Source organism: Microtus oregoni, unplaced genomic scaffold (assembly GCF_018167655.1).
Source record: "Microtus oregoni isolate MIOR12 unplaced genomic scaffold, Mior012 000003F_ref0000135, whole genome shotgun sequence".
Classification (NCBI taxonomy): domain Eukaryota; kingdom Metazoa; phylum Chordata; class Mammalia; order Rodentia; family Cricetidae; genus Microtus; species Microtus oregoni.
Genome location: NW_024543062.1, coordinates 5,048,599 through 5,112,379, shown reverse-complemented (window position 1 = coordinate 5,112,379; position 63,781 = coordinate 5,048,599). Strand labels below are relative to the sequence as shown.

General features: G+C 44.8%; 2 protein-coding genes and 1 long non-coding RNA gene across 10 annotated transcripts; all 3 read left to right on the top strand.

The window, feature by feature from the left end:
- The first annotated feature begins 11,401 nt into the window (after window positions 1-11,401).
- On the top strand, window positions 11,402-15,338 carry LOC121446335. Its single transcript, XR_005974050.1, has 4 exons — window positions 11,402-11,599; window positions 12,920-13,059; window positions 13,527-13,624; window positions 14,102-15,338. It is a non-coding gene; the product is annotated as an uncharacterized LOC121446335 (long non-coding RNA).
- Window positions 15,339-17,422: 2,084 nt separating this feature from the next.
- On the top strand, window positions 17,423-38,991 carry Zkscan1 (zinc finger with KRAB and SCAN domains 1). 2 transcript variants are annotated; one of them, XM_041648519.1, is made up of 6 exons: window positions 17,423-17,546; window positions 25,076-25,587; window positions 25,982-26,132; window positions 28,873-28,964; window positions 29,219-29,345; window positions 32,239-38,991. In XM_041648519.1, exons 2-6 carry the CDS (start codon window positions 25,162-25,164, stop codon window positions 33,129-33,131), a joined length of 1,689 nt encoding a protein of 562 aa, XP_041504453.1. In that variant the 5' UTR covers window positions 17,423-17,546; window positions 25,076-25,161; the 3' UTR covers window positions 33,132-38,991. The 2 variants fall into 2 exon arrangements, with proteins under 2 accessions (XP_041504453.1, XP_041504455.1); XM_041648521.1 differs by lacking the exons at window positions 28,873-28,964; window positions 29,219-29,345.
- Window positions 38,992-47,604: 8,613 nt separating this feature from the next.
- Window positions 47,605-59,269, top strand: Zscan21 (zinc finger and SCAN domain containing 21). Of its 7 annotated transcripts, XM_041648523.1 has the most exons (6): window positions 47,743-47,796; window positions 49,363-49,402; window positions 51,828-51,870; window positions 52,242-52,721; window positions 53,466-53,658; window positions 58,043-59,269. In XM_041648523.1, exons 4-6 carry the CDS (start codon window positions 52,326-52,328, stop codon window positions 58,885-58,887), a joined length of 1,434 nt encoding a protein of 477 aa, XP_041504457.1. In that variant the 5' UTR covers window positions 47,743-47,796; window positions 49,363-49,402; window positions 51,828-51,870; window positions 52,242-52,325; the 3' UTR covers window positions 58,888-59,269. The 7 variants fall into 7 exon arrangements, with proteins under 7 accessions (XP_041504462.1, XP_041504459.1, XP_041504458.1 ...); XM_041648525.1 differs by lacking the exon at window positions 49,363-49,402 and having other exon boundaries at window positions 47,722-47,777; XM_041648522.1 differs by lacking the exon at window positions 49,363-49,402 and having other exon boundaries at window positions 47,732-47,796.
- The last annotated feature ends 4,512 nt before the right edge of the window (window positions 59,270-63,781 follow it).

Genomic DNA, 63,781 nt, shown 5'->3' with positions numbered 1-63,781 from the left:
TTCAAAGCAACATGTGGCTATAAAGATCGGTAACAACTGTTTGTAGTTTCAGTGCTCCTCTGAGCCAGCTGGGGTAACTTCTTACCTCATAAAACTTCATTCCTATCCAATCCCTGGCCCTTTGTTAGGGAGGAAAACTTCAGACACACACAACAGACAGACCACAGACAGACAGAGACAAAAGTGGAGAGTTCAAATTTGCTCTTGCTCTTAGTCTACATGATTCAAAGAGGAAGTTTCTCTATTCTCAAGGCAATGCTGATGCAGATGTACACATCTGTAACCCCAGCCCTAAGAGGCTGATGGAGGAAGACCAACTTAGGCTACACACTGAAATCCAGGCTACCCTGGCCTACATAGTGAGAATTTATTTTGTTTTTAAAAAAAATCAAATCTTTCAGACAGATTTCTGTGCATTCATTCAAGGCCAACCTGGTCTCCAGAGTGAGCTCCAGGAAAGCCACGGCTATACAATGAAACTCTGTCTTGAACGTTCCTCCAGGAAGGAAGGAAGGAAGGAAGGAAGGAAAGAAAGAAGATCAATCCTGTGTAACACTGGTGCGGTTGTTGTTGCTGTTCTCAGGAGCTCTTCATTCGTTCTTCCCTGTTAATGAACAGTGTGTGGCTACAGCCAGACAATGATCTGTGTCTACTTGCCAAAATATTAAGATTCTCAAAGCTCCTTTAATATCCTTTAAAGGAATCAGTTCTGGGACTGAGGATGTGACTCAGTGATAGAGCACCTGCCTAGCATGTGTGAGGGCCCAGGTCCCGGGTTCCATCCCCAATACCCCAAACATACACATACACACACATAAGCACATGCCTCGGTTCGGACTGCACGTTTCCAGCGCTCTGCACATGTGACTATTGGAAAGAGCAAGATTGGAATCTTCACGGAGAATCTCCCAGCAAAGCTTCCTTGTGTCCAACTCCTGATCTCTAGAGTGAGTTCTGCATGTCATAACCACGGATGATGAGCACGCTGTCTTCAGTCACTGTTGTTATTGCTTTAAAATGATCGAGACTGAGTGTGCCAGGTCGGAAGTCACATCTGAGTCTTTACTTAGCATGAACTGTGACCCCCCTCCTGACTACCAGCTCTTCACACTACCTTTTCCTTTTAAAATCCTTGTGTAATGATGTATTTGTATGAGAACAGTTTTTATTCCCCCAAAAAATGTTTAAAGGTTAACACCATATTGCTTTCCATGGGGTCTTCACCAGCAAGACACAAAAATTCCAATTTCTCCGCATCATTGTCTACACCTTTATTTGAGGTGGGGGTAGTTTAAATAGTAGCTACTGAAGGGGAAAAGTATCACCTCAGGACCCCAAGACCAAGCTCTCAGCACAAAGGAGATTTATGTGCCCCAAAGACAGGAGTCAGAGTGAAAGACCCTACAGACGCCCCCTCAGAACCCGCAGCTAGCATGCTCCCGTGAGAATGTCCTGCTTGTTTGAAAGATTTTCAGGACCTGCAGCTAGCCGGCTCTCATGAGAACATCCTGTTTGTTTAGGGAAACAGGATGCCTATAGTCAGCACATGTGCCAAACTTAGAATATCAGCAGTTTACAAAAGAAACAATTCCCCCTATGAAAGACCCCAGCTTAGCTGCTGTAACATCATTTCACAAGGCTTTGACAAACAGATGTAAGTGCAGAGTGAGGTCAGGGCCCCTGGCTGCAAAGCAGGATATCTGTGAGATAGGACATCTATACAACAGGATATCTGTAAAAAGGAACAGGATGTCTGTGACCATACATCTGTGCTGGGAAAGGAAAAACCACTTATGCCCCTTGCCTCATTCCAACTGACCAATAACCACACATCTGCTTCTGTAATCTGTTTTTGCCGCCCTCTTTCCTATAAAAACACCTCCTCCCAGTCTGCAGGCGCACAAGTACTCTGAAAGACTTTGCCGCCTGCAGGTACCTGTGTTTACCTAATAAACCTCTTGCTAATTGCATCCTGTGGTCTCAGAGTGTCCTGAGTCCTGGGGTCTTCACCAGAAGGAAGGTCCTCTCCAAGGGTCTTTCAAGAGGACACGGGAGAAGGGAAAGGGGACAAGGAAAGGGAGGCAGGGGTGTTGTCCCAGAGGACAGAGGACTGCCTCTGGATAGAGGGGACAGATGTGCCACACAGGCAAATGGCAGTTTATAAAGGTCAAGGTGGAAACCCCATGTTAGGATGAGGTATTTAATTTTCAATGGGCATGTTAATTAAGGGAGCCAAAGGGGACTTTTGATGGCTGGGCTTCAGTACTTCCACAGGTGGACCTTAGAAGTCAGTCTGGGGTAGGGGGAGGAAGTGGCCAAATAAGGGAATAGACCTTGGGGGCTAGCCTTAGGAATGTAATCTAACAGTTTTTTAACAAGGCAGAGGGAAAGGAGAAAAGAGCAAGACCTGCCAGAGCCATATTTGCCAAGCCCAAGCTGACTAAGTCCCTTCGGCCACCATAACAGGTGTCTCTGAATTCTAGCATGAACTTCCACCTCCTTCTCCTTCTCCTCCCCCTCCTCTCTCCTCTTCCTCCTCCCCTCATTCTTCTCTTTCCTCTTTCTCCTCCCCCTTCCTCTTCTCCTTTCCCCTCCCCTTATTCTTCTCTTTCCTCTTTCTCCTCTCCCTCCTTCTCCTCCCCTCCTTCTTCCCCTCCTTCTCCTCCCCCTCTTCCTCCTCTCCTTCTCTTTCTCCCCCTCCTTCCTTTTTCCCTCCTCCTCCCTGCCTTCCTTCTCTTCTTCCTCCTGCTCCTCCCCAGCCCCAGCATGGTTCTGCAAGTATGCCTGTGTCACTGAAACTAGCTTTTCCTTTCTTTTCTGTCCACACCCCATCCCATCCCCCTTTTTAAAACACAGCATTTCTGCCTGGCGGTCTGGGAGGCAGAGGCAGGTGGATCTCTGTGAGTTTGAGGCCAGCCTAGTCTACAGGAGCTAGTTCCAGGACTGGCTCCAAAGCAACACAGAGAAACCTTGTCACAAAAAAACAAAAAACACAGCATTGCATTTAGCCCAAACTGGTCTCAGACTTGTTAAGTGTCAGGGGATGACCTTGAATTACTGATCCTCCCACTTCCTCCTTCCAAATTCTGGGATCACAGCCAGGCAGTGCCACACCTGGTTTCTGTGGTTCTGTGGGTTGGAAGGCAGGATTTCATACATGCTACAAATGCATTCTAACATATTACTAAGTTATGGTCCCAGCTCACGAAGTTACTTTTAATGACCTTTCTATGTGATTTTTGAACTTAAATATATCCACACTCAAGACTCATGTGAGCTAAAAGTCTACCTCCAGAAAATACAATCACTGAAACCATCAGAGTTGTCTCCATTTACAGAATCTTTGCTTTGGGCTGGGGAGATGGCTCAAGCGGCAAAGTGCTTCCTGTACACGCAAGAGGACCCGAGTTCAGTTCCCAGCTCCAAACAGTTCTGTAACCACGGTACCAAACAACGGAGGAGCGTATTGTGAGTTTAAGGACAGTGATGCCTCATGCAAAGAGATTCTTCTCAAATCTCAGTGGTTTTTTTCTTCCAGCCACACCTCCTAGCGCTGCCTCTTCTCTATAAATGGCAGACTGGACTGGCTCTTCCTCCCTCACGTAGCCTCCACAGTGTGCCATGGAAATTTAGACTCTTATGAATTGCCTTGCATGGAAAAGGCAGTCACAGCAATTCCACGAGTCCCTGCCAAGTTCCACCCAGAGTAGAAAATGTTGACTGTCTTTTTATTCTCCAGAAATCTTCACCAAGGTGACAGTGGGAGGAGATTATTCTGGAAAAGTGGAGAGTCTGAAACAGACCCTTGACTCACGGCCTTCAGAGGGGTCCTTACCAAAAAAAAAAAAAGGCAAATAAGGCAGACTCTGTAGTGAGGTTTATAATTCCTGCTCCTCAGGAGGTAACGCTGAAGAATCACAAGTTAAAGTCTAGCCTGGGCTACAGAGTGAGTTCAGTGCTAGCCTGAGCAAATTAATGAGGCCCTTTTATCAAAAAAAATTAAAGTAAAATAAAGTAGAAATAGAGCTGAGGATGTCGCTCAATGGTAGAGTGTTTACTAAGTGTGTGTAAAGCTCTAGGTTCAACCCTAATACTGAAACAGAGAGGGGATTGAGAAATAGGCAGTAGATAGGAACCAGATGTGAGTGGTAGGTGGAAGGAAGGAAGAAGAAAGGATAGACAGATACCAAACTACTTTCTATCTATCCATAGATAGAAAGATAATAATTGAGAGATATGTAGATAAATAGATGATAGATTTAGATTTTAAACTGATAGATGATGATAGATAGGTAATGATGATGATGATGATGATGATAGACAGACAGACAGATAGATAGACGATAGATAAATACTTGATAATAGAAAGACAGAAGATGGAAAGTTAGTTAATAGATAATGGAGAGAGAGAGAGAGAGAGAGAGAGAGAGAGAGAGAGAGATGATAGACAGATGATTGATAGGTAAGTAGATGACAGATGGATGGATAGATAGATATACAGACAGATGATTGATAGGTAAATAGATGATAGATAGATAGATAGATAGATAGATAGATAGATAGATAGATAGATAGATGACAGACACTGTTTTCAGTGGACTAGTGGACTAGTCCCTGGCTAGTCTCAGCTTTCAGTGGTCCAAGAAAGAAACATTTCTTTCTCAGTCACGGGTTTGAAACAAAAAAACCATTTGCTTATGCCATTTGCATTTGAGAACAAGTCAGTCTCCTGCATAAGCTTCAATATCTTTGCTACAAAACGACTGACAATGGTCTCTACTAAACTGGGCAAATGTCAGAGGCAGAGTTAAGAGCTGGAGAGATGGCTCAGTGATTAATAGCACTGTCTGCTCTTCCAAAGGACCCAGGTTCATATTTCCAGCACCCACATGGTAGCTCACAACTGTCTATAATTTCAGTTCCAGAGGACCTGACACCTATGGCAAAACATCAATGCACATAAAATAAAAGTAAATAGATTTTTTTTAAAAAAGAGAGCCCTTGCAGAGGACCCAAGTTCAGTTTCCAGCACTTACAGTGTGACTCACAAGTACCTATAACTCCAGCTTCATGAAATATGATTCCTGCTTTTGGATTCCACAGGCATACACACACAGAGAGAGACAGAGAGAATAAATCCTGTTTTTAATTAAACAACTAAGTGAATTAATAATATAACACACAAAATCCATAATGGACTGGTGCAATAACTCAGCTATTAAATGTTTGCCTTGTAAGCAAGAGTTCAATCCAAACCCCACATTAAGAAAACAAAAATGAAAATGAACAATGAGGGCTGATGAGACACCAAGGACAATGGCAGGGGGTTTTGATCCTACTTAATGTGCTGGCTTTGTGGGAGCCTAGCCAGTTTGGATGTTCACCTTCCTAGATATGGACGGAGGGGGGAGGACCTAGGACTTAACACAGGGCAGGGAACCCGGACTGCTCTGTGGACTGGAGAGGGAGGGGGAGAGGAGTGGGGGGAGGGGGAGAAGGGTGGGAGGAGGGGGAGAAGGATGGGAGGAGGGGAAGGGAAATGGGAGGCTGGGAGGAGGTGGAAACTTGTTTTTTGTTTATGTTTTTTTTTCTTCTTTTCGCAATAAAAAAAAAGAAAACAGTAACATTAAAAAAAAAGAAAAAGAAAACAAAAATGAGGGGGCTGGAGAGATGGTTCAGTGGCTGCTCTGCCAGAGGTCCTGAGTTCAATTCCCAGCAACCACATGGTGGCTCACAACCATCCGTAATGAGATCTGGTGCCCTCTTGCGGTCTGGCCTGCAGACAGAACACTGTGTACATAATAAATAAATCTAAAAAAGAAAAAAAAAAGAAAAAGGAACAAGGTGGCGCAGGCCTTTAATCCCAGCATTCTAGAGGCAGAAGCAGGATCTCTTGAGTTTGAGGCCAGCCTGATCTACACAGAGTGTTCCAGGATAGCCAGGGCTATACAGAGAAACTCTGCCTCAAAAAACAAAAACAAAAGAAAGAAGGAAGGGAGGAATGGAGAGAGGGAGGGAGAGAGGGAGGGAGATAAAAAGGAAGGAAGGAAGGAAGGAAGGAAGGAAGGAAAAAGAAAAAGCTAGGCATGGTGGTGTATACCTGTAATCTCAATGCTGAGAAGAAGAGGCAGGAAGGACTTGACTGGGTGGTCAACCTAGCCTACCTGTAATTTCTAGACCAATGATAGACTCTATTTCTAAACAAAATTTAAAAAAAAAAAAGATAGACAACATCTGAGGAATGACACCAGGACCTGTGTCCTGGCCTCCACACATGTGCAGAGGTACCTGTACACACATGAACTTACACACACACACACGAAACCAGGCCTGGGGAATGCACACCTCTAATCCCAGCACTGGACTCCAAGGCAGGAGAAGTGTGAGTTCAAGGTCAGTCTGGGCTAGAGAGGGGGAGGGAAGAAGGGAGGGAGGGAGGGAGGGAGGGAAAGATTAATATGTGCATGATTGGGTATGCACATATTAGGTGAGAGCTGTGGATGATTAGAGCACAAAAGTCCCCACTCTCTAACACACACACACACACACACACACACTCCCACAGGACACAAGACTCTGCTCTTAACTCACACCCTAGGCACAACTGACTTTCCCGAAGCTGAAGAACCTGAAGGGACTGGCCGACCCCACCCCTCATACCCCTTCTCCTCTCCCATCAACCATGAGTCCCCACCTTGCCACCTCCGCCCAGTCAAAGAGCTTCTTTGTAATCAGTTTGGAAAAGGAAGAGCCTGGGTCTGCCTGGCTGTTACTGACCTTGTGGGCCCTGCAGCTCTGTTGACACAGGAGAAAGAGAGCCAAGACAGAGGACCTGGTTGCCAGGGCCCAAGATTAAACAAGTCACCAGAGCCAAGGTCGCTGTGCCTCACCCACCCTCCTTGTTTGCAGGCTACACCACACAGAAGTGGGGCAGAGGAGCCTCTGGATCTGGGGAGGCCTGTTTACTCTGCAGGGTGAAGGATGTTTGCACAGGGAGGGAGCTCTCAGCGGCCACCTGGCTATGAGAACACAAAGCATTTGCAGGCCTGGCACTGTCTGATCTCCTAAGGCTTTGGAGAGGCAACGCACCCCCATTCCCACCCCTCAAATGTTCCTCTCTTCCTTGGCAACTTTTAAGAAAATGTTATAACGTATCTGCTGCTAAAATTCCTCCCCTGGGTGGGGATGGGAACAACGTCTACCCTTCCTCCAGGGTTCTAACAACAAACTGAAGTGCCATTCACCCCACGGTCAACTTTGAGTTTATTTGACTTATAGACCGTGGGTGAGGGTTTACTGTCAAGGGCATGGGTGACCCCAAAACAGCCAGAGTCTTTACCTTGCATGAATGACTTCTCCTTCGTAGCATAAATGGAGCCTCTCTCCTCTAGACTACCCCAGCCTATACTCTAGCCCTTCCCAGAGACATCGCCTGCTGCCCACAGTCCAGTCCATGTACTAGTAGGGCAAATTTCTATTAAAAAAAAAATGACCTGGGAGCTGGAGAGATGGCTCAGCAGTTAAGAGCATTGCCTGCTCTTCCAAAGGTCCTGAGTTCAATTCCCGGCAACCACATGGTGGCTCACAACCATCTGTAATGAGGTTGCAGGCATACATGCAGAAAGAATATTGTATACATAATAAATAAATAAAAATTTAAAAAATAATAAATGACTTGGAGGAATAGCTGGACAATCAAATGAAGGTTCAGTGTCTCTCTCTCTCTCTTTCTCTCTCTCCTTGGGGGAACATCAACAATGGTCAGCAAGCCCACTGTGATAATCACGTACAAGCACAGGTGGTCTTAGGGAAAGCCAGTTGCTTGGCTCCAAGGACAGTGCTATACAACATGTCTGCTTTTGTGGTTTTCCTCTCTAATTCATACCAAGAGGCATGGAGATTTAAGATGTATAGATGTCTCACTCATGCTTTGGGGCTTACAGAATGGGGACTACGAAGATGGTTCTGTAAGCCAAGCACTTGCCTTGCAAATGCGAGGACCTGAATTGGGATCCCCAGAACCTGCATAAGATGCCTAGAACCCCCAGAAATCCAAAGGTCATATGGCCCCATATATACAGCAGCAATGAGATCTTATCTCAAACAAGGGTGGAAGGGAGGATTGACACCCAAGCTTGTTCTCTGACCTTAACACACGTACCCACTCTTACACAATACAATGGTGGTGTGATACCATACCAGGACAGGGTAGTACATGCCTATAATCCTAGCACTTGGGAGGTGGAGACAAGTGGATAGGAAGTTCAAAGGCATCCTTGATGCTAGTCTGGGCTTCTTGAGACCCTTTCTCATAAAAAAAGAACAGGAGGTAAAGGAGGAGGAAGATGGATCTTGACTGTGTATGATAACATATACATGTAATCCTAGCCCTTGCAAAAATGGTAGAAGAAAGATCAGAGAAGTTCAAGGGCATCCTTGGTGGCATAAAGAATTCAGGATGAGCCTGAGCTACAGGAGACCCTGTCACTAAAAAAGAAAGAATGAATTCAGGATGACCCGGAGCTACATGAGACCCTGTCACAAAAAGAGAAAGAATGGTGATATAGGCTGAGCACAGTGACACGTGCCTGTGATGCCGGAACCCTGGAAATGAAGGCAAGAGGCTCATGCTTGGCCTACAGAGTGAGTCCAAGGCAAGGCTGAGCTACACAACTAGAGCCTGTCTCCAGGATACAAATAAAACACAACATAAGAGCAATAGGTAATGTCGACTGGACAGGCCAGGAGATGACTCCACATATTACGTTCTTTCCACCCTGTCCCCCTTCCTCTCCATTAGGTGACAAAGCAAGGCAGAGAGCCCATTCTACTACATAACCAGGGGACAGCCCTATATTTCAGAGACATAGTGAAAGCCAAGGTGTTGGTCCATGTAGGGAGTGCATACCATCCAAGATACCAAAATGGAGCATTCTCGAAGGCGGGATGAGTCCTGAGACCCAACCACCAAATAGAACTTAACACAGGGAGCGTCCATCACCAGCCAGAATCACAGAAATAAGAACCTGCAGCTGGTTGCAGAATCACAGTGTGACAGAAACCATTGCAATGCTGTGACAAAATGCAGACAGAACAACTCAAGGGGTGCAGGATTTACTTGGGTTCCTGGTTTCAGAGGAGGAGAGGTTGTAATGGGACAAATCTGTAACATGGCCAAGTGCTTCCCGGAACATCTCAGGTTTATTACCAGCTTGACTTTGAATTCGTCTTTGGTCACTGCACAATCAGGAAACCTTTAATACTGCTTTCAAATTTCTGGGACCCTCACATTCAGTTATTCAACTCGACAATGGAGTCATGACCCCCAGTTTAATAAATTTTGTCACAAGCTACTCCAGTGCTTAGAAATGTCCCAGCTGCCCTCCAGACTCTAGCCGGGGGGTCCCTGTGCCATGGGGTCCCTCTCCTCAGACATTGAGTGTGCACCACCAGCAAACCTGAGGAGGCGCTGCTGTATACGGTTAGCCTGTGACTGAAGTATCAAAGGGCAGAGGAGACAGAATAGTCACAGTCAGAAGTAGTGTTCCAGTTCCTGAATGACGAACAGTAGGACCATGCCAACCTTAAATTCCTGACTGAGGATATTAGAATTCTATGGGAACTCTGTGAAGAGAGGTATGGTCTTCCTTTTATATTTTTTGTTGTGTTTATGTGTGCTTGCACATATATCTGGGGACAAGTGTTTGCTGGTGTGTGTGTGTGTAGACCAAACTGGAATATCATAGTGAATTTGAAACCACCTTGAACAACATGAGATCCTGCATTAAAAAAAAAAAAAAAGGTAAAAGACAACAACAGTTCATGTGTCTATGGTCATGGTAGAATTAAACAGATTTTTTTTCTGCATAACATCATAAATCCAAAAGTCAACTAGCCCTATGGAGAGACTCCCAAGGAACTCACGAAGGAAAAGTAACTGGATACCTGGGGAAACATAACCCAGAAGCCTCTAGTATGCAATGTTGGCCACACAAGCCAGGAACACTTCCCTTTGGCATTGCCTCCACCAGCTTTCGTTACATGGGTGGAAGTTGGAGACGCACTTTGCCAAGGGGCCTTTAGGAACTCGGGTTTGTTTGGTCACTAGCCAAACTTCCATCATTATCACTGGGTAATTGTAACCCATTATGTTTCGTGAATCTACACTTTCACCTTGAGTCCTTTCAAAATTCTTGGGTTGAAGTCTCATGATGTCACCAGATGAGCCCTTCGCCAACAGCCCTGGAACCCCGGGGCTACAAACACTATTTCCTGTGGGACCATGAGTAATGTCTTCTCTTAGAATCTATCCTGAGAATACAGATTTGCCATCAAGAATCATGTACCAACATATCCTTACATGCTTTTCTCAAACCTCGGTGTGAAACTATCTCACTTGGTTTTATATATAAGATCGTTGTCTCTTTTTAAAACTTTGTTTATATTAACTTATTTTGTGGAGGGCTGTAGGCACATCATAGCTTGAGTGTGGAAGTCGGAAGATAGCTTGAAAGAGTTGGTTCTTTCTTTCCTGGATGGGTTCCTGACATCCAACTCGGGTCATCAGATTTAGCACCAAGTGCCCTTACTGATGGAGACATCTTCCTGGCCTGAGACCATTGTCTTTTTTTTCTCCTGTATGGATATAAGCTCCCACTGTTTTCTTGAGCAACTAAAATGAGTAGGTGGAAAAAAATTATTATGATAAAGAATAAATATTGTTATAATACTAATAAATTGACATGGTTAATTAACAATAAAACAAAAACATATCAACAAGCAATTGTTGGCTGATAATTATCTCTCAGTGGATAACCCATTAGTTAAGTCAGAGCCCTCTTGGTCTAACGGTCTCTGGAAATGTCCTCACAGACACCCAGAAATGGACTGGTGGTGGTGGTTGTATTTGTGACTGAGGATTAAACCTTGGTGTTTGTCTTAGTTATGGTTTATATTGCTGTGAAGAGGGACACCACGACCTTGCAGCAACTCTTACTAAGGAAAACATTTAATTGGGTGGCTCACAGTCTCAGAGGTTTACTCCATTATCATCATGGCAGGAAATATGGTAGCGTGCAAGCAGCTATGGTGCTAGTGATGGAGCTGAGAGATCTACATCTTAACTTGCAGGCAACGGTAGTCTGAGACACTGGGTGTGGCTTGAGTATATGTGTGTGTGTGTGTGTGTGTGTGTGTGTGTATACATATACATGTGTGTGTGTATACACATGAGAACTTAGACTGTGCCTCCACAGTGACACTTTCCTCCAACAAGGCCATGCCTCCTCCAACAAAGTCACACCTCTTAATCACACCACTCCCTATGAGATTATGCAGGCCAATTACATTCCTTCCAACTACTACTGTGCTCACCTACTGAACTAGAGCTCCAGCCGTCCTAATGAACTTCTTCTTGTTGTGATAACACAGTGACCAAAAGCAACTAGAGGAAGAACGGGCTTATTTTAGCTTCTCTCCATAAGGGACTAGAAAGGCCCTCTGGCAGTGTGAGTGAGGCGGAACTCAGGCAGGAACTTGAAGCAGAAACAAATAGAAGAACGCTGCTTACTGGCTTGCTCAGCCACCTATCTTTTTAACTGTGAGTATCACCTTTGAGCCATCTTTCCAGTTCTCAGTTACCTTTCTTTCACAGCCCAGGCCCACCTGCCCAGAGACCACACCACCCACAGTGGGCTGGGCCCTCCTGTATCAATAAAAATGATCTTCCACAGACATCACCGCAGGCCAATGTGATGGAGTCAGTTCCTCAAGTGAGACCACCTCTTCCCAGGTGACTCAAGGTTGTGCCAAGTTGACTGCTGATGCCCTGATGCCAGCTCTCTCCTTAGTTTTTTTTTTCTCCTAAGATTTATTTGTAGTTATATGTATACATGTATGTCTGTGTGTGGTATATGCACATGAGAACTGTGCCCAAATAATCCAGAAGAGTGCATTGGATCCCCTGAACCCAGTGATACAGGTGGCTCTGAGCTACCCAGTATAGATGTTTAGAATTGAACTCCAGTCCTCTGCAAGAGCAGTGTATGCTCTTAACTGCTGAGCCATCTCATCAGCCCCACCCTCTTTTTTAGCTTTATGTTTTGAGATAGGGTCTCCCTAAGTTGCCCAAGATGTCCTTGAACTCGCTTGTTGGCAAAGGCATACTTTGAACTTAACAATCCTCCTGCCTCGGCATTTTGAGACCAGCCCCACCAGGTATACTTTACTAATCTTCCTGACCATCTATTAAGACAAATTAAACTTCAGAGAGAGAGAGAGAGAGAGAGAGAGAGAGAGAGAGAGAGAGAGAGAGAGAGAGGACTCATTAACTCATATAACCAGAAAGGGCAATGGCGTTCTGTCACCTAAGAGAAAGGAGCAATTAAATGGCACCAGCCCTCCCCCCTTCCTCTCTCAGTTAGCTTTATTTTCTCACTACGGCTACATCTGCCTCCAAAGGCAGGGAAGGGACACTTCTTCATTTCATGAACGAATAACCATTAAACAAATCTCACGGTGACTCAGATTAGTGGTTAGAAGGTTCAGTTGTCAGTGTGAATGAGAAATTTGCCTCGAGACCAGCTCCTATGGCCAGCAGGGTAGAGATAAGAAGAAATAACACCTCCTCTTCAAACCATATATCCACGATACAGGTGGAGGGACTCTCCTCGGTAGAAAGGGATTTGAATTTTAAGATCCACTTGCCTAGGGCCAGAAATACGGCTCAGCAGATGAAAGTGTTTGCTACACCAGCCTGACAGTGACCTGAGTTCAATCCTGGAACTCACAGTAGAAGGAGTGTCTTCTGTCAGCCACACACATGCATCTGTATGCACACACACACACACACACACACACACATCACCACCACCACAACCACCATCAACAATAATAAATATTTTTTTAATCCACCTGCCAGATGCTGGAGCAACACTCAGCAGTTCAGAGCACATCCTGCTGTTGTAGAAGACCAGCATCCAGTTCCAAGCACCCACCTCAGGCAACTGCAGCCACCTGTAACTCCAGTTCTAAGGGAGCTGATACCCTGCTTTGGCCTCAGTGAGTACCTGCACTCACATGCACAAACCCACACACACACAACAGTCAACAAAAGTTTCCAATGAGCCAGGAGGTGGTGGCGCACGCCTTTAATCCCAGCACTCGGGAGGCAGAGGCAGGCGGATCTCTGTGAGTTCGAGACCAGCCTGGTCTACAAGAGCTAGTTCCAGGACAGGCTCCAAAACCACAGAGAAACCCTGTCTCGAAAAACAAAAAAAAAAAACAAACAAACAAACAAAAAAAAAGACAACAAAGTAAAAAGCGGATTATTTAAAAAAAAAAACGTTTCCAATGAGAGTTCTTGGGTGTCATGCTTAAAAATTATCCACACTCTCCAATGTATATAACACCATGACTTTTCTCTCATATTACCTATACGTTTTTGTGTAGACAGATAAGGTTTTAAACTGTTTGGGGGTTTATTTTCATGTAAATATAAAGTGTTACTTAATTATTGTATCTTTCAGACAGAGTGCCAATCTTAGGATAAATGATGGAAATAAGAGCTGTGTCAATAGGGGATCACAGCATCCCACACTTTAATCCCAGCTCTTAGGAGGCAGAGGTAAGCTGATCTTATGAGGCTAGCCAGGGTTACGTACTGAGACTCTGTCTAAAAACAAACAAACAAACAAAAACTGCAACAACTATTTATATTTTGTCCCTGTTTGTCCTGTATTTTATATTTAGGCATTTCTGTGTATTCAGTAATAACTGTTCCTTGTTCCCTTTTCTGTATCTCCTATTATTTTGTAGCAGAAACGTGGCTAATTTCTATAGGCTATTTTCAATTGTTTTTTGTTTGGTTTGATGAGGTTTGGTCTTTTGAGACAAGCTTTCATTGTGTAGTCTGAAATTCTCAGTGTGTCACATAGTCTATGCAAATATTCTACTGAACCACAGTCTCAGACCTATAATTCAGATTTTAAGTTATAAATTATAACTCTAGTGAGGTTGGAACTGGGCTATAAGAGATGTCAACAAATCTCAGTGATCCTTAAGCTTCTGGATTCCACTACTAAGTTATCGACATCTCTTACAGCTGTCTCCATCACGTTGCCCAGGAAGTGGAGAGAAGAAACTTAGGAATTCAACTGTCTTCCCTGGATCCCCCTTTTTATTGCATCTAGGCCCCCCAGACCACGGGTGGTGTCATCCATATTCAAGATGAGTCTTCCTGCTTCAGTTAATCTTCGTGGGGACTGTTCTCAGAGATACACCATTGTGTATTGGTGCGCCTCGCCAATCTCCTGCATGACCCTAAATCCTGTGGAGCTGGCAATGAAGACCAACCACTGGCACACTCAGGGAAGCACAGTAGCTTGCTAGAGCTGCCAATAGTTCCTTGGGCTCCAGAGGCCGACTTTTGTCAGTTCATTGTTAAGGAAGCTGAAAGTCCAAACAGTGTTTCACACTCCCCTGGGCTTGCAGATGCCCATCTTCTTCTGCTTGTCTTCCCACGGCCTTCCCCATGCGCTTGAAGAGATTCACAGTTCCTCTTCTGTTTGGACATCAAGTTGTACTGGATTAGAGACCGCCCTCATCACCTCATTACAACCTAATCACCTCCCCTATCTGAAACTGCCTGTGGGAACACACTCCTATAATGGAAGGCACTTCAAAAGTTGAAGCAAAATGATGATGAATTGCAGGCCAGTCAGGGCTGCATTATTGGGGGGTGGGCTTAAGGGAGGGCAACAGCGGCAGCAACAAAGACAGACACAGAAGACTGGAGAGATAACACTTAAGGGCCATGGTTATTAGTGCAAAGTACTAAAGTTTGGATCCCAACACACATGTTAAGGCTCACAACTGCTCCAGCTCCAAGGGATCCACAGCCCTCTTCTAGCCTCTATGTACCGACACTTGCACCCATATGTATATACATGTGAGGCCTGTAATGCGTGTTAACACACACACACATATGTACACACACACACACCTGCTAGGTTCTCTATCAACCAATATTTAGTAGCACTTAGAAGTGCTGGCTTTCACAGGTGTTCGCTCACACCCAGGTCTTATGTCAACTTGGCACACAAACTAGTGTTACATGAAAGGAGGGAACAGCAACTGAGAAAATGCCTCCACAAGATCCAGTTGTAAGACATTTTCGTAATTAGTGATTGGTGGGGGAGGACTCAACCCATTATGAGTTGGTGGTCCTGGGCTGGTGGTCCTGGGTTCTGTAAGGAAGCAGGCTGAGCAAGCCAAGGGATGCAAGTCAATAATCAGCACTCCTCCATGGCTTCTGCATCAGGTCCTGCATCCAGGATCCTGCCCTGTTTGAGTTCCTGTCCTGACTTCCTTCAGTGATAAACAGTACTGTAGAAATGTAAGCTAAATAAACCCTTTTCTCCCCAACTTGCTTTTTGGTCATGGTGTTTTGTCACAGCAACAGAAACCCTAAAAAGATAATACCGTAGAGAAAAGGAGACTGCAATGTTCATTTCCTAACGGCTGTGACTGAGAGAGATGAGAACTGATTTAAGGTTAGATGGTCAGGTAGCATCAGTAGGGCAAGGAGTTTTCTTAAGTTACTGGGGTAAAGCCCTTGGTTTCTCCTTGGTTTATGAAAAAATGTGAAAGATTATAACAGAATTGGGACAACATCAAGGTGAAACTGAGTTTCAGGCCAGCTTGGGTTACCTAGCAAAACCTCCAGGAAATTTCCATCTACTAGGATGGAGAGATGGTTCCACAGTTAAGAGCACTGGTCACACTGGTCACTCCTGCAGAGGAGCTTGGTTTGGTTCCCAGCACCCATATGAAGGCTTACGACCACTTTTAACTCCGGTTCCAGGAGATCCAGATGCTTTCTTCTGATCTCCATGGGTACCAGGGATACAAATGATACACATGCATATTTGCATATGGGCAAAACATCATACACATAAAATAAAGTCAGTCTAAAATGGTTTGTCGGTTCGCTGCAGTTGTATTAAGCTGGAGGGATTGTGGGTTGTTATTTTTCTCCGTCTCGCTGCTTCCTCTCATGGCACTGATAGGAAGCGATATGAATATGCTTTGAGAGAATAATAATAAAAGCCTTAGCCTAAAAGCTGTAAGTGAGCTCAAGTTTTACTTAGAAATCCTGTTTGCTTGTGAAAACCCCCATTTCTTATCTGGGCAAAACAAACACTTGCCAGAAACTGCCTGAAAGGGAGTTTGTCCCAACAGACAAAGGTCATGCTGCAGATAACATTTCTGTTTGCTAAGGGAAAAATACTTTTACCAGCCCAAAGGTGCTGTTATTTATAAATGCCTATATATATTATTGCAACCTGCCAAGTATTTGTATGTTATAATCTACCTACGTAACTATCTGTCCCTGTAAGCACACCTAATTAAATTCCCTTTAATGATTAAGTGACTCAGAGGCCACTCTCAAATTGTTCATGAAGACAGGGATGACAAGCTTGCTACCTAACCTGTAAAAGGCTGTAAGACAATGTAGAAGGGGGCTGGACCCGTCAAAGCACAAGTCTGGTTCCCAGTCCATGCATGAACAAAGGTTTCTCCTAATTCTCTGAGGGAATGGCTGACTTCTTGTTCTGTGAAATCTTCCCTTAACAATACTGCAATTGCTTTTTAGTTTTGGAGTATGCTTTTTGTGAAATGATCTCCCCCAAGCACTAGCATTCAAGCTCCTGGGTATGGTCTCTCTCTTGTGCCTTGTCTTGGAATGTAGTCTTACATAAAGTGGAGCCTTATTTCCACGTTGATCACAAGGCAAAGAGGTGAAGGCGGTAATTGTTGTAGGTTAGGAAAACTCTGAAAAATCCTTGTAAACTGTTAGAACAGCATACTCTACATGAGCAAAGTTCGGAACCCTTGTAAGTAGCTTGTTTACCGGAAAGATAGCCTTTTGTCCACGGGCCAAATATTTGAAAACACCAGGCACTCAATTGGCACACCTCACAAGGGCTGATTTGTGAAACCAGCCACTCCTGGCTTCACTTTGATCTTCCTCTGTATACACCCTTCCTTCAGCTCCTCTGCCGCAGACATACAATTACTATTATTATTGCTTGGTAATAACTGTAATTTACTTCCTAAGATGGAAAAGACGGGGAGAAAGTAACAAATATAGAGCTGAAGACAAGCAACAGAAAAACAAAAACAAAACCTGAACAGGTCACTCCATCATCTCCATCTGTCCCCTCCAGAATTAAAGACAATCAGGGCCTGGGGGTGGGGTGGGGGTGAGGAGGGGGGGTGGGAATATGGGGGTGGGGGGAACCCCAGGGCAAGAGATTCGAAAACCGAGATGCAGAGTCCTCCCGCGTTCCTAGAGAAGACCGGGAAGCGCGATGGGGTCCCGGAAGATGAGGCGCTGACCTACTTCCGGTCTTTGTGACTCATTGTGTCTGTGGCGAGGCGTTGGGAGGGCCTAGGTTGGTGTGCTGTGCCCTTCGACCGGGTTGAGCCCGGGAGTCAGCCGTGCTTGGTTGCTCGGTGTCCCCAGGCCACTCCGGAGACTCACGGTGAGTCTCATGGCGGACTCTCGCGAGGACGGGCGGGCCGCGAGGGTGGGCCGTGTGACCACCCGGGGGGCTTGGAAAGGAGCCCTGCCGGATTCCGGGGTGCTGGAATCCCTGGGGTCAGTGGGGAACCCTTTCGTGTCATCATCTTCGTATGACGTTTCTGAGGACGAGATCACGAGTGGACGTGATCCCTGTGTCTGGATTCTTTTCCCACTCCCTCCGTCGCCATTTGCTGTGATTGCAGGGAAAAAGTGTTTGTGTGATTTTCGTTTTATTGCTGTCCTTCACTCCCCGGTCCCGGGCCCTTGAGAATACTGAGGTAGATGAACGCTGCGGAAGACCTTGAGCTCTGCACGCGTTTTGAGGTTCCGCCGATGTTTCCAGATCACCTGCTTTTCTGTCTCTCCACCTCCCAGCACTGAGCGAAAGCGCTAGAAGCTTGACAGTGGTTAAAGACCTAATAGAGATTAACAACCGGCTCTCGATTTTAGGGAATGCTTCAAAAGCCCTTGCTGGTTTAAGCTTTTTAAATGTGCTGTCTAGAAAATAGTTTTTAGTTCACCTTGCCTGATTGGAGTGGGTGAGGTGTGAAGGGTATCTGGGAATCACGCTGGGGGAGTAGGAGATTGATTAGCTTAATGACCTTGAATGAGACAAGACCTTTGCCAACTGTCAGTTTTATCTTTGAAATTAGCTACCTCTACTCTAAAAACCTCTTCCAAATTTGAAATGAGTGAAGTTGGTCAAATGTAACTGAAAAATAAAGATCAAACCGTTTAACCTGACACTCCCCTTCCTTCCCCTCCCTTCCTTGCGCGCGCGCACGCGCGCACACACACACACACACACACACACACACACACACACACACACTTTGATTAAAGAGAGTGTCTGTTCCATGGCCCAGGACCAAAGAAAGCATTTATTGTACAGGGCAGTGCTAGGCGGATTGAAGGCAGTCAATAAATACTTGTTGAATTGTGAAGAATTCATTGTAACCACAATTTACCCAAGTGAAGTTACTAGAAAAGCCAGCCAAATGTGGGAAAAGAGCTTTATTACAAGGGCCCTATGGTGAAGATTGGCCCAGATGGCTTCTTCAGGTGTGTGTTCTCGGATTACTGCACATACACAGATCCTTATTATTCAGTTTGGCCTTCCTTGAATCACAGAGACGTCTACCACTAAAAATGTTATCTTTTGTTAATTCTCTACTTGATCTCTCCATTTGAAAATTTTTCAAATTGTTTATGCTGTATTTAAATACAACCAGAACAGTGTACTAAATCTTAAATCTTAGCTTTTCTTTAGGCAGTGGTATCAATATTCTAAGTATCCTTTAAAAAAAAATAGGGTCTCTCTACTCCTGGCTGACCTTGGAATTCCAGCCACTGCCTCCAGCACTTATCACCACACCAGGCTACCAGCTATCTTTTAAGAACAGCTTTTTCATATTAAAAACTAGAAGATCATTTATTTAAACTCTCAAGACTATGTCATAGAAGAAATACTGGGCTTTAAGAACACAACCATTGAAATAAATTGAACTTGGAGCTACGAGTTTTTTCTCATTAGAAAGTCATTTATTTTTTTTCCTTTGGTGACGTCTGGTTGCTGGGCTGTGATCTTTTCTGAAGGAGTTGATAATGTCAGAATATGTTTCTCAGAGGAACCCCAAAGGTAGTTTTCTGCTTCTCCCCTCTGTCCCTGCCCTCATTGCTGATAAGAATACTGGAAACCAGAGAGGTTAGTCACTCACTTAATGGGTGTGTGATATCTTATTTGCAGGGGATATAATTCATTTGTTCCAGCCCACACTCCCTTCACTGTTAGGGTATTTCTTCCACTGCTAATCTTTTAGGCAGACTGAAAATTACAATGTATGATTAAATCTCTTGGATTTGCTTTTTTAATATTTTTGTTTTCTGACCAGTTCTCAAGTAGCCCTGTCTAGCCTCAGATTCACTCTGTAGGCAAGGCTGGCCCTGCACTCTAGATTGCCCTGCCTCCTCCTCTGAAGTGCTGGGAATACAGACATGCTCCGCTACACCTGCTTGTCGCTCTACTGAGGTTGAACCTAGGGCCTTATGTACGCTAGGCAAGCGCACTGCCATGGAGCTACATCACCCAGCCCTTAAGATCACTTTTAAAAAGTAAACCTGCCCCAGTGCCTGCTAAATGCCGGAAACTTTTCTCAGTTTCATAAGTTAATTTGTTTAATTTGAAGAAACATGGAGTGAAAAGTGAACACAAAAAAAGTAATAACATGGTAAATTCAATCAGGTATTGTTTGACTCAGCTCAGGGCCTTAGGCTTCATGTGCTATGCCACTACACCCTTTTTTTTTTTTTGTATTTGTTTTGGTGCTGTTTTGTGGTTTGTATATATTTTTTTTTTTTTTTTTTTTTTTTGCTTTTAAGATATCTCGTGTAGCCCGGGATGTCATTGAGCTCCTCATCTTCCTGCTTCTGTTTCCCCAAGTATTGTGGATACACCTGCTCGTATCTTCATTTGAGACAGGGGCTCACTAAATTGTCCAGGCTGGCCTCAAACTCACTTTGTAATCCAAGCAGATCTTGAACTTTTGATCCTCCTGTCATGCATGTATCTTAAAAGAGTGTCTGGGCAGGGGTTTTAGCACTTGCTTAGCCCGCACCCGGCCTGCCTTTGTTCCTCAGCACCACAGCTCTAATAGTGATATTGATACGTGGGGCTGGGGAGACAGCTCTGTTGGTGAAGTGCTTGCTGCACAAGCATGAGGATCTGAGCTTGCATCCCCAGCACCCATGTCAAACGCCAGGGGAAGGGTATGCACCTATAACCCCCACCTTGAGAAAGTGGAGACAGGATCGCCAAACCAAGCTGGCCAGTTAAGCCTAGCTGAATCGGCCAGCTCTGGTTTCAGGTAAGAGCCCTTGCCTCAGTAAAGTGAACAGAAACTGAGGACGACATCCACTGTCAACCCTGGCCTCCACACACAGGAATACCATACTCGTGCTGGAAAAAGAAAAACATAAATTAGAAAAAGAACTTGTCCGGAGATGTGACAGGTTTAGCTTCAGGTCCTGGTCTAGAATTTACTTGCTCTGAGAGCTTAGGTAAGTAATTTACTGTCAGTAAGCTGCAGTTTTCACATTACAGAGAAGATGATAATATAGCTACCTCTTAAAACTGTTGGTATGTGGTCCAGCAAAGTGCTCGGTGTATTATTTGGCACCTGCCAATGTTGGCTGTTACTCGCACTCTTTTTATAATGTGCTTGAGCATCAATGACGGACAAGTGGCACTTTAGCCTAAGTTTGCAAGATAAGTGGGATTCGAAAAGGTAGAGAGCTGGGCAGAAGCATGACTGAGGTGCTGGTTTTAGAGTCATTCTGCTGAGTGGGGAAGGGTTTGTGGGCTGGGAAGATTGATGGGAGGAGAAATGGAAACAAAGTGGTACCCACTGACTGGGACTGTAAAGTTTTAGGAAAAATAAAGTAACAGGTAAATTACTGGGGCGGGACAGAAAATAGAAGTGAAGAACCAAAGAAGCCAGACTTGAGCTGGCATTAAATAGTAAATATGAACCAGGAGTTACGTTGCTCAGGGTGTTGTGGATGTAGCGGTATGTAGAGTGCTTGCCTAGCTGTCATGGAGCCCTGGGTTCCATCCCCAGCTCTGCATAAAACAGGTATGATGGCTCATACCTGTAATCCCAGCACTCAGGAAGTAGAGGCAAAAGGATCAGAAGTTAAAGGTCATCCTCAGCTACATAGTGAATTGGAAACCTGCCAGTACTGCATACTATAATCCTGTCTCTAAAAATAATTCACTCAGCTGGACAGTGTTGGCGCACGCTTTTAATCCCAGCCCTTGCGATATAGAGGCAGGGTTATCTGTGAGTTTGAAGCCAGCCTGGTTTACAGAGTGAGTTCCAGGACAGACAGACAGACAGACAGAACTGTTACACAGAGAAACCCTGTCTCAAAAGATGAAAATAACAACAATTCATTCTGGTTCTGGAAGAGTCAGTACATTGGAGGAGGGAGGAGTCAAAGAAGGTAAGGTGTTAATTTAAGACTCTGCAGGTGAGATACTAGTGGAATATCTCCCAGGTCTACTCACTGGGTCAAGAAGAGGGTGGAAGGGGAACTGAAATATCAGGGAGGGTTCTCCCCATGTCTGCAGCTCAAGTCCCCATCTCCTTGTTTAAGGTAGACTAATCAGAAGGCAGTGCCATCTTGGGTGGTGAGTAAAACATTGGCTGACAGTTAATAAATAGAGTGGGCGTTGTTCACAGCCAGAGTGAAGATGTTGCTATGGCCTGTGCCTGGATCCATATAACTAGAAATAAGGGGGCACACAAAGAGTGCAGTAGTGCTGGAATAGAGGGGTGGAGTGTGTTCTCAGGGTGGAGACCCTCGAAAGCTAAATGCTATGTGTCAGAGGTTCAGAGACAGTAATTGGGGGAAGCAGAAGAGTTCTGAACATACTACCTGCTGACCTTTGTGTGTTGTGTGTACTGGGATGGACAGAAATTGTCACTGAACTGAAACACCTGAAAACAGCATGCAAAGGAGATGGTAAACACAACCACCGAGAGCGGGTGTGAAGGCTCAGCAAGTAAAGGTGCTTGACACCTGGCCTGGTGGACCTGAGTTCAGTCCTCCAGACCCACGTGGTGGAAGGAGGCTTGCAAGTTGCTCTCTGACCTCCTATAGCTCACTGAGGTATGTGCTTATTTGAGTTAAAATAAGACTCTTTAAGACCAGTTACCTACAAAAAAAATTACATGCCTGGTCTGTTCTTGATGTTTTGTATGTTATATTACTACTGAAAAAAATTTACGTTAGTACATGTTCATGATGAAGAGGAGCTGGTCAGTCGTCCTCATCTACTTAGACTGTGAAACCCAATATGAACAAGTCCAACAGAACTGCCATAATTGCTGGGGCATAACTTTCAATAATTCATGTGTACACAGTCCCATTTTATCAAATCTAATCATAGTATTTTTTAAGTGAGGGCCATATAATTATAAATGCTTTCCTAGTTTAAAAGTGCTGACTTGAGCTGGGAACATAATAGAACACTTTCCTAGCATGTATAAGGACCTGGGCTTGGTCCCCAGCCTTGCATAACATGAAAGTTAATTTAACTTTAAAAGCTCTTAGTTTTAACTTGTTGTGAAACAGTTGGGTGGTCTGGTTCTAAAACGTTAATTTGATTGATTGTTTTTGCTTCATTGGGTTTTCTTAACACTCCTCTCCCCAGACAGGGTTTCTCTGTATATCCCTGGCTGTTCTAGAACTCATTCTGTAGAGCAGGCTGACCTCGAACTCAAGTGATCCATCTGCCTCTGCCTCCCGAGTGCTGGGATTAAAGATGTGTGCCACCACCACCTGCTCTTATTTTTTTGATTACGTTTATCTATATGAGTGCAGGCAAGTCAGTCTGGGCAGTAGAGATCAGACAACAGCTTTCAGGAATCTGTTCTGTCCACCATGTGAGTCCTGGGGGTCTACTCAGGTCATTAGGAGTAATGGCAGCTGCCTTTACCTACTGGGCCATCTTGCTGGCCCCAAGATGCTCTGGTTTTGATGGGCATGGAAGTGAAAGCAGTACTTCCAGAGACCAGTGGATTCAGATGGGAGAATTGCGGTCGGCGTGCTCAGCAAGTCTATTTTCATTTTCCACGATTTTCTTAAATTAATTCAGCTAGTATTTATTGACTATTTCTGATAGTGTTACAACAAACGTGGTAGAGATTGCAACTCACATAATCGTCCCTACTTGCAATCCTTTTTTTTTGCATTTATTGTGTGTGTGGGTGGGTGTTTGTGGTATGTGCTTGTGGAGGTCAGAAAACAGCTCACAGGAATTGTTCTTCTTCCATTGTATGGCTACCAGGGAAGAAACTTGTGTCCTCAGGCTTGGCATTAGAACTTGAACCATAGATCCGTTTCCCCAGCCCCTCCGGTGGAAGATTTAAAATGTCATGGAGCACTTGAGGTTTCCAAAAAAACATTTTTCTAGTTCATTATTTTTTTAAAGCTGAACAAGTAAGTTGAGAGGAGAGTTTCTTCCCTTGGGATGTAAGGTACCTAGTGTGACATGTGACAGCTCACCATTTAGACCAAGTGACTTCTTTGTAGATTGAAATATGACTTAATTTATCTCCTTTTTTTTTTTTTTTTTTTTTTTGGTTTTCTGAGACAGGGTTTCTCTGTATAAACCAGACTGACCATGAACTCAGAGATCCACCTGCCTTGGCCTCCTGAGTGCTGGAATTAAAGGTGTGGGCCACCCTGCCCAGCGTTTGGTTTTTGTTTTAAGATATTTGCCTACGGCCCAGGTTTATCTGGAACTGTTCTAAGGTTGAATTCCTGATTCTCTTGCCTCTGCCTCTCAAATTCTTAGATTATGGGCTTCTACACCTGCCTATTCCTACAAACCCCATCTCCCTCTCCCCTTCTCTCTCTCTTTCCTTCCTCCCTCCTCCTCTATCCCTTTCTCAAAGAGGTCTCAGGTATCCCACACTAGCTCTGAAGGTACCACATAGCTGAGAATGACTTTGAACTCCTATGGTCCTAGACGCTAAGATTACAAGTGTGTGCTGTATAATGTGTGTATGCAATGTAACACACTGTTATAATGCAGATGCTGTGATCCTGTTTTCTGTGTTGTATGTGGAAACTGCAGCCTTAGGCCCACCACAGAACTCATAAAGTAATAAAGGTAGCTAAGTGGTACATTCGCAAGTCCCCTGTCTTCAGTGTTAGGCCCGCCTCTGCTGCTGAGAATATTAAGTGTTCTGAACCTCAGTTACATCATCTGCATACAGATACTAATATTTTTTTGTCTGCTAGGCTTGAGCAGTGGTAGGGTAAGTGGGATGTACGTACATGTGCTATGCTTAGCCTGGCCCTTGGCACTCGCTGGACTAAGGACATTGCTTTGACAGTTGGCAAACACCCTGAGGTAGAGACCACCCGTTAAAGGCTTCTGTTTGCAAACCTTGATATTAGAAGTGACACCAAGACCAATGTGGCTCTGTGGTGGTTTTCTCCTTTATGTTTGGAAGACATCTCCTTGATGTGTAGCCTTGTATGAAGGGTTAGTAACACGGGTCACTTTGTAAGCATTCTCGTGACGGGGGGGGGGGGGGGGGGGGGGCACATATGGGGATCAGAGGACGACCACAGGTAGTGTTCCTCCGTGCCATCTGCCTCAGTTTCTTCCTTCCTTCCTTCCTTTCTTTCTTTCTTTTTTTTTTTAAAAAAACCAGGTTTCTTTGTGTAATCTTGGCTATCCTAGAACTAGCTCTGTAGACCAGGCTGGCCTCAAACTCACAGAGATCCGCCTGCCTCTGCTGGGATTAAAGATGAGTGCCTGCCTCAACTTTTGAAGTTTTTGAGGCAGTGTCTCCCACTAGCATGGAGCTCACCCAGGAGTGCTAGGCTGGTAGGCCTTTGAGCCCAGGGACCCACTTTCCTCTGCTTCCAGGTCAGTTTTAAAGGTCACTTTTTTTTTTTTTTTAACTTTAGTTCTAGTGCAGATACCAAGAGAAAACTGCCGCTAGGACAGAAGCGCGGTCTGGCCCTGCTGGACCCCAGCAGCTCCCCGAGTCTGAATGATGACTGCTGAGTCAAGGGAAGCCACGGGCCTGTCCCCACAGGCTGCACAGGAGAAGGACGGGATTGTTATTGTGAAGGTGGAAGAAGAAGATGAAGAAGAACACATGTGGGGGCAGGACTCCAGCCTGCAGGAGACGCCCCCACATGACCCAGAGGTCTTCCGCCAGCAGTTCAGGCGCTTCTGTTACCACAACACTTTTGGGCCTCGAGAAGCGCTGAATCGACTGAAGGAACTTTGTCATCAATGGCTTCGACCTGAAGTCAACACCAAGGAGCAGATCCTGGAGCTGTTGGTGCTGGAGCAGTTCCTGTCCATCCTGCCCAAAGAGCTGCAAGTCTGGCTGCAGGAGTACCGGCCCGACAGCGGAGAGGAGGCTGTGACTCTTCTGGAAGACTTGGAGCTTGATATTTCGGGACAGCAGGTGAAAAGAGGGTGCCTGTTGTGTGTAAGAAGGGCATAGACTTAGGAGTGGGCTCAGAGGGGAGTGTTGGGGCAGCTGTCCTTGCTCCCCTGCCCCCTGTGCTCTTTGAAAGAGTTAGAGCATGCGCATGGCATCCGTGAAGCTCTGGGTTCCCTGCCTGACCATGGGAGGAAGGAAGGAAATAAGGGACAGTGTTCTGCTTGCCTCCTTCCAGCATCCATTGGCATACTTAGAGCCCTTCCTTTATTGTTCTAATTCCTGTCTTAAAAGCAGTTTACTGGGCCAGGCATGGTGCTTCATGCATGCAATCCTAGCATTTGAGATGCTGAAGCAGGAGGACTATGAGTCACGGCCAACCAGAAGTTTTATCCAGAAACTGTTTTCCTCCCCCCAGGTCCCGGGTCAAGTTCATGGGCCTGAGATGCTTGCCAGGGGAATGGTGCCTCTGGATCCGGTTCAGGAGTCCTCAAGCTTTGGCCATCACGAAGCTACCCACCCTCATTTCAAGCATTCATCTCGGAAGCCTCGCCTCCTGCCATCCCGAGGTAAGAAGCTGGGTTCGTGTGTAGAAGAGACAGACGTAAATGTGCAGGTTAGAGGTGCGGCTTAGTTGGTAGAGTGCTTGACTGTCATCCATGCGGCACTGTGTTTCATTCCCCAGCACTGCATGAAACCAGGCATGGTGGCACGCTCCTTTAATCCTAGCCTTCTGGAGGCTCTCTGAGTTTGAGGACAGCCCTGCATACATAGTGAGTTCCAGGTCACCATGGCCACCTAGTGAGACCCTAACTCAAAAGCAAAACAAAAAAGCAGGCATGGTGCACGCTGTAATGCCAAACTCCAGAATGTCAAGGCCATTCTCAACTACACAGCAAGTTTGAGGTCAGCCCAGGTCAATGAGAGGAGGAGACCTTGTCTGTTCCCCCTCTTAAAAAAAGAGATGGGAATGCTGGGTGGTGGTGGCTCACACCTTTAATCCCAGGACTCGGGAGGCAGAGGCAAACAGAGTTCAAGGCCAGTTCCAGGACAGCCAAGACTGTTACTCAGTGAAACCCTATCTTGAAAAACAAACAAATGAAAAAAAAGGTGGGGAGAAGGGGGACAAATAAATAGTCTAAGATGGAAGTACTTCTTTCCGTGTTCCCAGGTAACTCCATAAAAAAGCATGCTTGTTTGGTTATTATGCCTATTATTATTACAACATAGCTCACAGGCCGATCTTAGACTGAATGTTGTTTGCTAAGGAGGTAAGTGGACTGTCATGTCATGTGAGCATTACATCCTATGTTGAACTGTGTGCACTCCAGATGTCCCGCAGAGTTCTGAGTGGAGGGCATTAAAACATTATTTCCAGCCTTAATGGTTTGTTTTGAGACAAGATCTTGTTATGTAGCCCAAGGCTGGCTTCTAACTCCCAGCCCTCCTGCCTCAGTTTTGAAATGCTTTAGTGTAGTCCTGGCTGCTAAACATCTATTTATTTATTTAATGTAAATATATAAGATGTTTTACAACATTCTATAAAAAGTTACTTTTAAATTTTACAAAGGGAAGAGCATAGGAACAATTTTTTTTTTGAATGAGGAAACGAGAACAATGCTAGTTTAGGATTTCTATAAAAATCTATTGCATTTGGATGGTTCCCCAGCCCACTTTACAGAAATAGAGTTGGGTTTTTGTTTGTTTGCTTGCTTTTTGGTTTTTCGACACAGGGTTTCTCTATGTGTAGCTCTGGCTGTCCTGGAACTTGCTCTGTAAACCAAACTCACAGAGATCCACCTGCCTCTGACTCCCAAGTGCTGGGATTAAAGGCGTGCGCCGCCACCACCCACCCGGCAGATAATGTTTTTTATCAGAGTTTAAAATAAAACAGGTGCATAGGCTATCAGAAAGATCTCGCTACCCTTACAGAGGACCAGTGTTCACCTGTCTCAGGCCACTCACAACTGCCTGTAACTCCTACTTCAGGGAATCTGATACCCTTTTCTGGCCTGCAGGCACAGTGGTGTCGTTAGGTGTCAGCTGGAGAGATAACTCAGGGTCTGAGCATCAGATTGTTGCTGCAGGTAGCTCGGGACATGGTTTTAGAGACTGCAGCTAGAGTTAGCATTTACTAAATTGTTTTTGAATGAATTGAGACAAGGATTTGTTCTCAGTTTCCTCTCTATCTTGTTCATCTTCTACAGTTTCCTGACTCTTGGAAGGCCTAAGTGTTAGTGTCTTGTTCTTGTGAGTCTCTCACCTCGCAGGGGGAACGACTGGGAGTGTAGGGATGGAGTGCTCTGTTTCTACGGTTCTTTGCAGGTCACCTGGCACCATCCTCTGTCTACCTACTACGTGTCCAAATGTAACGAGGCTTGACAAACGAAGGGGAAATGAGAAATTTTAATATTACAGTTTATTTTTTACTCTTGTTACTCATTGCATACAGCTGATAGTCTATGCTATGTTACAGTTGCTTTCTATTATGTGTTGACCATACCTTCCTACATGTGCATGTCTCATTAACATCTGAACAGAGTGTGTGTTCTATCAAACAGCTACCGTGGCCAGATAAGAGGTGGGGGACAGGGTCTGAATGGTAGAAATGTACTCAGAAGTGTGAAGGTCCTTCTACCCCTGTCGTGCTCAGTGCTCCTGTGGTCTTTTTTTGTTTGTTTGTTTGTTTGTTTTTGTTTTGTTTTTCGAGACAGGGTTTCTCTGTGGTTTTGGAGCCTGTCCTGGAACTAGCTCTTGTAGACCAGGCTGGTCTCGAACTCACAGAGATCCGCCTGCCTCTGCCTCCCAAGTGCTGGGATTAAAGGCGAGAGCCACCACCGCCCGGCTCCTGTGGTCTTGAAGTTGCATTGTTCACAAATGTAGGCAGAAAGGGGGGAGCAGGGTCTAGTGTCCCTGGTGCTGTTCTTGTGCTGGAAGAAAACACAAGCCAAACTTGAAGTTACTGACTAAAATTGAGGATAGGAGCTGGGTTTTGGACCGGACCTGCCATTCTAAACCGAGCGACGTTACATAGTCATTACCCTCTTCAGGGCTTCATTGTCTCCTTTGAAAGTTTGGACCCGGTGATTTTAAGGACCCTTGTATGAGTTCCGTGTGGTTCTGTTTTAAGGGTAGAGGTCTCTGGGAAGCTGAAGTCTTGCTTCCTATCAACAAATCCTGTGGGCTATCTTTTTAGTGACTAACATCAAACAGTGAATATGCTGGTATAAGAAGGAGAATGTCAGGGCTCTTTATTGAGGGAGGCTCAAAGAAGAGCTGCCTTACTCACAGCCCCTTTCTCCTCCTCAGCTCTCCCTGCCACCCACGTTGCTGCCCCTCATCATGAGGGGAATCCTAGAGACCAGGCGATGGCATCTGCACTATTGACCGCAGATTCCCAGGTGAGCCATGGGCCCCTCCTCCCTCCTGAGGCCCTGTATCTGCCCCTTCTGGAGCATGTCTCATAAGCCTCTATCAGGTCTTGTGCCAGCCCTCAGAAAAGCCCTACTCCCTTCAATGTTAGTGACCTTCCACCATAACCCCTTCAGTCTACCAGAGTCTGGCCATGCGTTCTCTCCTAGTATCCTCTAGTCCTGACATCAGCTCTGTCCCTGACCTCAGATTTGCTGAGCATGGGGATCTCCTGTTATTTCAGGCAATGGTGAAGATCGAGGACATGGCCGTGTCCCTCATCCTGGAGGAATGGGGATGTCAGAACCTGGCTCGGAGGAATCTCAATAGGGACAGCAGGCAGGAGAATTTGGGGAATGTGTTTTCCCAGGGTAAGAATGATGCAGAATTCCTGTCTGCTAAGATTGTTTTGCTTCTGTGTTGGTTAGTAAGGAATAACATTTGTGTTCATTAAGTTCCAAAGGTGTGTTACTCCAACTCCCTAGAGCCTTGAGGTTTGTTACCTCTAGGTAGTTAAGCTCTTTGAAATCAAAAATAAACTCTGTGCTCTGAGTTTCTCAGTTTCCCCAGCTACTCAGTTCCCTGGGAGGATCCTCTCTGCTCTGGTGCTTCAGCTTGCCCCTATCCAGTAGAGGGACCCGGCAAGCATTTTTACCACGTTCCTAAACTTTACCAAGACATCCGCCCCGAGCCGGGTGGTGGTGGCGCACGCCTTTAATCCCAGCACTCGGGACGCAGGGGCAGGTGGATCTCTGTGAGTTCAAGACCAGCCTGGTCTACAAGAGCTAGTTCTAGGACAGGCTCTAAAGCTACAGAGAAACCCTGTTTCGAAAAACCAAAAAAAAAAAAAAAAAAAAAAAAGACATCCACCCTGGATAGCTGTCCTTTCCTATCCTATAGAGATTTATTCCATATACACATTGTGATTCTCTAGCCTTGCATTTGACCCTCCCTTAGGATCATGTCCCCAGCTCCAAACTCAGTGGTCCACTTCTGTGAAGAACTCTTGTTGCTGGAGATAAGAAGAATGGAGTGATTTAATGGACATCAGATAGATAAAAGGACCCAAGCAACTGACAGCTGTTGCATGGGCCTCTCCTAGACCTTAAGCCCTAGGACATGGTACTACTGGAAGCCCAAAGGAAATTTCATAGCAAGATCTCCACCACGGGTAGGCAGAAGGAGAAAAGGCAAAGTGGGCATGGAGAAAGGGCTTTTACTGGAGAAGTTCAGGTTTGGTTTGGTGTGAAGAGAAGGATGGTTTTTAGATACTTGTTCTTTATACTGAATAGAAATTAAGAACTGGTCTTTGTTTATAAGCTATCACTACTACAACCTTTGAAGGAAAAACAAAAGGAACACTCTTGGGAACTTCCAGCTAGTCAAGGGCCTTTGCTTAGAATTCAGAAGAGGTGGACCAGCTTTCTCTTCTCTGAAGTTCCCTCAGTGATTATGGTGATTTCATCACTAAGTCAGAGATCAGATATTACCAGCTCCTCTAGTCAAAGCTTTCAGGAGCCTGCTGGGGTGGTGCAGACACTCTTGGAGTCCTCACTTAAAGCAAAGCGAGGGGTCCATGGGATGGTTCAGTAGGGAAAGAACACACTTGCTGCCAAACCTAGCAACCTAAGTTCAGACCCAGGGCCCACGTGTTGAAAGGAGGGAACTGAGTCTCACAGGATGTATTCTGACCTCAACACATACATCATGGGTCACACACACTAAACACGAAATAAATAAATAATAAATAAATAAATGTTTTTAAGAATTGTTTAGGGGCATGAGACATGACTCAGCAGTGAAGAGCACTGGCTGCTCTTCCAGAGGACCCATGTTCAGTTCCCAGCACCCACATGGTAGCTCACAACTGTCTGTAACTCCAGATCCAAGAGATCCAAGACCCTCTTGTGACCTCTGCAGGCATCAAGCATGCACTTGGTACATAGACATACACAGGCAGGCAAAACACCACACACACACAATAATTGTTGGTTTTTTTAAATAATGATACATGGGATATAGTAGTGTACAATAAAATTAAACTTCAGTGTTTTAATACGCTGGCTGCTAAAATACAGAGATTAGCTCTACACTGTAAAATTTGTTTTCTGGTTCTTCTGATTACATTCTCGGGAATTGTTTCTTTCCTGTTAAGTCTCAACTGTCAGTTGGTGAAGATTTAAGTTATGATAAAGTATGACAGAACTGGGATGTCTGCTTTGCCTTCCCTCTGCTAACACCACTAACCAATTCCTTACCTGTTCTCTTTTTGGGTTTTTTGGGTTTTTTTTTTTTGTTGTTGTTGTTGTTTTGTTTTGTTTTTGTTTTCAAGACAGGATTTCTCTGTGTAACTTTGGAGCCTGTCCTGGAACTCATCTATAGACCAGGCTGGCCTCAAATTCACAGAGATCTACCTGTCTTTGCCTCCCAAGTGCTGGGATTAAAGGCCTGTGCCACCACCCGGCCTGTTCTCTTTTTTGTAAGACTTACAGATATTTGCTGGAAATGCAGTCTGGCTTTATTTCTTATTTTCCTATTTTTTGAGACAAGGTCTCATTGTTTAGTTTTGACTCGGCTGGAACTCATAGGGATCTGTCTGCCTGCCTCTTCTTCTTTGGTGCTAAAATTAAGCTTGCAATGTGACTTCTTTTTTTTTGTCCTGACACAGAATCTCTATGTAGCCCTGACTGTCCTGGAGCTCCATACAGAACAGACTGGCCTCAAGCTCACAGAAATCCGCCTGCCTCTGCCTCCAGAGTGCTGTGATTACAGGCGTGTGCCACCACAGCCAGCTGTGACTAGCTGAATATTTTCTTTCAAATTGGCTATGAGATGACCATTTAATAGGACAACCTCTGAAGCTTCTCAGTTCCTTATCCTTTCCTTCCCTGTCTCTGCTCGCTCCCCATGCCATGCTTGCTTATTCACACCCTTCAGAGCTGTTCACTCTTTTTTTTCCTTTTTCACTTTGAGATAGATCTTGCTATGTAGCCCAAACTGGTCTGTCACTGGTGATTTTCCTGCCTCAGCCAGTTGAATGCTGGGTGTGCACCACCATGCCTGGCCTTCTTTGTATACTTTACCAGTACTATGATTTTCCACGTCCATCCCAGCTCTACATTCCATTGTTGGTAAATTTTATTTTTAATGCTATGAAGTCATTTCTCCATGTATATAGAAGCTTCTTAGAAAATTATGTCATCATGTTAACACCTGTATTCAGAAGAAAATGGTGCTATTTGTATTTTCTATTTATCATGTCAGGTTCTGAAAACAGGAATGGGAATGAGTCAGCCTCAAAGGCTGAAGTCAAAGAAGATTCCACCTCACATGGGGAGACAGCAGGAAGATTTCAGAAAGAATTTGTAGAGAAACGTGAACAGCAGGGCAGAGTAGTCGAAAGGCAGCAGAGAAACCCTGAAGAAAAAACTGGCAAAGAGAAGAAAGAGCCTGGGCCACCTACAGCCAAGGAAAAGAAGCCCTCTGCAGGAGAGAGGGGCCCAAGGGAGAAGGGCAAAGGTCTGGGAAGAAGCTTCAGTCTGAGTGCAAACTTTAATAATACCCCCGAAGAGCTTCCGTCAGGGGCAAAGACACATAGGTGTGATGAGTGTGGGAAATGCTTCACAAGAAGCTCCAGCCTTATCCGCCATAAAATCATCCACACTGGAGAGAAGCCCTACGAATGTAACGAGTGTGGCAAAGCCTTCAGTCTCAATTCAAACCTTGTCCTACATCAGCGAATCCACACAGGAGAGAAACCTCATGAATGTAACGAGTGTGGCAAAGCCTTCAGTCATAGCTCAAATCTCATCCTGCACCAGCGCATCCACTCTGGAGAGAAACCCTACGAATGTAACGAGTGTGGCAAAGCCTTCAGCCAGAGTTCAGACCTCACGAAGCACCAGAGAATCCACACAGGGGAGAAGCCCTATGAATGTAGTGAATGTGGGAAAGCTTTCAACCGAAACTCATACCTTATTTTGCACCGGAGAATTCACACTCGAGAAAAGCCCTACAAGTGCACTAAGTGTGGGAAGGCCTTCACACGGAGCTCAACCCTCACACTGCACCATAGGATCCATGCCCGAGAGAGAGCCTCGGAGTACAGCCCGGCCTCCCTGGATGCTTTTGGAGCATTCCTGAAAAGCTGTGTGTAAAGCAATAGTGGACCATCAAACCATTTCCCCCCTTTTGTTTCTGAAATTACGTCAGATATATGTGCCCATCAAGGGAAAAGTAATAACACCATCTAATTGTTTGAGAAGTCACACTTAAGGATCCTTAAGAGTTACATCGACAGTGTTCTGCCTTTAGGTGGTCTGTAGGCATGTAATTCTTACAGTCCTTGCAAGGGAGAGCTAGTCATATGTCTGTCTTCAGTATATCTCCACACAAGATAAAAGCACACACAGTAAAATGCCAAGCTTTCCAGTAATGGGTATACGAATCAAGACCGGCTCTGTGTATACTAACTGAAGTTAAGAAGCCACTTGCTGCCAACAAACCCTACTTGGACAACCTATATTTCTCAATGAAGAGAGACAGTTTTGGGACATGCTGCTCAAGCAAGTTATATATCCAGAAAGTTGTATATCTGATCACTGGTAGCCTGCCAAAGCTATAGAAATCTAGGACTGTGCTGATCAGAATCAAACCAAAGATGATTTCTGTCTCTCTGAAAGAGAGGGTGTATGCACCACTTTGTAGTTCTAAGGACTGTAACAGGGTGGCTCTGCCATCATCAGCGTGGTCAGTGCTACTGAGATAGCAACAATTCAAGACTCTTCTTCCTCCTCAACATCCCTGAAGCACTCGAACACTCCTCAGGGCACTCTCCACGCGTCGACACTTGATTACATGCCGTCTTTTAATCCTTCACCATTCAGTGTATGGAAGCTTTTAGCACCACCCCCCCCCCCAAAAAAAGATGCTTCAGTTGTCAAGAAATACAGTTATATTCCTGACAACACAACACTGGATGTAGTACTAACACACCCAAGGCACTCCGTATGACAGACTTCCAACAGGACTGTCATGTGGGAGAGCTGTGAATCGTGAGTACCTGAAATATGGTACCTTCAGAGCTATAGGCCGTGCTCTAAGTTATTCTAGGGTCAATGTAATTTTTGTCCTAAATATAAGCAAAAGCTTGCTTAGCTGTCTGCAGAGACTCTGTAAACATGGATCAGTAAGTAAATAACCACAGAATGTCAAAAAAAATGACTTTTGTTGTCCACTTACAGAAGAAAAATATGAACACTATAAAGTTTTTGTTTGTGTGACATATTTCACGCAAAGCTCTTATTCTTGGCCAGAAATATTTTCGGTCAGCTGCTGAATGGTTTGTCTTTTGAGCACTTGCTGAGTTGTTCAAAACTTAACTAACATTCTTCAAAATATGTGATGGGCTTTTGTTTTTATTGTTCCTTTATTTGTTTTTATTTTTAATTCTCAGAAAAAGGGAAAGTTAAAGAGAGCATCTTTTCCACATTTGACCAGACACTTGCAGAAGCGTCTGTGGTTACTAGCTGGCAGTGGCTGAAGATACCCTCTTGCTCTGAGAAGTTCACCACCACATGGTGGTGTGGTTGGTTGTGTCATTGTGTTTAATAGCACACAGCGTCGTTTTGATCTCTCATGAAAGAATGAAGTGAGGTTAGGAGACGTTAGCCTTTCCTGAGATCTCTGCAGGTGGCTTCCCAGAAGCTCTTGATCAAGACTTAACACATACAGGAGACCCAAGTCTGGACTACATAGGTGTCAGGCACTTGAACAAACTGCTCTTTTCATGAAAGTGTGGAGATCCCTGCAGAACCCTAGAAACATAAGCTAAAGACAAACTTAAAGACTGTTGGCGTGAACACCCCGCATACGGTTTAAGATTTCCTCTCAAGAAACAACTAAAACCATCTTGTACCAGTTGTTTGCTGACGAGCAGCAAAAGTCCATGAGACACAATAGTGGGTCTCATCAGGTTGGTGCCTGTGTGACCTCAGCTCCAGGTCAAACTAGAATCCTTCAAGCAATCATTATCTGGTCCCTCTTTGACTTTATTTCTTAGACCAATCACACTTCAGTGATGGTGTCTAAACTGTTTCCACAGTGCTGCCTGTGAGTGTGTCTGTCCACCCAACAGAAAAGCAGCAGACATGCTGGTTCACTGGTTCACTCTGGAGCGAGGCAGAGATGGAAATGCTTTAAGGTTCTTCCTAAGGAATGAGTCATGGTGATGGTGGGCCTTTTTGAGAACTCTAGCTTGCTAAAACAACTGAAAAAAAGAGGTTCAGTACTCCGGGAGCCCATCCGGACACTGGTTTTGAGCCCAAGAAAGGGCTTTGGTCATTTCCCTGTTAGCCACTTATACACAGACATACACAACTACATGCTGATGTACTTCGACCATCAACCTAGGGTCTTGTTTTTAAGTTAAATTAAGACAGACCTGTTCCCCTCCCCCATCCCTCATTCCCATTTTATTGGGACGTCTTACTATTAGATAGTTACTGGAGTGGCTTCAGAGCTAGCTACCACAGATGCACTCCTGGAGGCAGCCAATTGAAGATGTATTTTATTTAGCAGGCTATAGATGGTTATCAGAACATCTTAGATGCTCCACACAGCATGTCTTTGTCACGATTCAGAAGGCTGACACCTGTAGTGTTGAGGATGGATGTTCCGGCTTAAGTGCTCGCTAGTTAACCATTGGCATGCTAGTTGAAGACTTTTTAAGTGAAATTTAACCTTATGACAAAAGTCAAAGTTGCGGACTTTCTACTTCAGCCTGGTAGGCAAGGCTAAGCATAGATGTGTGAGACAACTTGATATGCAAAGCACTTGATATTAAAGGCATAAACATGAGACTGCTAAATGTGTGTAGAGAGACTGTTGAATATGTGGGGCAGTCCACACCTTAACATACATCAGAAATAGACTCCAGAATGGGACCTAGTCTGAGTGTGGTGTTTGGCAAAGCTTACACTGTAAATAAACTCTTAATGTCTGTGAGGCCAACTTCATAGTACTGCCGTGGACATGAAATTCCCTTCATCTGTTCCAGTCATGCAGTAAGTTCCAGAAACTGCCAAGAGAGTTCAGTCTTAACTCCAGAGGATCCACAGGAGGAAACAAATGTGGGGAAAGGCTAAAGAAGTAGTAAACATGTACAACCTCCTCTGGAAATGGTTCACTTGGGCACCTTGATGTATTCCGTACCTCACCCCTCCTGTCACTCTGTATATTCCTTGTAAACGTGGTCCAGTCTGTTGAACAGAATGCATCACAGGAAAAAAGTGAAGTTTTGGAATAATTAAGAAACTGATGTGATTATAAACAAGAGTTCACAGAATTGGGGTGGGGAGAAAACTTGGGCTGTGGGAAGGGAGATCTGTGAGAAGAGGGCGGTCAACGCGAAGTGCCCTTCTGAGCTGCAGTGGGAACTGGTGGGTTCTGGCTGCTCCAGTGTTAATATGTTTGAGGAGAACATACACTCAGCAGAGGATAGGAAGTATACAGAACAGCTAGGCTGCCCAGCCAGTAACCACAGTCCTGTTTTCCCTCGTAAATCCTCTGTGTGTAGACGAGTGGGGACTCAGTCTACAGGAAGGGCTACTTTTCAGGAAATGCCTTTCTGTCTTGGTGGGGAGGTGGAGGGCTATCTCAGAGTTTGAGAAGCATTGCAAGATTTACTTTGACTCTGCTGCAAGGTTCTTTCCTTGCTCCCATTCTCTGGCACATTTATGCTTAGGAGACAGTGTTTGAAGATTCATAGCTGTGAATATTTATTGATTTAAGTTTTCATCCTAGAATTGTCATCTTTATTTCCAATAGGCATACTGATCTGTTTATCAAAAGGGAACTTAATCAGGTTCATCTTGCCATCCTCATGGAAGACTAATTTTGTCACTTGGAGTAGCAGTGCTGAAACACTCAATACAGCAAGCTTGCCAGAAGAGCCATTTTCTGTGTCCCACTCACTAAGAGCAACTCAGAAGTGTGTATGAGGGAGGCCTGGGGGTGTGGTTCCATCCCCAGCACTGCATCAAAAGGATGTGGTGGCAATGCCTATAATCCTAGCACTTGGGAGATAGAGGCAAGAAGATCAGGAGTTCGGGATCATCCTCTGTCAGCAAGTTTGAGACCAGTCTGAACCACAGGAGATCCTATCAAAAAAATTTAACTATGTACATGTATATCCATAAGGGAGGCAGGCATAGTGGTACAGGCCTGTAATCCCAGCACTCAGGAGGCTGAGACAGATCACAAGTTCACAGCTAGCCTGTGTCCACAGAAATAGGAATATGTTGGGATTTCCTATTAGGGAAGCAAAAGTCTGTGAATTGAATGAAATATAGAACCAGAGACGCAAACTTAAATGGTCTAAATAGATCACTTATAGAAGTTAGGGTAGATTTTTATTTCAGCTACTATTAGAGACAATGAGCATTGTTGGAAAAGTACCTAACAGATCTAGGCTTTGCTCTTGTATGGAAATACTACTGTACATTTTAAAGCAGTTACTTATTTTGCTATTCAGATTTTTTATTATGTCTGGAAATACCTGTTTTGCTTTTCAAAACTTTGTAAAACAAACTTGAAGTTTTAGGTAAGGTAAGCCATCTCCAATACTGCAGGTCAAGCATAAGTTTGGGAAATCCTTTTGCCATACATAATAACTAATGTCTTACTCTGAGAACTTAGTTTCCTGTTGTCTGCTTCTTTCCTAGTTGATACCACCAATCCCATGTTTTTCTCTAATATTCTAAACAGCAGAATGGAGAGAATGAAGGTTAATGAGCTCTGAGCCATGGTCCCAAATGGAAAAAAACAGTGAATTATGGTCTGCTGTGATTTTGAGTTCTGTTTTTTTTGGGGGGGGGTTGTTTTTAAATCTTGTAGGTTGTGACACGCCCCCTTCCACAAACTGACTCAACTTCAAATTACACAGTCATTAGCCAAGTTAATTGGTCTTTAAAATAGTCTTGATTCACAAGCAATCATTAAGTAAATTTGGCCCAGTGCTTGAAGATGGAAGAATGAGATTTCTAAAAGATTGGAAGAGGCTGGACCAAAACTTGTATTTCATTACAGTTTGAGATTGGGGGTAAGTTGTTTTGGTTCAGGAAAGGGTAGCCAGTCACACTGAGTCTCACTTATCCTGTAGTCTCCGGACAAGATCAGATGTGTTACAAAAGAATGGCCAATAAAGTTCCCATAGCCTTAAGATCTGCTAAGAAAGTGCTGAGGGCAGAAAGACTTGATCTCTCATGGGGCAGGAGTAGAGGGGGCAGAGCTTGCTCACCTTCCTCTCAATTAAGACTAATTGGTAACAGCTTGAAGTTTCTAGTCTGCCCTAGCTGGACTGGTGCGTAAGACTTGTGTAGACTCCTATGTGAGGGGTGTAGCTCAGTAAAGAGCATTTACTTAGAGTGTCCCATGAATATGAGTGGCCCCAGGACATGGTTCAGCACTTGCTTAGAATTCCCTAGTTGAGTGGGGGCATGGCCAAGCTGAGCATTTGCTAAAATACCCAGATAATGGTACAGGATGTGACTCGGGAGGAGAGCAATTGCCTAGCATATACAAGGCCCTGGATGTGACCTCCAGCATTGCCCATCCCCCAAAGAAATGCTTATGCTGGTAATGGGGATTACCAGCTCCCTTTCTGAAATTCATGGGGTGTGGGTGGGAGAAAATCTTGTCCTGAGAATATGAGTGTTAAGGGTTAGGGTTGGTTATGCAAGCAAAAAATTATTTTGAGTGAATTTTTAAAAGCTTTTTCATTACAGCCAGGTCAACATGATAGTTAACTCAGGCACTGTCTTTTTGTTTATAAGCTAGGAAAACCATCCTGTTTTGTCCATTCCCAGCTTATATTAGCATCAATTAGACCCAAAGAAGAAACTTTGTATGTCAGCAGGATTAAATCATTGCTGTTAAAAACTGGATCTTTCTTTGATTTGATCAGCCTCTAAAGAGTCCAGACGCTTAGTTGGTGTTCAATAAAAATTTTAAATGGAATTTGTTTTAAATCCTCATTCATAATTCTATAGACTCCTTTTGCTAAGTAATGGGAGAAAATGGGTCTTTTGGATTTGTTTCTTTGTTTCTCTTAAAGCTATAGAACTCTTTCAAAATAAGTTGAAGTGCCGGGCCGTGGTGGCGCACGCCTTTAATCCCAGCACTCGGGAGGCAGAGGCAGGCGGATCTCTGTGAGTTCGAGACCAGCCTGGTCTACAAGAGCTAGTTCCAGGACAGGCTCCAAAACCACAGAGAAACCCTGTCTCGAAAAACCAAAAAAAAAAAAAAAAAAAAGTTGAAGCCCTGGTTGAAAACTAAAGTTTCAAAAGAGAAATGGAAAGCTGGGCATGTGGTGAGTGTTTGCCTCAACTCCAAGTTCAGACCACCTAAACCAGGGAAGGTGGCCCACACCAGTGATCTGAGCCCTGGGGCAATAGTGGCAAAAAGGATTCAGGGTCATCTTTGGTTATGTGGTAAGTCTGAGGCCAGCCTGGGCTGTGTGAGCGCTTAGAAGAGGAGGAGGAAGGAGAGTGCACTTAGGAATAGTCAGTGGTCCACTTTAGGAGAAGTGAGGTCAGATGCTGGAATACATAGCAAGTGTGGTGTCTCCTGGGACTTGGTAAAATAATAAATTGTGTTTCCAGCAGGCAATCCTAGTGATTGTTTTGTCATCTTTTGGTTATGTTAAAGTTGGGTTTTCAGGGCTCAGGAGATAGCTCAGTCCATCAAGACCTAAGTTTGAATACCAGAACTCAAGCAAAGGAAGGCTGGGTTGGGGAGGTATGAACAGGAAGATTCCTACGATTTATTGGTTAGTTCCAGCCAAGACAGAGAGCCATTGTCAAAAAAGGTGGACAGCTTCTGAGGAATGATGCCCATGGTGGCCCCCTGGCATCAGCAAGCACAAATTGGTGTGTACACATATCCAAATGCAGGTGTTGGTAGAGGTCCAAAGTTTAGAAAGTAGAACTGCCACCCTTTAGCTTTGCATAGAACTTAATCTTGGTTTTTACTTTGTCCTATTTAAATGGAGAGGTGGCTCATGGGTTAAGAGCACTTGCTCTTTCAGAGAACCTATGCAGGCAGCTCATAAGTACCCTGGATACCTCTTCTGTATGCATACACAAATATACAAAAATACTTTTAAATTAGAACTGCAGTCCACTAAGTTCTTATACAAAATTGGCATTTTTTTTACTTTCAATTAAATAATTGATTTATTCATCGTATTCAGAAACTCTGGAAGAGGTTCAAAGTGCTCTGGTTTTCATTTGCTTCAGTTTCAAACTCCTTGAGTCAGTATGCTTGTTCCTGCTCTGCTTGCTCTGCAGAGATGTGATGGAGGAAACAAAAATGTAAGATATAGATATATATTTATATTTAAAAAATAGCATTGGAGGGGCTGGAGAGATGGCTCAGAGGTTAAGAGCATTGCCTGCTCTTCCAAAGGTCCTGCGTTCAATTCCCAGCAACCACATGGTGGCTCACAACCATCTGTAATGGGGTCTGATGCCCTCTTCTGGCCTGCAGGCATACACACAGACAGAATATTGTATACATAATAAATAATTTTTTTAAAAAAAAATAGCATTGGGGGGCTGGAGAGATAGCTCAGCAGTTAAGAGCACTGCCTGCTCTTCCAGACGTCCTTGAGTTCAATTCCCAGCAACCACATGGTGGCTCACAACCATCTGTAATGGGGTCTGGTGCCCTCTTCTGGCCTGCAGACAGACACACAAGACAGAATATTGTATACATAATAAATAAATATTTAAAAAAAAATAGCATTGGAGTAGTGGCTTAGAGGTTAAGAACACTTGCTGCTCTTAGGATAATTTCAGTTCCCAGAACCAACATTGAGGTTCACAGCCCAGTTCTAGGGGATCCAGTGCTATCTGTGGCGTCTAAGGGCACTAGGCACGCATATGCACAGGCATACATTTAAGCAAAAGCATACATTTAAGGCCGGGCGGTGGTGGCGCATGCCTTTAGTCCCAGCACTTGGGAGGCAGGCAAACTCTGTGAGTTTGAAGCCAGCCCCATCTACAAGAGCTAGTTCCAGGACAGGCTCCAAAGCTATAGAGAAACTCTGTCTTAAAGGATTAAAAAAAAATTTAAAAAAATAAAAGGAGCTGAATGGTGGTGGCACACGCCTTTAATCCCAGCACTCTCTTTTGTGTCCTGCTTCTCCAACTAGGACAGCACACTATCAGTAATTGAGGCAAGGGCACTTTCTTGCCCAATGGATTGCTTTTGCCACAAAGTAAACTCCATATTGAGTTTCTTCAATGCCCATCATCATCTCTAAAATAGATTGGTGCGCCGGGCGGTGGTGGCGCACGCCTTTAATCCCAGCACTCGGGAGGCAGAGGCAGGCGGATCTCTGTGAGTTCGAGACCAGCCTGGTCTACAGAGCTAGTTCCAGGACAGGTTCCAAAGCCACAGAGAAACCCTGTCTCGAAAAACCAAAAATAAAATAAAATAAAATAAAATAAAATAAAATAGATTGGTGCTACCAGGAATAGAAATGTCTCTGTCATAAAAAGAAAAGAACCTATGTTACTAAAACATCTTAAATACCATATTCTGTAGATCTCTGAAGTATTTAAAGACAATCTGTCTAAACTATATCTCTTTTGATTTTGAAAACTTACCTAATATGATTACAAGTTTAATTGTAATAGATGACTAATTACTAACCTGCATTCCCTTATTATTCTAAGCAGTTGGTAATAATAACTTTCAAGAACTAGAAATTTGCCTTACATTGTTAAATGAGCTCTGTAGGTACAATACCTTGAATAAAATTAGAAATGTATGTACAGTATGTTTTAACAAAATTAATTACTGCGGACCGACTCTCTTGGAGATAGAAGACCAAGGGAGAACAGGGGTGAAGGCTAAGGAGAACCTAGGATTCGGCAAATGACAGACAGACACAACTCTAATGAGGTTTGAATCTGCTGCAGTTTTACTAAAATTCAAACATCACTTTTAAGAGATTACAGAAGGAAGTTGGCAGACATAAAAGCTTACATAAAGAAAATGATTACAGGCAATTGATTATTCTCAGCATGTCTTGTGGTCAGGGCCAGGTGGGCAGAGCTTTTCTTTGAAATTCGTCTCACACCATTGACCAACTGCGCTTTCTCATGGCCCTAAATTATATCTGCCCTCAAGGTAACCAAGGTAACCCAAACACCATTCTTCAGGATTCTACCCCCAGGGTTTGCTCCAATATTGAATGGCTGGCTTCATGTTATCAAGAATAGCCTGCCTTTCTTTCCTATCTAAAATGCACCAGGGGTTTCTCATTCTGGCTAGCCTCTCCATGAATGGTAACTTATGCCATTCCATACATTTTCCTTCATAATTTACCCATCTTCTACCAAATCTCCTATCATGAGCTCTTTCTGTTCTAGGGTATCTGTAAATTCCCCCAGAGAGCGAGCCAGAGTCTTAATCATAACATTAATGGCCTGAATGGAGGGAGGGAACTGACGCATCAGTTCCTCTGTATTCAAGGAGCCGTTGGGAATGTTTCCTTGTTCCTTGAACAGATTAAGTTTTTGTCAAGAGAAAAGTAGAACAGAAGAAAAAGATAGCACAGCCAACGCAAGAAACCATCGCCAGGAACATAGTGAACGAGGTCGTTGAGGCTGATCAGGCACCACAACTCGAGCAGACTGCCAGGCAGCTGCGGGGGGGGGGGGGGGGCAAGCTCCAGGAAGCAAGAGCCCCTCATTTTGAGATGGCCACCACCTGAGAGGCATTTTGTCACACAGGCGAGACAGCTGTGGATGTGGCAATTAATCTTAAATTTATATCAATATACAAAATTTGTGTACAATATACAAAAGTCCAATCCAATGTAAAATATTTAAAACTAGTAGTTGCTTTTTAAAAGTAGATTCAATCTTTTTATTTCATCATATCTATATCCTCCCTTTTTCCTTTTCAGAGTAGATTCAATACTCTACCCTTTTATCCTGTCATATCTGTATTTCCCCTTTAAAAAAAAAGACTCCTGAATCTAATCTCCTTTGTTCAGCTTTTGTTCCTGACCATCACCAATAACAACTTATAACCAATTCCCCTAAGCAATGACAAATACCCATAACCCAATGAAAGACCAAAAACCACCCACCTCATCTCTTTGGAATGTGGGCTTTGTGTTCTTAAATTTACTTCCTGCTGTCTGGGGGTGACAGCATCTTTAGGGAATCCTGAAAAGAAAAGTTTGGGTTAATTGTCAAGTCCTGACAGAGGTAGCTTTATCATTTGTTGTCCAGACTGTGTAATGGGAAAGTACAGAGCTTGTCGCAAGTCCTGGCTAGAGTAGTCTGTGAGGCTGGATCATCTCAAGTAACCATCTTGAAATTGTTCTGAGCAGTTTGTATTCCAAAACCAATCTGTAATGGTGTTTTTCAGCTTAGTGGTGTTATAATCCAGGTGGTATCGTCATTGTGAGATCCCATCACCTTTTTGGAGACTTCAGAGATGACATTAGGCCAGATTATTCCTTTTCTCAGTAATTTTTTCCAGGTAGTTCTCCCTTTTTCTTTGGATGCTTATTTGTCCAAAGATCTTTAAATTCCTCAAGATGTTTGTTTTTATTTTTCTGGAAAAACAAAAGTGAAACCCTGTCCCAACCCTAACTTTAGAGAGGTTACTAACCTAATCTTTATCAATTTTGATTTATGGTTTCTCCTGAAATTTTCGTTTTGTCTTCTAAAGCTCTTCTGTCATCCAGAGCAGTATGGTTTCTTAGAACAGGCACTAGGTTCTTTAATTACTCTGGGAAGGAGTTTCCTCCATGATGGCAGGAAACAACGGAACCAAATTTGACATGGAGCCTGTAAGCGGCCCCTCAAGGTGTTTCCCAACAGCAGGCTACCTTGACTGTCCCTCATTCTACATTCATTAGTCCAGTGCCTGCCTTTGTCACACCTTCTGCATAATCCGGAAGGGAGGGGCATTCTGTTTGGATTATGCGTAGAAAAAACATTTTTTCTAGGAGCCCCCCTGGTTATGATCCCTTTTAAGGTTACCTTGTTTGCCACAATTGAAACACTTGGTATTTCGATTTTTCCTCAAACCTCTAGAAATCTCCTCTCCTACCCAGGGATCATCGTGGTCATGAGATTTGATATTGATTGTATCTCGAATCCATTCCTCCAAAGGTGCTGACCTTGCCTTTAAAGGCCTACTTATCCTTTTGCATTGAGAATTAGCACTTTCAAAAGCCAGAGATTCAATTATTATTAGTCTGGCTTCTGAATTTGGTATCATCCTCTTTACTGCTGATGTCAAACTTTGTAAGAAATCAGTGAAGGTTTCTTTTGGGTCCTGTATGACCTTAGCAAATAACTCAGTTTTCTTTACTATTTCTCCAATTTTGTCCTAAGCATTCAAAACTGCTGTACAATATAAATTCAGATTGTGGTCACCATATAGGGATTGCCTTTGTACATCAGCATAATCTCCCTCTCCAAGAAATTGATCTTGGGATATTTTCATACCTCTAGCCCTATTTTGTTGTTCAGTAGCCTTAGCCTCATTTTTCCACCAGGTCCTCCATTGTAACTGAGGACCAGACTCCAAGACTGCTGTAACCAAGTCTCTCCAGTCTTGAGGGATAATTCAATTACAAGTTAACCATGAGTTTAACATTTGCTTCACAAAAGGTGAATTGCATGCCATATGAGACTATTGCTTCCTTGAATCCCTAAATCTAATATTTCCCCAGGACTCCATTTAACTCTTGCACAGCCTTGGAGATATCTATCCTTTGGCAGTTGTTCCTATAAGATTGCAAGATATATTAAGGTTGGTTGTTTGAAAGCCTTAGGTTGTTCTTCTCTAACCTTATAATACAACGCTGGAATTGGTTCTCCTTTAAATTCCTCTGTCTGGATTCGAATATCTCTATGATCTATTTTATTAAGTTTTTCTAAGGCCTATATCTTGGCACTCAAACCAAACAACTTTTTTTTAATATTTATTTCTTTATTATGTATACAATATTCTGTCTGTGTGTATGCCTGCAGGCCAGAAGAGGGCACCATACCCCATTACAGATGGTTGTGAGCCACCATGTGGTTGCTGGGAAATGAACTCAGGACCTCTGGAAGAGCAGGCAATGCTCTTAACCTCTGAGCCATCTCTCCAGCCCCCACCAAACAACTTTTTAAGAGATAAACCAAGAATTATCAAAACAGTAACAAGGATTACCCAAATGATAATTAACAGTATGTCAATCCCAGTTAAGTTGATTATTCCTTCATTTAATTCTTCCATTTTTAAATCATGCATTGCATAATTATACAGAAACCTAGTTCTATCGTAATTATGTTCCATTTTTTAACGTGGAATAAAACTTCTTTTAACTAGCTCCTCCCTTTAAGAATTACCAGTTTTCTCACCAGATCTGCTGCCGACAACAATGAAGATGTGAGACTGTCTCCTGATGTGCAGGTTTGGCAGCAGCCCAAGAAGGGGGTCCAGGGAAAACCCACAGCCAGCCGGGAGAAAGGAAAGAAAACCTAGCCCTGGGGTGGTGACTCTGGCCACATGCAGCTACTGGCAAGTGGCTTTTTCATGAATTCGTACCCCAAAAGTTGGGTCCCAGTCGTAGCACAAATGCTAATTGGTCATAATAATAAAACCTATCCGGGTGAAAGCTGAAGGATCAGAGAAGCAGAGAAACCAGCCACTAGAGTTCTTACCTCTACCAATACTCAGACCAAATGGGTCATCCTGTCCTCAGATCGCCGCCTCAGACCGACTGCTGCCTCAGGCTGCACTGAGCTCCTGTCTCCTCCCTCCTTATATGCCTCCCTCCAGCCATATCACTCCTGTCTGCACCTTACTAGTGCCAGGATTAAAGGTGTGTGATCCCAAGGGCTGGACTCACCTTTTTCTTTTAGACTGGATCATTTCATGTAACCCAAGGGTGGCCTTGAACTGATAGATCTGTCTGCCTCTGTCTACTGATTGAAGGACTTGCCATTTGCATTCCGCTCTGATGCTTCCTACTTGAAGTTCAAGACATGAGCTCAGGGCTGGAGAGATGGCCCAGAGGTTAAGAGCGTTGTCTGCTCTTCCAAAGGTCCTGAGTTCAATTTCCAGCAACCACATGGTGGCTCACAACCATCTGTAATGGCATACAGACAGAATATTGTTTTGTTTTGAAATATTTATTTATTTATTTATTATGTATACAATATTCTGTCTGTGTGTATGCCTGCAGGCCAGAAGAGGGCGCCAGATCTCATTACAGATGGCTGTGAGCCACCATGTGGTTGCTGGAAATTGAACTCAGGACCTTTGGAAGAGCAGAAAATGCTCTTAACCTCTGAGCCATCTCTCCAGCCCAGAATATTGTATACATAATAAATAAATATTTAAAAAAAAGACGTGGGCCGGGCGGTGGTGGCGCACGCTTTTAATCCCAGCACTCGGGAGGCAGAGGCAGGCGGATCTCTGTGAGTTCGAGACCAGCCTGGTCTACAGAGCTAGTTCCAGGACAGGCTCCAAAGCCACAGAGAAACCCTGTCTCGAAAAACAAAAAAAAAAAAAAAAGACGTTAGCTCGCAGTTTGCCACTTTAACTGTCGTGCCTGGCCTGCTGCCTCCAACCACGGTGGCCCTTTATGGCTCTGGGACCATAGACCCTTCCTTCTATAAGTTACCTTGATTGTGCTACTTTAGTACAATAGCACTTTACCCATGAGCCATCTGCCCAATCCCAAAACAGTGTATTTGTTACTTGTAAACTTTGGTGTCATAATACATACCTGATATAGTGCACATTCTTAAGAAGTGTTTGTTCACTGAACTCATCAGAAATCAAAATATTTCTGAAAAAGGACAACAGCGGTGGTGTGTGTGTGTGTGTGTGTGTGTGTGTGTGTGTATGTATATATATATGTGTGTGTGTGTGTGTGTGTGTGTGTATACCTATTAATCTCTTCAGAGCCAGGGGCATAGCTTGATGATGGAGCACTAGAATGTCTAAGCCACTGGGATATAATTAGAGAATCAAATTCTACTCTCAGCTTTGCTACCAATGAACACTCCAGTATGTACTGGATCTGATCTTTCCAGACACTGGTTTCTTCATGTAAGTTTAGACAGATGTTCTCTTTGTGCTCACGTAAGCACGTGTGTGCATACATGTAAGGGCCAGAGGTTGATGTCAAGTATCTTCAGTTGCTTCTCTACCTTGATTTTGAGGCGAGGTGTCTTCATGAATCTTTCCAGTACTGTGGTTACAGGCATATAATGTACCACAGGCTTTTTATGTGGTGTTGGAAATCCAATGTAGGTCCTCATGCTTCTACAGCAAGCTCTTTACTCTTGAGAGAGAACGGGAAGCTCGTTTTGAGTATGAGGCCAGCACGGTATGCATAGAGTTCCAAGCCAGCCAGAGTTGCATAATGAGATGTTTGGAAAGAAATAAAAAAAGGAAGGAAGGAAGGAAGGAAGGAAGGAAGGAAGAAGGAAGACAACGAGGGAAAAGGGAAGGAGAGAGGGAGAAGGAGGGGAAGGAAAAGGGAGAGAACAAAAAAGAAATAGAAAAAAAATAAATTAAAAAAAAAGTACTGGACAGATGAAGTCCAGCACAGCTCCAGGCTTGGCTCAGACAGGAGGGTACCGAGAATCCCCGATTCCTAGAGGGGCGGCTGCGCCCCCTCCCGTGGGGCGGGGCTCTGATGCACTTCCGGCTGTGCGGATGCTCGGCGGCTGTGCAGGTTCCAGGATCCGAAGCGGTTCTGAGTCATGGTGAGCCTGCGAGTCCCAGGTTAGCCTAGCGGCGGGGAAAAGGAATGTTGGCCGAAAGGTTTAGAGAGGGAGGAACGGGTTTGGCAGCTGCGGTTCTGGTTCCAGGGATTCGTCCCTAGTGGTTCTGGGAGGTTGTCTAGGGAGAAGCGCCGCGCCCAGCCGCTGTAGGCGCCGCTCTATGAAAAGCCTTTTCCACCCTCAAGGGCTTTCTCCAACAAAACCCCGTTTTTTTTCCCCTTCCGGAATCGCTTTCTTTGAGCTCCTTCAACTGAGCTTTATGTTATCCGACGGAAACTGCCTTCTTTCTTCTCTAGCTCTCGTCCGGAGATTTAAACTCGGGACTAATTGTTAAGAACAAGCCCAAGGTTAGGAACGTCCTGTGAAAACCCGAATCTCATTAATCTTGGGTAATGTCCAACCCAGGCGGGGAAATAGTCCCTTTGGGCTTTGTGTTCACAGTTCAGGGAATCTGCTCAAGTTTGGACAGATTTTTAGAGGATCTTTTGTAAGTAAAGTATAGGAGAGAAAGTAAATTTATTTGGTGGGTGACATACTTGGAAATCTGTGTTGAAAGGAGACAATTGAAAGAACTGTGAGCAGAAAATAAACAGGCACGAAAATTGTTCTTCAAATGCTGGAAGCCTCCTAAGGAGAAACTGAATATATTGGTTCAGGGCTATTGAAATAATGCAGATTTGGCTCAGTCTAAAAGACACTTTCTTAGCAATTAGATCCACTGTGCAGTTATGCTCCTAAAAATTACTGGCTTGCCCAGAAGCTTTTTGAAAATTGGTTTACTCGATTTGAGACCGGGTCTTGCTATATAGCCCAGACTGTCGCATAATTGGTGATCCTCCTGTCTCTGCTCTCCAGTGCTCAGTGCTGTAATTACGGGTGTGTGTCACCACGATTTGTTCCCAAGTACAGACTGTCTTAAAGGCGTTATCTGCCACTGGGTAGTTATTGCTGTTCATTTGTTGCAATCTGTGATACTTTGATTTATGGATACCTCATCTTGTGCAGAATGAATTTGAGGTTGATTAAGAGGGGTATATACATTTTGCATGTTTGGCATAAAGGAGGGAAAAATTGGGAAGTGACCAAAAGCCTGCCTTGACTAGACTATTTGCTTCTGCTGATAGACTGCAAGAGTTAAAAAGCTTTTTATTTTTATTGTATTTAGTGTGTGTGGGTGTGGGTTAAAGGATAATTTGCTTGAATCAGTGCTTCTTTTCCGTCATGTGGGCACTCATTACTCACCTAGCCATCTTGTCAGCCGAGTTAAACCTTTAAGATAGCTTTGGGTTTTGTTGGTGGTGGTGGTGGTGGTTTTTAAAGACAGTTTTTTTGTGTAGCCCTGTTATCTAAACCATAACACTTAGCTGTCCTGAAACTTGCTCATAGACCAGGTTGGCTTCTAACTGAGTGATCCCCCTGCCTCTGCCTCCTCCCGAGCTCTGGGATTAAAGGCATGCACACCACAACCAGCTTTAGGTAGCTTTTTTAAAGTTTTTTTTTTTCTGTGATGGTGTTAAATTAGTCGTGTTTTCCACCCATATGCTTTTTGATTTTATGAACATTGAAGAAATTTTCGGAAACCAAGACCTGGAGGGCATCTCCAAATGGTAAGCTCAGCATAACCAAATTACTGGCTGTCTTTGGGGGAAGTGGTGGTATGCCAAGATAGTTCATTATCAGATTTTTTTTTTTTAAATCTTGCCAAAAAACAAAACACCCCAGAACATGCCAGTCAGGTGGAAGCTTTTCTCTCATTCCTATCCCATTTCCACCCTTTTCTTCTCCCCTCCTCCCTTTTTTTTTTTTTTTTATGGTTTTTCGAGACAGGGTTTCTCTGTGGCTTTGGAGCCTGTCCTGGAACTAGCTCTGTAGACCAGGCTGGTCTCGAACTCACAGAGATCCGCCTGCCTCTGCCTCCCGAGTGCTGGGATTAAAGGCGTGCGCCACCATCACCCGGCTGTTGTTTGTTTTTGAGAGAAAGTTTTGCTGTATATACATTTTTCACAGGCTGGCCTAATGGTTCTGAGTTCCAGGTTAGCCGAGTCTATTCATTGAGACCCTGTGTCAAAAATACCAACAACACACACATTTGTTGTCTTCCCACCCATTGTTCAAAATCTAACAGCAGTGCCACAAAAGATGGCAAGAGAACTGAGTCTTGCAAGCCACCTTTGTCTGGCCTCTGTACATACTCTGTGTAGTAGCACGCATACACCCCACCCTGACACACACACACACACCCACACACACACACACACACACACACACACACACAATCGATCAATTAAAAAGGGGAAGGGAGCCAGGCGGCGGTGGTGGTGCACACCTTTAATTCCAGCACTGGGGAGGCAGAGGCAGGCAGATCTCCAAGAGTTTGAGGCCAGCTTTGCCTACAAAGCTAGTTCAAGGACAGGCTCCAAAGCTACACAGAGAAACAAAAATAAATAAATAAATGAAAGGTGGGGGCGGGGCTGGGGAAATGGCTCAGTGGCTGAGAATCTGTATCTGCACTGCTCTTGCAGAAGACTTAGTTTGCTTCCCAGCACTCATGTCAGGCAGTTCACACATGTCTGTAGTTCAGGGGCTCCCACTGTTGTCCTCCACAGGCCTGCCCTCATGCACACACACACCATTTTAAAATAAAATCTTTTTTTTTCTTTTTTTTTTTTTTAAGCTAAGGACACTTAAATAAAAACTTAGACATGGGGCTTGGGAAGTGACTTGGTCAGTAAAGTGCTTTCTGTGCAAGCATGAGGACCTGAGCACACATGTAAAAACCCAGGGTGTCCGCTTGTCCCTAAACTCTCAGTACTACAAGGGCAGAGACAGGCGGATCCCTGGGTTCGCTGGCCAGCCAGCAGGCCTTAGTGATCCATGAGCTCCAGGCTCAGTGAAAGACCCTGTCTCAAAACAAAGAATAAGAGGAACAGTGACAGAGGAAGATGTCTGACCATGACCTCAAACCTACACACACGTGAACAGGAAAGTTCAACTGTACAATAGTATACACACACCCCAAAAGAACCAACTGAATATGTTCTCCATTTTTTTTTGTTTTTTTTGTTTTTTGTTTTTTGTTTTTCGAGACAGGGTTTCTCTGTGGTTTTGGAGCCTGTCTTGGAACTAGCTCTGTAGACCAGGCTGGACTCGAACTCACAGAGATCCGCCTGCCTCTGCCTCCCAAGTGCTGGGATTAAAGGCGTGCGCCACCACCGCCCCCACCCCCAGTGATACTCCATTTTTTTTTTAACAAGCCAGCCAATTCCAGTCTGGGACAGACAAGCTCATGCTGACAAGCAGTCATTTGATGAGTCGACTTCTTTATGTTCAGACAATATTAGGTAGATTGCTCAAATCATAGAAACTACGATACGTATAATTGTAAACTTGTGAAACAACTTTAGGAGCAAAGATCTAATTTTAAAATTATGCCACTCTGGCCTTTGGGGGAAAATGAACATAAGACCATCAAGTGAAAGTACGCCCTGCTTTGCTGACTCCAGAATGATTCTGAACAATATTTTTTTCTAATTTGTACATATTAATTGTACAAAGTGGCAGGCTTCATTGTGATGTCTACAAGCACACATTCTTAGTCACTTTTCTGTCGCTGTGAAGAGACACCATGACCAAGCCAACTCTTGTAAGAGGAAGTATTTAACTGGGGCCTGGCTTACAGTTCAGAGGTTAAGTACCTTATCATCGCGGCATGAAGCCTGGCCACATGCAGGCAGGCACTGGAGCAGTAGCTAAGAGCTACATCCTGATCTGTAGGAAACCTCGGAACCCACCCCTGGTGGCACTACTTCTTCCAACAAGGCCACACCTCGTAATCCTAATCTTTTCAGATAGTATAATCGCTGGTGACTAAGCTTTCAAATATATGAGCCTGTAGGGGCCATTCTTCAAACAAACACACTGCATACAATTGTTTTAATCATATTTAGTTCTTAGTTCTCTTTTCTTGTCCCTCGCAGTCTCCCTTTATCTCTTCCATGTCCCTTTTACTTTCATGTTTCTCCCACCCTTCAGATTCTGCATAGGAGAAGAAACAAAACATGCTCGGCTTACTCTGGTGAGTCTGGCTTAACTTGTATAACATGATAATTTCCACTTCCACCCATTTTCCTGTAAACAACATTTCTAAACAATGCTTTTTAAATGTGTGTGTGTTTGTGTGTGTGTGTGTGTGTGTGTGTGTGTAAGCACGCACGTGCTGGGGTCAGAGGACAACTTGCAGAAGTTGGTTCTCGCCTACCACAGTGTAGTTGCCAAAGGTCAAACCTGGGTGGTCAGGCCTAACAGCAGGCACTCTGATCCACGGAACCATCCCACCAGCTCTGAACAATACTTTTTATATGGTAGTTGACTGATGGCCCCTGTGGTAAATACCAGAAAAACATAATTTTGTTTTTTGATAACTTTATGGAAACTATGTTTTTTTAGGTTTGAATTGTGACCCTTAAGAAAGAGAAATTCAAAGGCACCAGGTCTGCCCCCCAAGGTCCCGCTGTGTCTGGAATCTGTGTGATGACCAAGGTGGTGGGCATGGCCACAGTTCTGGGCCCTAGGCCACCTCAAGAGTCAATGGGGCCTTTGACCCGTAAAGCAGAAGAGGATGATGAGAAGGACAAGTGCCGCCCTAGCCTAGAGACATCCCGTCAGCGCTTCAGGCAGTTTGGGTACCATGACACTCCTGGGCCCCGAGAGGCACTGAGCCAGCTTCGGGTGCTCTGCTGTGAGTGGCTGCAGCCCGAGATCCACAGCAAGGAGCAGATCCTGGAGCTGCTGGTGCTGGAGCAGTTCCTGACCATCCTGCCCCGAGAGCTCCAGGCCTGGGTGCAGCAGCACTGCCCTGAGAGTGCAGAGGAGGCCGTCACTCTGCTGGAAGACCTGGAGCAAGAGCTGGATGAGCCAGGACTGCAGGTGGGCGGGAGGCCGTCAGATGCTAGGAAGCAGGAATCGGGGCTGTCCATCTGTTGGGAGCAACTTTTCCTGGGGAGGCACCAAACACCCATCCTCACATCCCAGATAGGGAACCCACAACAGACCAAAGTCCAGCTTGGTGAACTGATGAGTTTTATTGGGGTTGCTTACCAAACTTTGGATGAGGGATTACTTACAGGAGCAGAAATGACTCAGAGAGAGCTGCATCACCAGAGCCCAGCATGCGTGACAGCTCACAAAGCTGGGAACCTGGAGCACCCTGCACAGCCTGCAGGCAGCTCAGCAGGTTGGAGAATGTTCTTTCCAGGCAGCTCAGCTGGTCTGAGAGTCTTCTTTGCAGCTTGGCTTTGCCGGGTCTTCTTTACATGTCTGTTCTGCTAGTCGCAGGGGGGACTCCAAGCTTTTATTGCTTACTCTGACAGGGAGGGGCCTAGTGAATCTGGTCAGTTTCAGGGACTTCCTGAAGCTAGTTTGTGTTGTTTACCTTCCTGTAGGATGCAGAAACTGTTAGACAACACCATGCAGTATACTTATTAATCAGCTAGAAGCTTCTGGGGAGCTAGGTCATGTTTGCTCCTGTTGTCTGCTCTTACCCTGAAGTACCTTTGGGAGCTCAGTGGGGTGGCTGTCTTTCCTTTCCTTCTCTTAAAGTTCTGCATAGCTCGCTTGGGATTTTGCTCGTCTTGAGTCGTCTGCGCAGACACCATGTCTTACTGTCTCTAGGTCTCATCTCCTCAGAGGGAACAGAAGCAGGCTTGGGAGAAGATGTCAACTTCAGGAACTGCAGTGGAGTCCTTAAGCAGTACCCAGTCTCAGTCCGGGGATGCCAGCCCCAAATATGAGTTTTGGGGGCCCCTGTACATCCAAGAGACTGGTGAGGAGGAGGTTTTCACTCAGGATCCAAGAAAGCGTCAAGGTAAGGACCCTTCTCAGTGTCCAGAGAAATCTTTAACTCCAGGGGAGGGATAATCTCTCGATTGACCTGACTAGGCGAGCAGACTAGGCAGAAGTCATGCACTTTTCTCCCAAACCCAGTTGCCTTCCTTGGCCAGGTTCCCGGCACTAGGGTAGGCAGCATCCTTGCAGAGAGTTGGGCAGAGCTGTTTCCAAAGGAGCGAGACTGACTGGGAGATATGGACAGGCTGAGTGAGCCAGTAGAGTGCCAAACTAGACCACAGGGGAAAGGTATTGCTGCCTGTGAGTCTGGAGAGCCAAGAAGGAAGATCTGTTCTTATAGACCCAGACAAGAGCTGAGCCTTGATAGGGAAGGAAGGAGTTAAATGCTGGGAGCCATGACTCCAGGTCCTGCCATTGGGTCAAGAGAAAATGAATAGATAACTCATTTCACACTGGTCCTGCCTTCACATCTTCTGGTGTACCAATAGCAGACTCAATTGCTGCCGACATGAGAAGTCTTTAGGCCTAAGGGTCAATTTCCTAGGATGCAGATCAGGGAAGACTGGGTCTGGAAAAGACCACAGAACCTCCATTCTGAATCTCTGCAGACTTCACAAGTCAAAGATAATTTAGGGGTTGATAGAGTGCTTACCTAGCATGCAGGAGGCCCTGGGTTCCATCCCTGCACTCAGATTCAAGGTCATCCTTCAAGGTCATCCTTGGCTACGTGGTGAGTTCAAGACCAATCTGGGTTTTGTGAGACCTTGTCTTTAAAAAATGAATAAATAAAAATTTAAAAAGGAAATATATTAGGATAACTAACTATTCCCTGGCTCAGATCTCCACAAATCATGGTGTATGTTACAGCTTTATTTTTCTACTGGTGGTTTTCAAAGATTAATCAGATTGCTATTGATGAAAAATATACCATATTGTTTCAAATCTTGTATTTATCATTTTTCATGGCTATGGTATGTTCATAAGCCGAGTCGTGGCCCTGAGAAAATGCCTGAATTACTTACCATATCCTAGACACTTGAAATCCCCTCTTGAAAACCAAATCTTGAGCCCTGTTGAAAACTATTCTATACCAGGCGTAATGGTGCACACTTTTAGTCCCAGTCCGCAGGAGGCAGAGGCAGGGATTTCTAAGTTGAAGGCCAGCCTGGTCAACATGAGTTCCAAGACAGCCAGGACTGTGTAGAGAGATCCTATCCAAAAAAAAAAAAAAAAAAAAAAAAAAAAAGAAAGAAAGAAAGAGGGAAGGAAGGAAAGAAAGAAGTATATTGTTAGGGCTGGAGAGGTGGCGCAGCAGTTAAGAGCAGTGGCTGCTCCTGCAGAAGACCTGGCTCACTTCCTAGCACCCACATCAAGTGGCTCACAATGGCCTATGACTCTAGTTCCTAAGGTTCCAACACCTCTGTCTGGTCTCCAAGGACACCCGCACATATGTGATGCATATACAGACGAGCAGACACAAAAATAATGTACATCACAGAGACTGACAGGAAAACTCAGCAGTTAAAATGCTTGGTCATCAAGCCATTGACCTGAGTTACATCCTGGAACCTATGTGATAAGAGAGTTTAACTGCGTAAAGATGGCTGCATTTGTTTAACAAATACTCACAACATACGCAAGTGCGACACATCTTTGCATAGTTACACAAATCTGCAACACCCGGATAGTCAGGACAAGTGCAGCCCCTAGACTTTCTGTGGGTGTGCTTTTAAGCATAAAAACCACATTCTGGGTTGACACACCTCATTTAGCAAGAATGTTAGCCAGAAGCCAGAAAGCAAAGTTAGTATATTTAGGAACTTTCTCAGAACTATAGACTTTAATGGATTAGGTCTTTATTCTTGTTTCTGCAAGTGTTGCTGTCTGTCTGTGTGTTGGGTTCCAAAGCCTGAATGGTACTTTCATCATGGCGTAGGTTGTGCTAAGACCTGGGGACCTGTTGCATACCTAGTATGCTCCAGGAGAGTCTGCAGAGTGAGATCCTGTCGTCTCACCAAGAAAGGAAGACCCTCCCTCTTGCAATTTAAAGTCTTCCCCCACAATCCCCAATTTCAGAACACAAGCCCCTACCTCTGTCTGCTGCTTTCCTTCCCTTTCTGTGGTGTGCCACTCACTCCTGCCCCCTCCTCCTTTGCTTTGGATTCTGAGACTCTGGCCCTTTGAAACTTGATTCATCCTGGGATAGCCAACCTCCCAACCCAAACTGCTCTTGGCAGCACCACACAGTTGGGTGCAGATCCAGATAGTTGATAGGCATGAGCTCCTGGCTGACCATATCTTGGGCCACCGTCAATAGATTTTGTGCCCAGTGTACATTGTCACATTTGTAAATGGAAATTAGGTGCTGGAGAGATGGCTTAGTACAGAACAGCGCTTGCTGCTGTACCGCAGACAGACACTTAAGTTCAGCACCACATAAGGCTGCTCACAACTGCCTGTATGTAACTCCCACTTCAAGAGACCTAGTGGCCTCTTTTGGCCTCTACAGGCACCTATATACATGTGGCAGACACACAGTTACATACACATAAATAAAAATAAACCTTTTACAATAGGATAATTGGGAGTGGAGAGATGGTTAGATAGCTAAGAGCACTTGATGCTGTTGCAGAGGACCACCCACGTGGGGTTCAGTTCCCAGCACCCACATGACAGCGTCAAACAATCCAGAACTGCAGTTCTGGGAACCTGGCACCCTTTTCTGGACTCCATGAGTACCAGGCATGCACACAGTATACTTACATATGTTTAAGCAAAAGACCCATAAAAACACAATTTTTATTTATTTATTTTTGTTAAAAAAGGACACTGGCCAGTGACAGTGCACACCTTTACTCCCAGCACTCAGGAAGCAGAGGCAGGAGGATCTCTGTGAGTTTGAGGCCAGCCTGGTCTACACAGTGAGTTCTAGTACAGCCAAAAAACCCTGTCTTAGGAATTGGGGGGAATACTAGCCTCAAAAGTGCTATATAAATGGAGGGTGACCTTGAACTTTGGTCCTGCTTCTACTTCCTATTTGTGCTAGGATCCGAGATGTGTACCACCACACCCAGCTTCATATCCAGAGGATTCTAAGTCAGCATATCCTGTGTGATATGCTGACTTGGGCTAATTTTTCTGTCGCTCTGTTCATGACACTCAATACAGAACTATCCTGCCTGTCACTGATAAAGAAAATGTCCATGTACACAACAGAATTCTGTTCAACTGTAGAAGCTGAAGAGTGAAATCATATGACAGCCAGAAGAAAACAATTAAAATAGGATAGGTTGAGTCCTACAGACATTCCCCTTTGCGTTGTCACTCGTCACACAAAGTACGGCAAGAAGTGTTGCCGGAACTAGAGGTGGGCTATTTCTATTGTTTGTGTTTGTGGATTATTTCTGTTTGGTTGATGGACTAGTTGTTTGGTTTTGGCTTGATTGTAACTTTGTTTGTTTATTTGTTTTTGTCGTTTGTTTTGGTCTCTCTATGTAATCCTAGTTGGCCCAGAACTCACTGTGTAGACTAGGCTGCCTCAGAAGACAGATCTGCCTGCCTCTTGTTCCCAAGTGCTAGAATTAAAAGCGTGAGCCACCACACCTGGCCCAGGTCAGGTGTGTTTTGTTTTGTTTAAGGTTTTTTTATTTATTATGTATATAGTGTTCCATCTGCATGCATGCTTGCACACCAAAAGAGGGCACCAGATCTCATTACAGATGGTTGTAAGCAACCATGTGGTTGCTGGGAACTGAACTCAGGTCCTCTGGAAGAGCAGTCAGTGCTCTTAATCTCTGAGCCAACTCTCCAGGTTTTAATGCCCAGTTGGGGAAAAGGTTTTTAGGTGCTCTTAAGAGAGAGGAGTTGGCACTATTCTCAAAGAAACTTATGTACCCCTGAGAAGGTGTGCTGGAGTGGAAGACTGCGCCAGTAGTACAGGACACAGTGCCTCAGCTCTGAGTGGAATTCAGCTTTACCCGCACCACTGAAACCCGGTGTTTACCCTGGTAGAACTTGACCACCTTTGTTTTATCTGCATGGCCCAGAAACCTCCCAAGGCAGAGATCATTCACAAACCTTGGCTGTGAGTATGTTGCAGAAGCAAACATGAAGTCACAGACGAATATTCCGGTGTGTTCTAGACTGCTTCAGAGCCTACGGGGGAGGAAGTGGGAGCACAGGTTTTCTGGATGATAAGAATTATAAAACCATCACGTAATAGATATCCGGGCGTGGGCTTCTGTGGGCACACTTGGACTCGGTGTGACAGTCACTCTATTGTGTCTCACACGTGGCACCACCCTTCAAACCTATCTGCCTCCCTTGGGGATCCTACTTCTCCTGTAGCAGCTACATCCTCAGAACAGGAGCAACTGATGCATCCCTAACCCACCTGCTTTCAGGTTTGAAATCGAATCCCCAGAAGGAGGACTCAGCAGATGAGCAGAGAAGTTCTGAAGAGGAGTCTCATGCAGACGGACTCAAAGGGGACATCATTCCCGCGATTGCTACCAATAAGTATGGGTCAAGGTCAGAAAGGCAGTGGGCCAACAATCTGGAAAGGGAGAGAGGAGCAAAAGCTTTTCTGCAAGATACAGGTTCCAGGAAAGGGGCAGAGCCCATGTCTGCTAAGCTTGCCCTGGGAGAGAAACGTTACATATGTGCAGAGTGTGGGAAGGCCTTTAGCAATAGCTCAAACCTCATTAAACACCGCAGAACACACACTGGGGAGAAGCCTTATGTGTGCACCATGTGTGGGAAGGCCTTCAGCCACAGCTCCAACCTTACCCTCCATTACAGAACACACTTGGTGGACCAGCCCTCTGACTGTAAGTGTGGGAAAGCCTTTGGGCAGTGCTCCGACCTCCTTAAACATCAAATGATGCATACGGAAGAGGCGCCCTATCAGTGTAAAGACTGTGGGAAAGCCTTCAGTGGGAAGGGCAGCCTCATTCGACACTACCGCATCCACACCGGGGAGAAGCCCTATCAGTGTAACGAGTGTGGAAAGAGCTTTAGTCAGCACGCAGGTCTCAGTTCCCATCAGCGCCTGCACACAGGGGAAAAGCCCTATAAGTGTAAGGAGTGTGGCAAAGCCTTCAACCACAGTTCAAATTTTAATAAGCATCACAGAATCCATACTGGTGAAAAGCCCTACTGGTGTAACCACTGTGGGAAAACCTTCTGTAGCAAGTCCAATCTTTCCAAACACCAGCGAGTGCACACTGGAGAGGGAGCCGTGCCGTAACTGTCCGTCCTCTCTGTTGTTGTCGTTGTTCTTGTGAGCATCAGAATGTGAGTGCTAGGAAGCAGCCTGTGATGCAGTGTTGGGTAGTAGATTTTGCTCTAGTCCTCAAGGGGTGCCATGGAGGGAGAACTCCACAGTGACAGGGCAGGCGGGAGGTCTGCAGAGCGGAGTGAGCCCCACAGTGCTCACCTCGGCCAGCGGGGTCCCTCCTCACACTCCAGGCCCTAGTGAACTGTGCTGCCATTGTCTTCTGCATAGTTAAACTGATGTGTGTCCAGTAGAGTTAAGGAAGAAACACTAAAATTGTTTTAACATATATTCCACAGTTGTAGTTTGTAAAGAATTGAGCCACCTTGAACAGTCTGTTTCAGAATAAATGTACAGCATCATGTACTGCCTCGGAACTCTTTTTGGGGGGGTGGGTGGATGGGTATGTGAGTGTGTGCATGCCCTAGCACATATGTGGAGACCAGAGGCCAACTTGAATGAATTACTTTCTCCTTCCATCCAGTACATGGGTCCCAGGGACCAAGCTCAGGTTGTCAGCCCTGGGGGCAAACTCCTCACCTACTGAGCCTGTCACCAGCCACGGTCATTGAACGCTTGGGTAAAGTGTTGGCCAGGCATAGGGTATATATACTCTCATATTCCCAACACTTAAGAGAGGATCATGAGTTCTAAAGAAAGGAGAGGGAGAGGAGGGCAGAGGAAGGAAAGGGTGGCTACCTCCAGTCTGGAGCTTGTGGACGTGTGTGAGGAAGTCATGGGCGTATGTGTAGTAGCTGCATAGTGGTCTGTATTGTTGCACTGTGCTGTCCTGACATAGTGAGCACACACTTTGGTTGTTGTTGTTTTTGTTTTTAATAAGCTTTCTATGTGTGGCCATAGTTTTTTGAGACAGAATTTCTCTGTGTAGCCCCGGCTGTCCTAGAACTCACTCTGTAGACCAGGCTGGCCTCAAACTCACAGAGATCCACCTGCCTCTGCCTCCCAAGTGCTGGTATTAAAGATGTGCCCCACCACCATCTGGTGTGAACACATACTTTTATTACTGGGATCATCTTGTCAGCCTGAGTTTTATATTAACCCTGTCTATGCCAGTGCCTATGAAGATCAGCTCTCCGTAAGCAGCTTCCTTCTGAAAACTCCAGAAGTCGAAACCCGAAAGGATTACCGTACATCCTCCCTGGGAAGATCTGAATGCAGTCTCTGCACTGGTAAAACATCTCCCATTCCTTCTGTCCAACATTGGCTAGAAACCCAACAGCTCTCCTTCCGTCACTTGCTTCTCTTAATACTATGGCAGTTCTTTCACCTCCTGAAAAGGAGTCCCTGAAATATCTGTACCTTAAGGCTGAGCTTGATATGCTAAGAACTGGGGAACAAGAAAGTTTCCCATTGAGTGTCAGAACTGGGGATTGTTCCAGACCATCTACCTATATCACAGCAATCAAGTCACAATGCCCTTCAGCTTTCTGTGGACAAGAGGTTTGATAAGCTTGCTGTGGCCTTGGCAATGGCCCTCTCCCTTGCAGCTGCAACCTCCCTCTCCACACCCATATTCGCAGGCCCTAGTACCCATGCACAGGTATGTATGCAGGCTACGGGTGTTGGAAGATGGCTGTGAGCCCCGCAACCTGGGTGCTGAAAGCATCAGATCTTCTGTAAGAACAGTATGTGCTCTTAACCACTGAGCCATCTCTCCAGCCCCAACAATACTGATTTAACTTTGTTGTTGATTTTGTTGTTACTTGAGACAGGGTCTCACTATGCAACCCAGACTGGCCTGGAACTCATTATGTAGACTAGGCTAGCTTCGAACTCACAGAGATCTGCCTGCCTCTGTGTCTTGAGTTCTGGGATTAAAGGTATGTATTTTCATGCCCTGTCCAACTGTACTCTGTTCTGAATATTGTATTTCTGTGTATGTGTTATGTGTCTGTGGGGGTTTGTGCACATGAGAGCAGATGCCTGCAGAAGCCAGAGATGTGGGATCCCCTGGAGTTGGGGTTAACGGGATAATGTGGATGCTGGGAACCAAACTTGGGTCCTCCACCAAGCCATCTCTTCAGCCCACCCTTTTCTCTAATGCCCTCTCACTTTGTGACCCCTGGTATGTAGGCTAGGTCATGCCACCAGGCTGTGGAACTTAGTCCTCCTCCTCCCAGAAGTCTCTACAAACAAGGAATATTCCCTTTGTCCTGGGGACTGAATGCTCTCCATCCAGTCCCACCCTCTTTCTTGATAAGGCTCTACTGAAGGGAAGCTCCCTGCTTCCATCTCTGAATAAAAGGAGGTATGGTTCAGATTAGGCCACACACACTGAATCTCCATGTGCCAGCCAAGAGGAGGGGTGGGGCATGAAAATGAAAACTGGCATTTTCTTGCTGTTACAGTAGCTTAGGAGAGTTGTCCTCCCAGAACCTTAAACTCAGTACGTTGAATGATAACCTGTCCCGTTTGTATTTCCTGATAATCGAGGCCCATGGAGGAATGGGGCTTCAGGCAGCAGACATGATGTCCATCGTTATGTGTACTTTACCTCTGACTACTGAATCCTTGCCTCTGTGACAACCTCCACTGAACCAGTAATGCCTACGTCCCGTCACTAGCATATGCCCTGTTTTATTGGTGAGTGAGTTCACCAATAAAGATGGTCCAGCATTAGGTTGTCAGATTCCATGTATTAAATTCAGTTTAACGTGCGTTGAGTCTGCTGACCCTGCCCTCAGGACTCTGCTGGTTAGTGGCACGTCATTCATGGCCATGTGTTAAAGAACCATCCTAGACATGGTTAGGACAATGTAATATTTCTGTGTGTGCGTAGATGTGTAGAGGCCATAGGACAAGGATAAATGGCTAACCCTGGTGCCGTTAGCACACAAAGAATATGCTAGCCTCAGACTCATCTGTGACATTCTCACCCCACCCCCGTCCTGAACCTCTCCAGTCTCTGAGCTGCTCTTTCCTATATAACCCCGCCACTTCAGCTGCACACTATCTTATTCCTCTCTCTCTAGGTTTTTGGTCCTCTGCTCTTGCTCCTGGTCCCTTCTCCTGCCCATCTTCTCTTCTCCCCCCCTCCTCTCATAGCTTTGTTCACTCTTCTGGGCATGTCTAGTCTGCTGCTTTCTCTCCCTGCTCTGGACTTCGAGATTCCTTGGCTGTACTCTCTCTCTTACCTACAGTAAAATCCTCAGTCATACCTGGGAGCTGTCAGGCCCTCATTTTCATTCACCCTTGAGATAGGATCTCTCACTGAGCTTTGTAGGCTGGCAGCCAGCAAGCCCCAGCAATCCTTCAGTCTTAGCCTTGCCCAGCTTTTTATGTGGGAGCTGGGGATTTGAACTAGTCCCCCTGCCAGCACTGCAAAGACACTTAGCCCTTGAGCCATTTCCAAAACATCAAAATGCAACTAGGTTTTAAATATTAGGAAACATATGGTACTGTGTTCTTCCTTTTTTTTTTTTTTAATGTATAGTGTTCTGTCTGCATGTATGCCTGCAGGCCAGAAGAGGGCATCAAATCTCACAAATGGTTATGAGTCACCATGTAGTTGCTGGAAATTGAACTCAGGACCTCTGGAAAGGCAGCCAGTGATCTTAACCGCTGAGCCATCTCTCCAGACCCCTGTACTTCTTTTTCTTACTTACAGAAGTAGATGTATTTAAAGAAGGGACTTTCCGTTTAGATTGTATTCTGTGGATATTTATGTACCACGTGTGTAATGCTCAGGAAGGCCAGATGAGGGTGTCGGGTCCCCTGGAACTGGCATTCTGGGTGGTGTGAGCTGTGTTATGTGGGTGCTGGGAATTGAACCCTGGGTCCTCAGTAAAATCAACAAGTGCTGTTAAATAACTGAGCCATCTCTCCAGCCCAAAAAAGAGATTATTTTGCTTTGTTTTTTTTTTTTTTTTTGAGACAGGGTTTCCCTGTAGCTTTGGAGCCTGTCATGGAACTAGCTCTTGTAGACCAGGCTGGCCTCCAACTCACAGATCCTCCTGCCTCTGCCTCCCAAGTGCTGGGATTAAAGACGTGTGCCACCACTGCCCAGAGATTTTTTTTTTTCTTTTTAGAGGTATCTTCAGGCTTGTAGCAGAAGGTGGATGTGTGAACAAGGATTTAAAAAAACACTCCCGAGGCCAGCCTGGTCTACAAGAGCTAGTTCCAGGACAGGAACCAAAAGCTACAGAGAAACCCTGTCTCGAAAAATCCAAAAAAAAAAAAAAACTCATTAGGCTGGGTATTGGTGGAGCACACCTATAATCCCAGCACTCAGGAGGCAGAGGCAGGTGGATGTCTGTGAGTTTGAGGCTAGCCCAGTCTACAGATTGAGTTTTAGGAGTCAGGCTGTTACACAAAGAAACTGTCTCAAAAAACAAAAACATAACAGAAAAAATAGGTCACAAGGAGCTTGGATTTAAAGCATAGTTCATTAGCCAGTTTGCATGTATATGTGAGTATGAATGCATATATATGTGTGTGTGCATGGAGAGGCCAACAGTCAATTTCAGATGTCTTCCTCCATTACTGCCCTCCTTACTCTTTGAGACAGGGCCTCTTACGAAAGCTGGAGCTCATTGGTTTGGCTAGACCAGCTGGCCAGCGAGCCCCAGGGACTTGCCTCTCTGCAGCTGAACTCTGCTGATCCCTCCCATCTCTATACTTAAAGACTCTCATGCCCGCCTTGTTACAGTAGTATTAGGTGTCCAAATGCAGGCCCTCGGCAAGCCCGGGTCAGCTGAGCCATTAGCTTTTTGCTTTTTTTTTTTTTTTTTTTTTTTTTTTAAACAATCTCAGTTGTGCTGTTTCTCAGGGAAGGGAAAACAGATCCTTTAGCAGGTAGTCTGGACGGTTATCTCAGAAACTCCCAGGCATCAGTGAGACAGAGATC

What these genes read in the sequence shown, in the direction of transcription:
- Zkscan1 (XM_041648519.1), top strand. Translation starts at nt 25,162, where the DNA reads ATGATGACTGCTGAGTCAAGGGAAGCCACGGGCCTGTCCCCACAGGCT. An exon ending in TCGCCTCCTGCCATCCCGAG is followed by an intron (nt 26,133 to 28,872) that starts GTAAGAAGCTGG and finishes TCTCCTCCTCAG; the next exon opens with CTCTCCCTGCCACCCACGTT. An exon ending in GGGGAATGTGTTTTCCCAGG is followed by an intron (nt 29,346 to 32,238) that starts GTAAGAATGATG and finishes TTATCATGTCAG; the next exon opens with GTTCTGAAAACAGGAATGGG.
- Zscan21 (XM_041648525.1), top strand. Translation starts at nt 52,326, where the DNA reads ATGACCAAGGTGGTGGGCATGGCCACAGTTCTGGGCCCTAGGCCACCT. An exon ending in TGGATGAGCCAGGACTGCAG is followed by an intron (nt 52,722 to 53,465) that starts GTGGGCGGGAGG and finishes TACTGTCTCTAG; the next exon opens with GTCTCATCTCCTCAGAGGGA. An exon ending in GGATCCAAGAAAGCGTCAAG is followed by an intron (nt 53,659 to 58,042) that starts GTAAGGACCCTT and finishes ACCTGCTTTCAG; the next exon opens with GTTTGAAATCGAATCCCCAG.